This window comes from Hydra vulgaris, chromosome 03 (assembly GCF_038396675.1).
Source record: "Hydra vulgaris chromosome 03, alternate assembly HydraT2T_AEP".
NCBI lineage: Eukaryota > Metazoa > Cnidaria > Hydrozoa > Anthoathecata > Hydridae > Hydra > Hydra vulgaris.
Window position 1 is genome coordinate 40,804,363 of NC_088922.1, and position 72,089 is coordinate 40,876,451.

At 27.4% G+C, this 72,089-nt stretch overlaps 2 protein-coding genes across 2 annotated transcripts; both read right to left on the reverse strand.

Annotated features, from left to right (window-relative positions):
* Positions 1 to 9,289: 9,289 nt before the first annotated feature.
* On the reverse strand, positions 9,290 to 28,549 carry LOC100202819 (programmed cell death protein 4). The gene is made up of 13 exons (XM_065793228.1): positions 27,874 to 28,549; positions 27,317 to 27,417; positions 27,119 to 27,199; positions 26,063 to 26,098; positions 25,138 to 25,179; positions 24,999 to 25,037; positions 24,513 to 24,594; positions 23,741 to 23,802; positions 23,491 to 23,585; positions 21,736 to 21,850; positions 12,862 to 13,080; positions 12,617 to 12,756; positions 9,290 to 9,651 (listed from the first exon to the last, which is right to left on the reverse strand). Exons 1-13 carry the CDS (start codon positions 28,142 to 28,144, stop codon positions 9,594 to 9,596), a joined length of 1,341 nt encoding a protein of 446 aa, XP_065649300.1. The 5' UTR covers positions 28,145 to 28,549; the 3' UTR covers positions 9,290 to 9,593.
* A 10,218-nt stretch (positions 28,550 to 38,767) lies between these two features.
* Positions 38,768 to 58,493, reverse strand: LOC100206423 (E3 ubiquitin-protein ligase KCMF1). Its single transcript, XM_065793229.1, has 8 exons — positions 57,337 to 58,493; positions 57,163 to 57,230; positions 51,275 to 51,442; positions 41,161 to 41,312; positions 40,808 to 40,918; positions 39,873 to 40,175; positions 39,526 to 39,674; positions 38,768 to 39,411 (listed from the first exon to the last, which is right to left on the reverse strand). Exons 2-8 carry the CDS (start codon positions 57,176 to 57,178, stop codon positions 39,039 to 39,041), a joined length of 1,272 nt encoding a protein of 423 aa, XP_065649301.1. The 5' UTR covers positions 57,179 to 57,230; positions 57,337 to 58,493; the 3' UTR covers positions 38,768 to 39,038.
* Positions 58,494 to 72,089: the final 13,596 nt, after the last annotated feature.

Consider the following 72,089-nt stretch of genomic DNA (forward strand, 5'->3'; position numbering starts at 1 on the left):
AACCAAAGTTAACGTCATTTATAAAAAAGGAATCTATGAAAGAAATTGTTTCAAAATTGGCGGCTGTAGATGGCTTTTCTATTAACGCTGTTGCAAAATCTGATTTTATAAGAAAATCTTTATCTGGTTAAGGAATGATATTACCAAAAAACCTTTCACATGTAATGAATTCGGTAAAAAGTCAATACCATCTAGCAAAACAAGGAGTGGTTAAGGAAATGACTATGCAAATTCAAGGTGACTCAAGATTCTCTATTCCAATGGACGAAAACACATCTTTAAAAGTCGTCGCTATTTGAAATTAAATGTGCATTCATTAACTAGGCTTTGGAACTTTGTGCATGATTCGAATAGTTGGTCGATTCTAGCTGAAAAAAATATTGATGTGGTTGAAAATTAATTATCCGAATTTAATTTATCTACAAAGAAGCATATGATCTCTAGTGTAACTGACGGTGCATCAGTTATGAAAAAGTATGGAAGATTAAGCGGGACGGAACATCATGGGCTACATTTAGCAGTTTGTGATGTTCTCTACAAAAAATCAGTGATTTCAAATTCATCGGGCAGTGAGTGTAATGCATCATTTTTTTTTTTATAAATTTTTTATAAATTTTAAATTTTTTTTCTTTTTTCACAACTATCTTATTAACTGGTCTTTAACTTAAATTTTCCTTAAATTATCCTATTAACTTATTTTTAGTTTTTAGAAGTTTTTAGTAATTATTATTATTATTTTTTAATCTTTTTTTACGATTTTCTTTTGATATACATTAGTAACTGGTCTTAACATACTTGTAAAATTTGTATTTATTTTTTATATGGTACAAAGTAATTTTATGTTTACATTTTAATGATTATACACGCTTGCTGATGAAAGCACGTCAGGGCGAAGTGATAAGGCAAATATTGTCTTCTTTTAGCCCCGGTCATGTAGATTTTATTTATGTAAAGCGGCATTGTCAGACTGTTAGAATTCTGATGAAAATAATAGTGAAGATGACAAGTCTGAAGAAATCGATTTTACTGAAGTAAAATCGATTTCTTCAGACTTGTCATCTTCACTATTATTGAAAATAATAGTGAAGATCTTCACTATTATTGAAAATAATAGTGAAGATTGTCACTATTATAGTGAAAATAATAGTGAAAATGACAAGTTTGAAGAAATCCATTTTACTTCAGTAAAATTGATTTCTTCAGACTTGTCATCTTCACTATTATTTTCAACTTTACTATTATTGTCAACTTCAGTGGATTTATAGTCAAGCCAAAACAACGATTTATTAAATTTACGAGACGTTGAAATCACTGACGAATTATTATGTCTCATAAGTATTGCACAAACAATTCAAAAGGTCCGAAGAATTGTATGAATGTTTCGAAATCACCAGTCAAAAATAAAATTTTACAAAAATACGCACAAATTACATACAATAAAGAACTCAAGTTAATACTGGATGTAAAGACAAGGTGGGATAGCCTTCTTGCAATGTTGGAACGATTTATTGCATTAAAAACATGTATATTAAAAGCATCGATAGATTTTAAACACAACAATATTAACAATATTTCAGAGGATGAATATTTAGTGGTGCAGACTGTAGTAACGGCGTTACAACCAATTAAAATGGGAATTGAAAGACTTGGTCGACGCATCGTATCCCTACTTGATGCAGAGGGTGTAATAGTGTTTATATTAGATGTTTTGCGCAAAAATAAAGATTGTTTTTCGGTTAAAATGCTTATGCATATGCAACAAAGAATTGTTGAAAGACGGAATAAAAATTTAGATGGCTTCATAAAAAATTTAAATAACTCATTAAACTATAAACATGAATCGGACATAGAATCTGTATTATTATTGCCTTCCAAATCAGTCCTTCAAGCTACGGCCAAAAAAATATTTTCTAAGCTATTTGTTGAAGATATTGATGGTGGTGGGAATTCCGCTGAAATTGAAGAATTAGAAAGCAGTAATGATGGGACTGAAACGTCGTTTATGGCCGAACCAAATTTAAAGATGGATGCTGCCATTACAATATCAATAGCCCTAATAGCGATATTTTTGTCCAAGCAAAATATGCAAAAGTCATCTATAATCGATTAGTGTTAAGAGAAATAAAAAATGAGATCGATGGTGTTGAAAGCAAGTAATTTATTTATTTACGTTTTAATAGTTTTATTAAGTATTAAATTAGGTTTAATGTTTAAGGATTACATTTAAAACAGTACATAACAATGAAGCTAATTTAACAAAATTAATTGCATTGAATTTGCATAGTCATTTCCTTAACCACTCCTTGTTTTGCCAGATGGTATTGACTTTTTACCAAATTCATTACATATGAAAGGTTTTTTGGCAATATCATTCCTTTACCAGATAAAGATTTTCTTATAAAATCAGATTTTGCAACAGCGTTAATAGAAAAGCCATCTACAGCCGCCAATTTTGAAACAATTTCTTCCACAGATTCCTTTTTTATAAATGACGTAATTATAGGTTGAGCATTTCTAACTTCAAATTTGTATCTTCGTATGGCCTTTTTTTCGTTACTTCATTTTTGACTTCCTTGTGAAGATTTTTTTAAATGACGAAGAAGATCACTTGTTGAAAGTTCTTTACACATTATTGTTGTTTTACATATAAAACAACAATAATGTTTATACAAGTGGCAGATTCTGTGTTTTTTTCTTTTGTAAAATTTCGCCATGCCTTTGATCCACTTGACATGATGCGGTATATTTATTATCCTATTATCTAAATAGATTAAAATATACTAAAGTATAAATATAAAACTAAAATATTACCTACAATTAAATCCCGAAATAGTGTGCTGATAGTAGATTTACATAAATTATTTTGAATTAGTTATAATTACATATATTTTAAATTGCACTAAGTTGGTTTTTCACTTATTTCACTTTTTACATACTAACTACTTTCTTTACGTAACTAATTACTTTACATCTAAGGGCATCACAGACCTGTTATTGCCTTCCTGACTTTTGTTTATTTAAGCTTTATATGCTGTAAGTTACAACATAAAATATAAATAAGTAAATCAAATCAATTTATAAATCAAATTCAATAATAATATTTTATCTATCTTAGACACAAACCAAAACTGCAAAATATTGGTGATTTAATTGCCCTTTATAATATATCTTACTAATTTTAATAGACGTTCATTACAAAAGTGAAAAGGAAGTAATTAGTACTCAAATTTTGAGTAATAATATTTTTAATATCTTTACAAATGTTTGAAATATGTTTAAAAAAATTACCGGGATTCCCGGAAAAATTAAATTGAAATCTCGAAGTAACGAGATTTCAATTAAATTTTTCCTCCGGAATCCCGTTTTTGAAACGAGATTTCAATTAAGTTTTTTACCTCCGGGATCCCGTTTTTGAAATCCTAATATACATATTTATATATATATAAATATATATATATATATATATATATATATATATATATATATATATATATATATATATATATATATATATATAGATATAAATATATATATATGCATATATATATATACATATATATATTATTGCTCTGTTCTTTAAGGACATTAATCAAAGTTAAATTCTTTTTGCTCCAAAATCCACCACTGTATACAGTGGTGGATTTTGGAGCAGATCCAGATCATGGCGACAGGCTACTATAAATAGAAAGTAGCCGGTCGTCATTATCTGGATGCTCTTTTTGTCTCTTAAATCTAGTTCATGTTAGTTTAAACTTTGCATGAATACTTTCTTCAGCAAAGTTTCCTAATCCTTAGTTATGGTATTCCACATATGACTGTACATAACGCAGAAGTATGTGAACTTTCCATATTGTATTAATTTTTTTATTTAAATTTAATGCAACTTCTTGTGCAGAAAGAAATGGACTTTTTAAGTTTGTGATTGCTTTTTTGAAGCCAGGTTGTAACTTGCTAGAAAAACAACTTTTTTACATTACAAAAATCTTTAAAACACTGAACAAGTGGAATCTAACATGTAAATGACTCTAACATTTTTATTTCAAAGGAATCTAAGTTTTCCAACATTTTGTTTAAATTGTTTTCATTTCAGTCTCTGATAGCCTCTCTGAACCTTGATAGCCTATCTGAATGATATTTTTTGACAGCCAATCATCAAATCCTGGCCAGACATCCAACAAGAAATTTCCTGGCAGTGAAACAAAGCCAATTAGTAAATGAAGTTCAGGCGAAGGAACTAGTTGCTCAATTAAAGAATCTGGATTTAGATCAATATACAAAATTCGAAGAATAATGCAGTTCATGAAGTCTTTCATGGATGATTTAACTGGTTTTTTTTCTAAATACTTATTGTACCAATAATCAATACTGCCAAGAGTTTGTTTTGTCCCTGAATCTTATGTGGATAATGCCTCACACCATAAACAAGCGTATTTCCCAAAATGCCTAGATAAGCCAAATAACACATTTCCACATTTTAGATCAAAAAGCAACATAAAAACTGACGCATTGCAAATTTAACTTTTCTATAATATGCCTCAAATTATAATTAGATTCAGGAATATCTTCAACAATAGCTAGAAATTGTGATCGTTGTACATCACTATTCAAAAATTCATCTGAATCATCATTATTCTTATGACAATCAAAGATATTGTCAATCACTTTAAAAAATGAACCTCCGCCATCCAATGAAATTCTTATAAAGGCTGAAGTTGGGTCTAAACCACGTAAACTTAACAAGACTGGCACAAAATCTTATGTATTTTGAACATATACAGGATCTCTTAAAATTACATAGCTTAAACTGTCAACAAACTCACACTTCTATACATAGTAGTAATTAGAAATATAATCTTTTAATTCAGAAAGACGACCAAAAATATTAGGCTCTATGGAAAGTTTACTTCCTAAATCTTTGCGTAGAGTAGCAACCATCTCTTTTGTTTTTATATTTGACAGCTCCAGCACATCCTGTAAATGCTTAATTATTTTAAGGGAAAGCTGCTGAACAGAACTTCTTTTTGCCTTATTTTCTGGTGTGCCAATAGTGCTAATGTGACTCTATGAGGATTTAGGATCTAAGAGGATCTAAGAGGATTTACCAAAAACTTTTTTTTTATACCTTCTCAGCTTGAAGAGAACCTAGAAAGAATGCTAATGAAATAATATTAGTCACTGCACTGGTGGGTTTACAGTTGCGAGGGTAACCAGGTGCAAGTTATGTATAGCAAAAAGAACATAAGCTAGATTCAGATTTAGGTAAATTGATTGTCTCATCTTGACATTGGCACTGGAAGACCTCCTCAAAAGAGTATTCCACTCAACCTAAATAAAAGAACTTTAATAAAAAAGAAAGTAAGAATAATAAAAATTAGGACTTAAAAATTATTAAATATATCTTGGCTACTTTAGTTCCCCATTCACTACAAGGAGAATCTCCCTTTCTAAGTCTATAAAGATTTCTTCTGCACCCAGAACAAACAACTGATAGATAGCATTCGATGTTTATCGAATATCCTGGAAAGATAAACAGCTGAACTTGTTCCTCTAAGTTTTTATTCATGTTTTTAAATGATTTAGATCTTTCGCCATATTTTTCCAAGCAACAACAGCAAGTAGAATTTATAGTTATTCAAAAAAATAAATACTAATACCAATTAGGTTAAGCGATTGAACCTGCCGCAATTTAAAACTATATAATTACCGTACTGAACTATTTTCTCATCAAAGAAATATATTAGTTTAGTTAAAATAGAGGGTACATTAGATAAAATTTTATCAAATAACTACATAAATATTAGTGAAATAAAATTTTTATTTTATTAAAGTTTTTATTATATAATTATTAAAGATGTATAAATTTGGATGCATTATATAAAAAAAAAATAATATAAAATAAATTATAAAACCTCCTTGATGAAATTTTTTTTTAGCGGTTTCCAATGATAAAAAAAATTTTAATCAACTTTTTAAGTTTGAGATTCGGCAAAAGTTAAAAAATTTTATTACAATTTTAGAATATACACTGAGGCATATTCGTTTAGACGCATCAATTTTTTTCTCTCTATCTTAATTTTTTTCTATGTATTGTCAACTGATATGCATGCAAGTTATTATCAAAATAATTGTTGTGTTGTGGGCTAATAAAAACCACAAAATGATTTTTTCTATGTGTCTTTAATAACATAATAACAAACGAGAGTATGTTTGATATACAAAAGCATATTTTTTAATTGAAATATATCTATAGACGCAATCAGGTTAATAACGGTAATTATTGATTTTTAATCACTTTTACATAAATAAATTGATAAATTTTAGTGTAATTTGATCTTTTGCTCTGCCAGTATCATTTTTATTGCATTTTACGAAATGCCTAAACAAAAGTATTTGACAGGTGCTGAAAAAATACAAATTAATTTATATCGTGGCTCAGAAATCTGACCAGCACTTTCTATACGAAAAATAGCAAGAAAAATTGGAAGATCTGACCATGTTGTACAAAACTACATTGCAAAAGGTGACAATTACGGTGTAAAAAAAGCAACAAAGGGCAACAAAGTATTAACAAATCGGCAAATTAATCGAATTCGCTTCAAAGCAACCAAAAATAAATTGAATGCAACACAAATAAAGGATAAATTATTATTGCCTGTCACCAATAAACATGTTGCACATATTCTACGTACAACACCAAACGTAAAGTGGAAGAAACTACACAAAAAACCAATGTTAAAAAAACACCATAAAATTGCTAGATTACAGTTTGCTAAAAACCATATGCATTGGACTCATGAGTGGCAAAACGTAATATTTTCAGATAAAAAAAAGTTCAATTTAGATGGTCCGGACTCTTACAGTTGTTAGTGGCATGATCTAAGAGGAATAAATGACCCACAAACAAAACGAAATTATGGAGGAGGAAGTTTAATGGTTTGGGGTGGATTTTCTTATTCAGGAAAATTGACTCTGTGTTGTGGTTTACCTAAAATGAACTCGATAAAGTATACAGAAATGTTGGATGATATTCTCATAACTTATATGGATAAAAATATGGACGATAATGCCATATTTCAGCAAGATAATGCTGCAATTCACACATCTAGGCATTCTATGAAATGGTTTAAAGACCACAAAATTCCGGTTCTGGAATGGCCAGATGTAGCCCGGACTTAAATCCAATCGAGAACGTGTGGGGAATGCCATCAAGAAAAGTTTATGACGCTAAAGCAGCTGGACACCAATTTAAAACTGTTACTGAGTTAAAGTGTAAAATCCTTGAAGCATGGTCCGAGTTGGATCAAACTACACTTCAACGACTAGTGGAGTCAATGAAAGGCAGAATTTTTGAGGTGATCCAGTGTAATGGAGGACATACGCATTACTAATTTCCATCTTTCAATGTCAAAAATATGACTGCGTCTATAGATATATTCCAATTAAAAAATGTACTTTTGTATATCAAAAATGCTCTCATGTTAATAAAGACACATAAAAAAAATTTTTGTGTGATTTTTATTAGCCCACAACACAACAATTATTTTGATAATAACTTGAATGCATATCAGTTGACAATTCATAGAAAAAAATTAAGACAAAGAGAAAAAAATTGATGCGTCTAAACGAATATGCCTCAGTGTAGTTATATTTAAAATTGTATATAGTTATATTTAAAATCACATCAACACATTTTGATTTCAGAAATAATTTTTTTTGAAACAATATGGATAATACTATTACATAGTAAGGATTTGGTTTGATTGCCACGACATAAAACCTGACGGTCTCTGTGGTTCACAGTGATGAGGCTAGTAATTCCTAGTTAAAAAAAAATGTTGACAATTTTTTGAGTTTTTTTTTTTAAAAGAGGGAATATTTGGGTTTAAAAAACGTTTTTGATAAATTTTTCAATTATAAAAAGAGTCAAATTTTCGTCAACTTAATGATATATCAAATTATTTTAAACTCAAAAAAGTTTTTCTGCAACGAATAATCGATTAAATCATGTTACTACAACGGTAGCCCATTTTTTATTTGGTTCACATTTTATGCAACATAGTGACATTTTGTAAGTAAAAAAATATTCTGGCTACCTCTGTGGTAAGATACTTCAATTCGTTTTTACGTTTGAACTGTATTGAGAACCGACTCAGACTATTCTCCTAAAACCTAATTTTTTTTTATGGTTTTAAAAAACGAAATGATAAAATAAATAAACACGCTTTAATCTTTAACAAAGCAAACTATCGCTTTAGAATTTTTATTACCGGTAAACTAAATTAATCCGGAAAATAAGAAAAAAAAATCCGATAATTAAAACATTTAATTTTGCATAAAAATAAACGAGGTTCAGAGTAACAATCATTTCAAAATGTTAAATGGTTCTTGTTTTATTAACCTACTTCCTTTTTTTGGAGTGCGATAACGCGAAATATACCAGATCTCGCTTCGAACCTTGGATCACTTGCATCTGAAGCAAGCGCTTCAACTACATTATAAAAAATAACTTTTTCAAGTCTATTATTTTTCTGTTCATTGCATAATAAAACTAATTTTAATCACACGAAGCAACATGTCTTGCTTAGCCTCGTAAAGTGGAAAATACGAGTCAAGTTGTTAGTATCTTTAATATCCTCCGACGATCAAATTTACTCACATGCTTTAGAGAATACCACTTAATAAGCCTTATTTAGTTTTTTGCTTAATTCCAGGCCTGCGCAGTTAGTTTTAAATCCTTAAGTGCCTCGTACTGCCCCAAATTACAATTAGCGAGTTGAGCTGGACCATACTGATTTTTCTATTCTTTTTATTTATTTCTTTTTAATACCTCATTTTTTAATTGTCGACAGTAACCGTCTCCATCATTAAATTCCTTAAACTCGACAACTTTAACTAAAACGAAAGTATTTTTTAGAATTTCGGTCTTTAAATAAGCTTAAACCATAGTCATTTCTTGATGTAAATGGTTTTTAAAATATTTATTACTTAATATTTTTTTTTATTGATTTTAGCTTGTCTGTCATGCAGTCTGTTTACATTACAAAACTTTGAGTAAGCATTTTTTAGTAAAAAACATTTGACTTAAAGGTTACAAAAGAAAACAGTTAGTGTGGTGTTTTGGGTAGCAGCATGGTTTGTTAGGCTCATAAAATATTTTTCTGTTTATTTTTTATCTGAACGTCCTATTATATATATGCAGTAAAAAAGTGTTTTAAGGTTGAAGATTACTAGGAAAAGTACATTTGTAAAGTCTTGGAGCAGCTTATAGAAAGTAAAAAAACAAAAACGATTTAAATACTGTAATTTAAACGCAAAAAACAAAAAAACTGTTTAAAAAAAAATACACCTCATTTTGTATTTATAATATAAATTATAGACCATTTTATTAGCTTTATTCAATTGCACGTTACTAGTACATACCTTACGAGACTTTACCAATGGAAACTCTATTAACAAAGCTTATTTCAGTTCAGTATTTTCTTTTTTTTAAATTATAAAAAGAAATATCACTAAAGCGCAAAAAATAAGACTGCCAATTACGATAACTATAGCAAAGTATGATTCTCCAAAATGTTAATTAAGCTGTCATCAAACTATAAAGGTTTAGTCGATATTCCAAAATCACCTTCGCTGACAAAACGTTTTCGACCCCTAAAAAAATTAATAATAAATTATTTATTATTCAAATTCACACTATAATTGTACATATGTACAATTTTACAAACTATAAATGTAGCATAAGTCATTAAACCTTTAAAATGCGCGCTCGAATTAATTTTAACGAGCATATCATTTCATAGAAAAGCACTAGAATTCCATTGAAAAATTAAAAACAATTCATAGAAGAATTTAATAAAATATGTTAACAAATAAGCATAATTTGTTGATTCAAATCTCATTGTGAATTGGAAGCATGAAATAGTATAAATAATGACATAGTGTAGATCACTAATAAATAGCAACTTATTTAAAAACTATATAGAAGTTCATGAACTCAAAACACAAAAAACAAAAGCGTATCATGAAAATATAAAAGATTATTTCTAAAAATCGTACCCGACTTTGTATTGCTACCTATATCAACCAAATTGAAAAATTGCATTGCGTGCAGCTTAAAATACAATACTGAAATTTTTTGTATTTAAATTATGGATAAACACTTTGGGCTAGCAACAGAGTAACCAAACCCTCACAATTTATTTCTTCAAGACAATGAAAAAAAAAATCCAACTTTGAAGCAAGCCTGAAAATACTTTATACAAATGTTGTTGGAAAGATAGCGCGCTAATTCTTTTTTTCCAAAAAAAAAGAAGGTACTTGTGTTTTTTTCCTCAGTTGTTGGATTAATTCAAAACTTATTGCAATTGTTCTGTACTATTATAATGCTATTATAACTTCTCTATAGCAGCTACTATTGGGTATCTTGAAGAATTAGACCCAAGAAAAATTTCAAAATTTTGTTTCTGGCAATCTAGCAAGAGTTTTACTACCACATGGTTTTATTAACAACCCAAAAGATAATAATCTGTGATGACGACCCCCTAATGCCTCCCTCAAACATCAAAATGATAATTTTTTTTTTAATTTGTTAACTACTTCGTTGTCATAGATGGCAGAAAAGTTTTTTGCTCATAATGATGATATATTTCTAATATATTACACTCAAACATACAAAATATATATTATAAAAATCTTCAAATTAATAAAACTGACAAAAAAAGGCAAACATCTGTAAATTTGTTGGGGGTGAATTTTGATGAAAATCTATCAGAGAAACAACATATAAACTCCATTGAGAAAAAAATCTCAAAAAACATAGGTATGATCTATAGAACAAAGACATTTTTAAATTTTAGGTCCTTAAAAAATTTATATTTTTCTTTCATACATAGTTATTTAGTTAAGAAAAGTTAAGAAAACTGTACAGCAAGCAAGAACATGCAATTAGAACTGTATTGTGAGCTGGTAAAAGTGTTCCCTGAGAACCTTTTTTACGTAGACTAGTTGCCTTAAATATATTAAAACTTAACATCCATATAGTTTTATAGTTCATGTGTAAAACAAATATATTAAAACTTAACATCCATATAGTTTTATAGTTCATGTGTAAAACAAATATATTAAAACTTAACATCCATATAGTTTTATAGTTCATGTGTAAAACAAATATATTAAAACTTAACATCCATATAGTTTTATAGTTCATGTGTAAAACAAATATATTAAAACTTAACATCCATATAGTTTTATAGTTTATGTGTAAAACAAATATATTAAAACTTAACATCCATATAGTTTTATAGTTCATGTGTAAAACAAAATGTAGACTGCCTCCAAAAAATTTTAAAACTTCTTTCTGAAGAAATAAAACATAATTATTCTACATAAGTATTCTACAAGAGTAAAAACCATAAGTATTCTACAAAATTTTCCTTTAACAACTTATTTGTACCAAAATCTTATTCTAAACTGAGTTCTTATTTAATTTAGAATCACGGGCCATTTTCGTGGAAAAGTTTATTGTTGCTGAGAAGAATATTTCACTTACTCAGTTTAAAATTGAATCAAAGCGGTGCTTATGACACAGATTTTGATTTATTTTGTTTTAAGTGTTTGTTTTTTAAATAGATATCAATTAACTAAAATCATTTAAAATCAACTAAAAAAAAATGTAATTAATTTAAGTTAACCTTAAATTTAATTACGTGGTAAATTCAAAAACTAAATTAATTAACTACTGACATTATTCATTATCATTAATTGCATTTTTTTTTTCTTTTTCTTTTTGGTTCTTTCTTTTTCTTTTTTTGTTTTGTATTTGTTTTATTTAATTTATTTATGGTATTATCTATTAATCAAGACGATCTTATTTTAATGAAAATATTTCTGTAAACATCTTATTTCTTAGTTTATACTTTATACTCTTGGAAAAAATTTTGATATTTTTGATATTTGAAAATTTGACAATAAAAAACCATTTATATTTTGGCGTTAGAAATCATATAAAATGTCAAATGCTGAAGGCATTTGTTATTTTATATGATTTCTAACGCCAGACTAATCTTTAATTGGTCCAGCTCAAGTAAGCATTTTTAATAATAGTCAAGTTGATTCATACCAGCACTTGATAAATTTAAAAAAAAAAAAAGGATAAAAAACCTTGCGGAAAACAAAAAAGCTCGCTGTTTCAAAGTCAGTGTTGGCTTGGTCTGCAGCTGAATTAATTCTTTGCCATTGTTGGTATCTAGACCCTGTGGTGGTTATCTTTAGAACAGTTGTGACAACTAGTTTTTATTTTTTAGCCTTTAAATTGGTTGTGACAGTGCATGACAAACAGGTGCAGTCATTAAACCATTTTTTAGTCATTAAACCGTTTTTTAAGAGTTAATGTAAAAAATAAAAAAATTCTAATAAGCAAAAATACTGTTGACCTCCTAACAACTACATAAGAAAAAATTAAGCAAAACACCTAGCAGACAGCAAAACAAAAAAATATTGTAAACAGTGTTATATGAATACAAATAATCACACATAAAAAACATTTTAAAGCAATAAGAACCATAGAAAATATATATAAAAATAATTGATTTTCCTAGCATTTTAAAGTAAAACATACCTTGAGGGCGCTTTTTGTCTCAAAGATAATGGAATAATATGTACGCGACAACACATGTCTAGTAAACTATCCAAGTACTTATAAGCTCGAGGAATATCAAGAACCAAATCACTGATGATATCAAAAACTCGCTCAAAACCCTTGGTTAAATAAAAGATAGTAATAAATAATTTAAGTTGATAATAAATACTTAAAAGTTGATAAAAAATTGAACATAATTTTTTTTTTTTTAAATAAAAAATTACTGAAATCATTTGATCTTCGGTTATCATTGTTGCATCAGATAAATGATGAAGTAAATTTGCGATAGCTTTAATGGTGTAATCTGAGCCGCTTTCCAGAGCTATGATAACAGTTTCATACACTATTTCATGGTGAAAATGTGGGACATCAAGATCCATAACGCAACGCCCAAATTCACTTAAATCATTTGATAACAAATACTCTTTGATCATTAAATCAATCTAGATATATAAAAATAATAATTAACTCTATGAAACTTAATTCTATTTTAATTCTGAAAAATCTAAAATTTATTTTATAGTTTTACAATGCTGAACAAATTTCCATACACTAAAGTGTAATAAAACGAAAATAAAAATAAGAAAAATAGATTAAGAATTGACTACTAAGCAGGCTTGGGGAGTAGCTGTTTTTTGGTGGAGCCAGGAGCCACACAAATCGAGTGGCTCTCGGCTCTCATGTTTTTTTTAAAGGAATAGAATGTATGTTTTTTTTTACTGTAAAAATTTTTTATTCATTCATTGTTTAACTAATTTTTTGAATAAATTATTGAATTTTTTTTAAAATATTTTTTCTAACAGTTTCAGTCTTGCGATAAAAATGAATATTATAAAAATGAATATTATAACAATCTTGCATTCAACAAAATACTATCCTTTAATAGCATTTCTTAATATGCTTTATTTTGAAAAAAAAACAAGTCAAATATATATAAAAACATTTTTACAATATTACATATATTCCTTTATATTACATTTTTATATTGATACTTGATTTTTTATTTTGAGTCTTTTAAATGTCGTTAGAGCGTTTTTAATGTCTCTAGAACATTTTGGATGTCTTTTGAATGTTCAAAAGACGTCTTTTTTAGGTACCCTGCCTACTGGGTAGAATTAAAACTAAGAATATTTACCCATGACATTTTTCTTTTTAAATGTAGTATGCAGTAGTTGAGTAGTGATAGTAATACATTAACCCTGCAATCATGAAAGTTGGTTAAAAATGAATTGCTTTAATTGGTTTGGATTTGGGTTGGCAAATGTGATCAAAAAAAATATTCCAAAATATGCGATTTTTGTTTATAAAGTATGGGAGCCATAGCCGAGCCAAATAATATATCCCTGATAAAAATCTTTGAAAAACATTTTGCTCTAAATTTTTAATTTTGGTTCTGCTTCACTAAATAACTTAAAAATTTTGTAAATAATTATATAAGTTATAAAAAATTTCAAATGAAGATACATGCCAATTTTATCAAATACAAATTATGGTACACAATAAAGCTAATTTTTTAAGCAACAAATTGCTAATTTTTTAAGCAACAAATTTGAAAGAAAGTGCAGTGTCAGCTCTTTTTGTACTTGTGTACTTTATTAACACCACAACAATGACATTATGAAATGATTTTAAGATATGCATTAAAGTTAGCTCATAATATTATTTTTTTTATGACATCAAAGCAGTTGAAAACTAAAATTTAGTTTTGTTGCCAGAAATTTAATTTATTGTAATTAACTATAAAAACAATTTTCTGCTAAATTTAACTTATACTTTATAAAAAGGTGACAGGATGGCATCCCGCTGCATCTTGCCCCACTTCGAACACTGATACACTCTAATTATTAGGAATTCAGCAATCAAGCAAGCACTTTACAAATTTGTAAAAAATGAAAAAAAACACAACTGATTCCGATTTAAAATGTAGCATGAGTTGGCAGAAATGGATTTTTCACATCGATTGTTGAAACATATGAAGAACCTGACTATAATTTAAATGGCTCAAAACATTTATTGATAAGTAAAACAAATGTTTATATGTTTTTTATGTGTAAACTAATTCTAAAACAAATGTTAGTATTATTATCTATGTACACAACTTTCTTAACACATCACATGTAAAATGCAATGTCTGCATTTAACTAAATTGAAAGAAGTCTGAAAGAAAGTGTTTTAATAACGGAAATAAATCACATTTAATATTCTGTACAAAGTTGTTATCTGTCAGATATGTCTATGACTTTCTTTCTACCAACATAAAATATGCCTGACATTTTGACATGTTTTATGCCTGAATTGTTTTCTGACAACATAAAATACTTCTGAAATGTTTTCTGTGAACATATTTCGTCTGAATTGCTATTTTATATTCTTGAAGAACAAATCAATCAAACAAATTTATAGCGCATTTTAGGTTAATTTGACGATTATACTAAAAACTTAAAACTTTTAAACCCTAAAAATCCAAAACCAGCTGTTTCATAAGTTTTGCTGAATTTTTCAGCAATGTACCATATGCCAGAATATTGTAGATAAAATAGATAGTAATTTGTAGATAAAATATCTACAATATTTGTAGATAGAATATCTACAATATTGTAAGAATATCCCTTATTAAAATGTCAATATGTCAGTATGGAATATTATTAGAATGCAAAATCAAACATTTATTGTAATTTTTAATTAAAAGTTGAATTTTAACAGTTTCCAAAACGAAAAATTAAAGTAAAAAAAAAAAGTTAATGGAGGTTTAAATCAAAAATTTGATTTTAAAATTTGTCATAGTTTAGTTATATGAACCTTATATAAATACAGGGTGGATGCTTGAAATCCGGACTTTTTTGACACAAAATAAAAATTACAATAAAAGTATTAGTTTCAAAGCTATATTTCTGAAATTTTAAACAGTAATATACACATATAAGAGCTTTCAATTACTCAATCCAGCTGCCTTTAGCTTCAATGACTTGCTCGATACGCTTCCTGAACCTGGAGCAGGCGTGCTCCACCTCATCGGCCAACATGTTGGCAGCTGCAGTAGTAATTGCTCGCTTTAGAGATTCAACAGTGTTGTAATTTGATTTATTGGTATCACGTTCCAAAGTGCCAAAGACATAATAGTCCAATGGATTGAGATCTGGTGAGTTTGGAGGCCAAAAGTGCTTCGACCAGAACATAGGAAGATTCTCTTCAAGCCAACCCTGTACCAAATTGGAGGTATGAGCAGGAGCTGAGTCTTGCTGAAACACATATGGCCTACCATTGGAACACTTGTCCATCCAAGGTTTCATCACCTTAATCAGAAGGTCCAAGTAGACTTCTTTGTTGACATTTTGGCCCTTTAGGAAGAAGTGTGGTGGCATGACATAGCCTTTGCTGGAAACAGACATAAAGACATGGCAGAGGCTGGAAATTTTGTCTGACCAATCACTGGGACATCTTCTGGGTTTTGAGCCAACTACCTGTCATTTCTTCTGTTCACTTTGACATCCACAGTAAAAATTTTCTCATCGCTGAAAAAACGAAGTTTACCGGCAGCTTCATGTTTTATTTATGCTAAAAGAACGGAACACTTAGCCACTCTCTTCTCCTTCATTGAAGCAGACAGCATCTGCCTGACTTTCAGGACATAGGACTTGTACCTAAGGTCATCACAAATCACTCTTCTCATGGTGTAATGAGACACATTCATATCTTTGCTCAGTTTCCTGATGGAGTTGCTGGGGTTTTTGTTGATTGACTTCTGTACTCTGCTGATGAAGGCCTTATTCCTGATTGGTTTGTGAGCAGTCTTTTCTTTTCGTTCTACAGACTCTGCATTACCATTAAACCTCTTTGCAATATCATAAACTGTGCTTTTTGGGAAGCCAAATCTTTTTATAATCTCTGGGACAGAGTGCCTGGCGCAGAGGGACTCAACCACTGTAACTCTACGGTCATATTCCTTTGACATGATGTGCTAAATTTGCAATTTTATTTTTTCCCCCGAGAGTACAATGTTTGTTTTGATTAATGTTTGAATTTTGCAACATAGAATTTAAAAACAAAAAAAAGCCGGCAAATTTAAAATTGTCCAGATTTCGAGCATCCACCCTGTATAATAATAGTTACACAATAAAAATAAGAAAAAAGAATAATATCAACACCTATGTCACTGATTCACAATATCAATGTCACTGATTCACTAATTCTATAACATTATAAAGAGAATATTGTCGCAAGATAGTTATAAAGAAATTCTCTAATAAAATTTTTTAATTTATTATATTTCTTTTGCTTTCCCAAACTATACTTCACTTCCTAAAACAATTTATATAGTAGCTAAAAATGATCGCCACAAGCACTTATTTTTAGCAACCATATATACAGTTATAAATCATTTATCCATAAAGCATGCATTTTGGGCAAATTTAAATAAATTTTTTTAGGCATTTTAGCAACCATTTTAGGCAAATTTACTGGTATTAAATAATTGTGAAAAATTATTATTACCAATAATAGTTATAGAAATAATAATTTAAAAAATTATGTAATTAGAGTACTGAATACTTTAAAGCTATTCTACAAAAATAAACATTGTTATGGTGAATTATTCTTAATAATTTGTAATAAGAAATATTTAAAACTTTAGATTGTTTCTGTGAAACGTGAAAATTTTCTCTTGCTGATTTTTTAGGTTTTAAAAAAATATTGCCATTAAAAATAGTTTTTTTCAATTAAAACATTCCAATAAAACTTGGTATATTATAACAATGTCAATGTTCTTCTTATAACATAATCTAACGGTAATTAATTTACACTATATTAAGTTACATGCTGTTGTATAATGGTATATTATATAATGGCCATTATAAAATGTAGCGTTTATATATTTATGGGCCTTTAAATCAAACATATACAGTATAATCTATCATAATTGGGTCTTTTTTTAAAAAGCATGAGTTTTTCGGAGAACGCCTATATAAAATAAATTTTTTTTAAATTTTAATCAAAACTACATTTCCAAACAGGAGAAATCCAAATTTGAAATTTAATAGTGTTCCAATATTTTCTTGAATATTTTTATTTGACTCAAATAAAAATATTTAAGTAAAAATATCTAAAGATTTCAAGCATGCATTATTTCTGGAAGTTATCTTAATTATTAAAAATTTTGGAACTGACTGTTTAACTCACTTTTTTTTAAAAAAAATCTAGGTGTACTTGATGTAGTTAAGGCAATTTTTAAATTATTCCAATTCTTTTGTTTGGAATTAGCATGATTTTGTTAGCGTACTATGTCCAAACATGAGCTTGAGATATTATAATTTTTTTTTAAGAAAAAAAAATTATAACATCTCAAGTTAAAATTTAAAAGAAACTTCTCTTTTTTATATAATTTTCAAAACATTTTTTTACCCCTAATAGTGAACCTAAAAAACACTATTTTTGAGTCTTTAGATCAATTTTGCCCAACAAGGTTATGATTTTAGTTGTAACTTTTTCAACCATTACAGATCCTAGATCCTAGTTCTGGTAATAATTAAAAATAGTTGTTGAATTACAATGTTTCTATCAATTTTCATCAAAATTTTAAAAGTTTCAACCAAGAATGAGCTAATAATTAAGAAAAATTACCAATAAATGATCATAACAGATCATATTAAACTATGATGTTCATTTAACCTAAACGAATTTATCTAAAATCATATTCAAATCTGGACAAGCATGTGATTTTTAAAAGACTTTAAAAGAAAAATGTCGGGCCTGGTTTTTATATGGTTAATATTTTATACATATTACTTCATTTAGATGTTTTTTCTAAAAAATAGTAATAAATTAAAAAAAAGCATTAACACTATGAATACCATACTCAAGACCATTGAGAATAATATATTCAGAACAAAAGATAACAAAAGCAAGGGCTTCCATAACAAAATTTTTTAATGTAACAAATTTCCGAATTACAAAAACAAATTAAACATAAAGGAACTCTGAGCAGGCAGCCAGTCAGTCTCCAAACTTTGAAGGGATAGTCATAACAATGACTTAAACACAAATAATAACAGGTTTTATATAAACATGAATGTGCAGTTAAGCAATTAACTTAAAAAAAGCTATAAAAAACAAAATATTCATGACAACTAACAAATAACTATTATAAATAAAGAACTACTTGTAAGCTTACCAAGTATCTAGTGATTATATTTAAAAAAAAACTTATGAAAGGCAAAATCCATAAAAGGCATTTTTTATTCTAGTTAAGATTAATAAATTACAAAATCAGTAAAACTTTAAAGAAGGAGAAACAACTTCAGATGATAATAACAATAAAATAGACAGAAATAAAATAAGACAGCTCCACACCATTTGTTAATAAAAAGCTATTTTTTAAGTTTTTTTTTTCAAGTTCTTTAACTTGTTTTTCCATAAACTCAACATCTTGTTTAGTTTGAATACTTTTTTTTTGTGAAATTTGTAAAAGAAAATTAATAACTTTCTTTTAAATTTAACAAGGTCACATTGCTGTGGTGATAAATTTATATTAAGTATCCTAGTAAAGTTTTTAAATGATTAACCAATTTTTGTTTTGTCAACTCCATCAAGACATCGGGGTCAAAGATACAGGATGCTTTTATCAATGAATAATTCAATAGAGACTAATCACAAGTTTTTCATCATTAAAAAACAAATTGCTTGGTCACCTTAAAGAACTCTTTGCTTTGAGACAATGTAATCAAATTATTTTTTTCAGTTCTTCAGAAACAGCAAATCCTGAGTTAAACTTTTTATCAGGTAATAGATTATTAGTCAAAGAAAGATCTTTTAACATTTTTAACAAATAAGGTTTTTCAACATTTTCCAGCTTCTATACTTTTCAAGGACATCTGGTTTTGCAATAAATTCAAGCAACTTTATTATTATTTTCTTTACATCAATGTATAAAAATGGAACCATTGAATAGTCTGCATGGTATTTTTACAGGAAAAGCTTAAATTATATTTGCAATGTAAGCAAAGAAATGTAACTTGGGAAGCAAAAATGTAACTTGGGAAGTGATCTTGAAGTATCTTTTTTGATGTCTCATAACTTTTACATTATGGCTGTTTGAATTTAGGTAAGGATTCATTTCAGAAAAAAATTAATTTTTCAAACTTTTCGTTTTTATATAGGCTAAAATATAAATCTAATACCATTTGGAAAGATGAAATATAAATCAAATACCATTTGGAAAGATAAAATATAAATCTAATACCATTTGGAAAGATAAAATATAAATCTTTCAGAATCATATATAGTTATATTAGTTCTCTTACTTTTGTATCAGTCGTATTGATTAACACTTTTGCATCAGCCAAGTCAAATGCTTCACAACGAATGTCGTCTGTCTTACTATAATTGCCACTAACTAAATGTTGTGTAAAAATTCAATTGTCCCAAGCATGTGAACTTATGTTTTGAATGAAGCTAAGGGTGTCCCAAAACACAACATTTTCGAAAAATATACACAGAGACCCCTTAATGTGTTCTATATAATAAAAAAACACTGGATTTAGTAGATTTAGTAGAAGTAGTTACATTGTTAGGCAGAAGTTAAGAGGATAGATAAAAGAATCAGTAACAGAGTTATAAACTTCTCTCCTTGCAGGACTATCGTGTAAAATAAAATAAGCAGCATTAAAAACTTTTTTTAGACTCCATTCTGTGACAACCTCTCCAGTTTTTAAACTACCATATGGCAATATGCAAACTGCAAGTTCCGATGTTAAAAAGAAAATTTAAAACAGTTTTTTTTTTTTGTAATTCACCTCCCTAAGGCTGAGAAGGCCACTACAGATGGGGAGGTTACTTGTGGTTATGACCCACTCTCAACTCTAGTTTTAATCAAGCTGGTGCTGAACTCATTGAAAAAATTTAGATTGACTTGTGGACCATCCATTTATATTTGATAAAGCTTTTGTTATTTCCAAATTTTTAACAATATCCCTGAAATGAGTTAATGAGTCTTGGTATGCTGTATGACACACCAAGACTTATTAAAACTTGTTCCCAAATAATGAACATTTACACGGTTTCTATTAACTTTCCAGAATCCAATATAAACATCCATTTCAGAAAGTTGGGGAGACCTCATTCAAATTCTAATCAAAAGCATAGAAATGGATGTCTACAGTTTTAAATTTTCTAACCAATTTAAAACAAGGAGCTAAACTGCAATTTAACTTATAGGAAGTTTAGTCTCAACTCATCTGAAATTGTGAAGCTATGGCAATGTCTGGAAACAGCTGTAAAAACATGGCTCAAGTCATCATTTGAAAATAGAGAAAATTCACTTAAATATCTGAAATTTGAAAATATTCAAAATTCAGATATTTAAGCCATTGTGACTTCTAGTTTTTTGACACACAAGTCTAATGTATTTTGTTTTTCTGTATTTGAAATCAGAAAATACTCATTAGAGTCAGGAAAAAACAGATAGTAAAGAACTTTTCTCTTTTGGTTTTGCAAAGAATGCTTTCACTTTTCATATTTTTATATTTTGCTTTGCTCTTTTTGTGTGGTCTGTCAGGGCAGAGCGCTAATTTGAAGAGAGTTTAAAAGGAATAAATATTGTTAAAAAGATTTAAAATAAACATAAAAAATCAAGAATTAAACACTAAGCTACTGAAAAACAAATTATAGAAATAGAACAAATTTCCAGTTTTTCCAGCATATTTTTTAAAAACAGCCTTTCCTCCCAGCTTCTCCACCAGAGTGGACACCCTGCTGGAAATAATAAATTTTCACAAAGATACATCAAGAAACTTTATATATACTTTGATGGGAAAAGCTTTTTTTCCTGGTAATTTAACAAGATAACCTATTTGCTAATAACTCAATTAAAAAATCAAAAATTTATTGGTGTTATATTTAATAAAATAGGACCCACATAGTCTTACTTTACAAACTCTCTACTATCTACTATGATATACTCTCTGCTATTTACTATGAATAAGACACTAAAATTTAAGTAGCTTTTATCTAATTATTATAAGCATAATTAGTGTATAATACAGTTCCAATAAACTGTCTTTTTGTACTCTATATATAAATACAAAAGCTTTAAAAAAATAACTTACTTCTTTTACTAGAGTTTTAACAGGTCTTGTGCCGCCACCTAACCCCCATACTGTGTCTAACCTTACCAATCCATGCTTCATTTGAAGGTAGCTGTTTGCAACATCCAAACTGACCCTTAAAAAATATTTATTTATTATAAAAACAAATTCATTAAAATAAAAAATCATTAAAGAACATAGACAACCTATGTGTATACTCTCAGGTCAGAGACTAATTCTAACTATACCCAGGGTGTCTGCCAATATTTTAAGGTGAATTTTCTGATTTTCCCCTGATCCCCTAACTGTTTCCCCTGATCCCCTACCTGTTTCCCCTAATTTAAGCTAAAGTTACCCAAACTCAACTTCAGAAAAGTAAGACTCAATTTCTTTTGGAAAAATCCTTTTAATTTCAAAAATGTAAACATTAATACAACCCGCATTTAAAGTATCAAGAGAAGACCATACGTTGAATAAAATCTTATATTATGTGTTCAATATAAAACTTACTTAAGCTATGTAAGTTTGATGGAGAGCAATTTTCCCTGATTATCTCCTGTTTTTTTGCAAATATCTGAATTACCTGACTTTTCCCTGATCTGACAGGCATCCTGTATATCTGTTATACAACAAGAATCAGCCAGTAGTGCAATCTATTAACATTACTTTGATTTAATGCAAAAATAAACCACTCAACTTTAATGTCTATAGTTCCACACCGAGTTTGGATGGGTTTCCATAATGTCATTTTGTTATTTAAATATTATGACACAATTGTAATAAATTTTTTTCAATTGGTGAAATATTTTTTTCTAAACTTTTTCCTGGTGTTCACTAATTTGCTGAGAGGCAACTGTAGCAGAAGCTAACTTTACTATGAATCAGATTTATCATTTCCCTAAGTTATCAGTTGTGAATGAAAATCCAGAGGGTTGAAGTAAAAAGCTCAGTGACAATATTACTAAAATCATTAACAATATTCAATCAGCATATTTTATTTTAAAATTGACTTATTAAAGTGAACGACATATTGTCACAAAGAGATCACATTCAATAATGGCTGCCTGTTCTAGGCAATCAAAAGGTGACGACTTTATTAGGACAAGAATATATCTTTTTATGTTATTCACCTCCCCAAGACTGAGAGGGCCATGACAGTCGAGGAGGCTACTTTATTGTGGTTACAACTATCTCTTAACTCATTAGCTTGGAAATATGAACCTTGAAAATAAAACTGCTGTGCAGAGAAATAAAGCGTTACTACTAAGGATGTGGTATGGTACCACAAGCGCTTTACCACTGCCACATTTTTATATAGTTGCATTATCAGCAAATAAAGCCACTTTAGAGGTAGGATTGTCAAGAAAGTAGTTAATACAAAAAAAAAAAAAAATGCAACTAACACAAAAGGAACCAAAGAACTAAAGCTGAAACTAAGAAATTTATATGGTGGTCTTTATCATAAAATCAAAGAATTGAAATGAGTTATCAAGGATTTCACTCTAAAGCATAATATAATCAATGCAATTAATAACTTTTATAATATAGCCCAGTAAAGTTGAAAAATCGCCTTTAAAGGTAATAACTATATTAAGAGGCTTTGTAGATTGTATTTATAGACATGTTTATGACAGTTTAATTAAACAATAATGAATAGAGCTTTAAAGACTTTTTTTTTTAACTTGAGTAAATTCCAGCTTTTATTTGCTCCCAAATTGAGCCATTTGTTTTTTCCAATATTAATTAAAAGCAATTTTTATTTAAAGAAGAACATACTTAGACAGTGCATCTGGATGTTCTAAATGTTGCTCAATATATATTGGGTTTAAACAGTCATCAGCAACACATCTCGCCATAAATCGCCCTAATACCTAAAAAATATTTACATCAGATGATTGTGAAATTGTTAAATATTTATAACCCTGAAAATAATTTAACATTTTTCTTAGCATTAGATTTCATATTTTGCTTTTATATAAAATAAAAAATTCAACTGTTTAATATAAACAAAGAGTTTGACACTTACATGAGCTGCATCAGGAGTATCTAGCTTAAGATCATCTAATGCGTTCATAAGAGCTTGGAATCCTAAAATGAACTTTATGAATGGAGAAAAAATAATTAAACTTAAAAAGCTTTCATTAAAATTTGTGCAACAAAACAATTGTAACGTTGAACTATGGAACTGTAGAGATGCAATATTTATAAATTTTAATATTATACCAAATATATTTTTTATAGAACATTATACAGTTGCAATTTTGCAAGAACAAAAAATGTTTGTATTAACTTCTAAGAAAAATTTTATAAATTTAAAGATGTAGTAAATCTACTAACACCCAGTAAAAGGAGATAATTATCCTTTTATTGCTTTTCTTACATAAATATAACTATTTGTGTCAAAAAAAAAAAAAAAATTGTTTGCATTTGTCTAACTACATAATTTATGCTACTGATAACAAAAAAATAATTTACTTGGTTCTAAATAAAGTTGAATGTTTGAGATGTTTTAGTTTTAAATTTGGTTTTAAGTTTATCTCATAACTAGATGAGTAGAACTGTTACGGATGTATTCTGAAGTTTGTCATTTATCAGTTGATTGATAACAGTATTAAAAAATATTTTTAGCAAGGATCACCATTTTTGGATATTATCAGCTTACATAAAAAAAATGTAATTTAAAAATCCATATTGGATTTTTAAACTAGATTAAGCATATTAAATGAAGGTTTGTATTATAAAAGCTTTGAAATATAAAATTAAACTTTGCAATTCAAATTTTTGAATTTAAAACATACCCATTTCAATATCTGGTTCTGCTAGAATATGTAGTCCAAATAAGTCAGATATCAGCACAGATACTAACTCTCTTTGTGCACCCTGAAAAAAAAAATTATACAAAAATAACAGATACCAGAACCATCCAAATTTGGTCCCCCTTTTATAAGTTTTTGCAAATGTTTTTTTTAGTCATCTTAAATTCAAATCATACATTAATTTATAAGTTAATAAATTTTATTTATATTTGATTTTTTTAAATGTTCAGTAAATATTATGAGAGAATAAAATAGACATTTACCAAATTTTTAAATATTCGTAAAACGATAGGAGAAAAAAAAAAAAAGGGTAAAAAAGCTTTAAAGTTTTTATTAGAATAAGTATTTTTTTTAATTACTTATTATTAGATTTTAACAAATACTGTATTACAATAATAGTAATACAATATTAAACAAATATTGTATTACTGGCAAACAAAAAACTACTTTGATAACTATTGTTCTTACTTTTTTCTCTAATGCCAAGCTTACTGCCAATTGCACAATCTATCAAAAAAAAAAAAAAAAATTGAAAATAAAAAACAACAACTTGAAAATAAAAAAAGATTTTTTAACTTTTTAGATAAGATAAAATTAAAAAAAATACTCTGTGCTTTAAATGTGTAATATTTAATTCCTCCAATGATGCCTAAACAAAATGACTGAATATTAGACAATAAATTATAATTATTACATAAAAAGACAAATATTAAAAAGATTACAGGTTAACAGTATTTAAAGGTAATTGGGTTAATGCTAAAACTACAATTTAAAAAACATTACAATAAAAATGCCATTACTTACAACTTTGTTACAAATGATTTTATATCCTTTTTAATTTGTAATTATATATATATATATATATATATATATATATATATATATATATATATATATATATATATATATATATATATATATATATATATATATATATATATATATATATATTTAATACATTTGTTTTAGTGATAATGCAAAACTAAACAAATAAATACTTTTATACTTTGTATTACTTTTGTGTAGTCTAACATAGAAAAATAAAGTTTAAACTAGTTTGAACTTTCTTTCAGAAATAGTTCAAACCTGTTCAGGTTCAAACTTCGTATTAAAAAAATAGTGGATAAAACTTATTATTTGGTATGAAAGAAATCAAAACTAAAATATAACAATACAATACAAAGATATAAGCAAATTATCAAAAAATTTAACTAAAAGTGACTGAGTAAAAAATGATGGAAGTTTATTTGGCTAGGTACGGTAAGATTCAAGCTCAGAAATCAAAATTATTTAAAAGAAATCTCTGGATGTTCTTAAAACTATCTAGGTGTGTCCATAATCATAATCATCATCATTACCCATGTTGGCGTTATTATGAAGTATATACAAATATATAAAATACTTTTATACAGTCTGATTATATATCAGTGATATTATATTTGTTATTGTTGTCATACAATAACCTCTTACAGTTTTGCCATTGTCTTACTACCTTAATTTTATTATAGTAAAACAAGTTAGTAATTACTTACGGCAACTTCTCCAGTGATACCATGATCAAAATATTCCTATAGAAATAAATTAAATAAAAATAAAATTTTGTTTTTATTTTATAAAAACAAAAATTTGTTAAAAATAAAATCATTTTTTTTTGAATACAAAATGTGTTTTTTGTTATTTTAAATATAAAGTTTTATAGAAATTTATATTTTTAAATAGTTCTAGTAATTAATCATATTTTAGAGGAATGAAGCATGGTGCTGATTTTAGAAATATGAAGCAGAGTGTTGACTAGTTTAGATATGAAAGCAGTGTTGACTAGTTTAATGTAGAAGTAGAATGTTGCATAACTCAGAGTGACTTCTTTAAATTAATCGATAAAAAGTTTTTTGTTTTTTTTAAGCGCTTAAATAAGTGCTTAAAACAGATAAAAAAACATCCGAAAAAACCAAAAAGAAAAACGCTAAAATGTGCATAAAATGATTTTTTAACTAAACTTTAAACAACTAAAGCCCAATAAATTGTTATATTTTAATTGCCTTTTTTTTTAAATGAATGCACTTATTTTTTAAACTAAATTTTTAATCTCTTTGATACTTAACTAGTTAGAAATTTGTTTCTCACATTCAATATTGCAAAATAAAATACTTATTGTAAATTAGTTATAGATGTTTTATTTGCAGCATGAAAATAATTTTACTTCCTTAAAATTAACATATTTTTATTTGTTATCATTAAATTAAAAATAAAAGGATAGGATATTCTAAAAAACAAATTATGGAGTTTAAATTCAAACATTCATTATTTTATCTTGACCTTCAGAGCTCCAAACTTGTTTAAAACTTTAAAACTCAATAAGAAAAGACTTTAAGAGCCCTAAAATCTGATATTTTTAGTAAGCCAATATCAATTAGAGTATATTTTTGAATTCAAGAGACAAAAAATAAAAAAAGTACTCTCTCAAACAACTATTAAATCATTTAAAATTGATTACCATTTAATCAGTAAAAACCAAAAGTCATTACATGAAAAATAGTAAAGCAGAATGTATTTATTAAGTTGATTATTTAAATAAAAAAAAAACTAACCATTATAATTGGAGTGACAATTTTATCAAATTCTGCAGATGACAAATCTGGAGTTACTTCGTAAAGGATAACATCATCACTCTGTAACACAAGGAAAAAACTAAAAGAATTCACTTTTGCTATTACAATTATAATGTTTTCAAGCAGATTTTGTGAATTTAAAGTGAAGCTTTAAAATTTAAAAATAAAAAGACTTACTTCCACTATGTCAGAGTCATAGTTTGGGTCATCTGGATTTGTTTCTTCCTCTTCATAAACCTCTCCATTTTTACCCCATGTTCCTTTTCCACCTGCACCTGCTGAAAATGTTTGATAGAATAAAAATACATAGTTCTTGTTTTTACATATTAACTAAATCTATGAATTGAACATATTTTTATTAACTTTTTTTTGTTGTTGAGGGAGATACTCTAAATGGCAGAAGAAAAAAAAGTAATAGCATGGTTTTTAATAACAGTAAATTAAATAATTTCTTCCTTTTTATGTAGAAAAGCACTATAAGAGTGCTCTTCAACAATCTTCTTTTCTACATCAAGACAAAGCAATGTTAAATTAAAGATATATTTAAAAAATGTATATATTAAAAAAATATTCAGAGAATATAGTTACACAGTCACACAACATATAATATTATTTGCAAGATTAGAAACTATTATTTATGATTCTTTGAAGATAATTTTATTTAAAAAATTCCTAATTGCAAAAAAAAAATAATAATAATAAATTATATTATCTAATAGTATATATAAACATACATTTCTTGGGTTTTCCTTGACCCTTTATATTCTTAGGCTTTCGATCATGTGCTTTATCCTTTGCTGGTTTAACTACATTTCCAACAACATTTCTTTCTTTTTCATATGCCGAAAGACTAATACTCTCACTCTTGCTCCTTACTCGTGTTTTAGGAACTTTCTTTAAAAGAGCTCCATTTGTTAACATGTTTCGTTCTGATATCGACGACGGTTGTAGCATGTTTTCTGAAGCTGTAGGAACTAACCTTATTTCTGTATCATCAACATCCATTATCGAAGGAGATAATATACCAAATTGGAAGATGTATTTTACAAACTACACGCAGTAATACATAAGCAATGAAAAACTTTTAGAGGATTATTGTAAATAATGTTTTTGCAAGTTTCTTAAATAAGTTCTTCGAGAATCACATTTATATCATTCAGTCTCCAAAAATTTAAATTTTCATGAAGAAAAATAAAATATTTATATGATCATGCAGAAAATTTAATATTACTTAAAACTCGATTGAGGTTTTGCAAATATAACATAAAATCAAACACTCAACAACACCATTCAAGTCAGATCTCAAAACGTGTCTTGTTTACGACATGCGTTATAAAAGAAATCACGTGTAATGCCCGTATTTGGTTTTAGTTTCAAAGCACCTCCTCTTAGTCTGTAGTAAGATTCTCTGAAAATAAGTTGAAATTTTTTTACAAGGTTTTGATTTTTCACTTTAATTTTTAATTTTATAAAAAAATGTGTTTATCTAAACAGTCTTTTAACTGACTGTTCCGATTTCATTTTTCAGTTAATAAACATAATAATAGTAAAAGTAAATAAACATAAAATTTAAAAATAAAAAAAAAACGCAGTCGACAGGTTTTAAGGGTTTACCCCTTCCCCCTGATTTTATTTCTAAAATCACCCCTGTTTATTATCTAGTAATAAGCTTAATGGGAAAACAAAATGTTAATATTGTTTTATTTGCAATAACAACAAGTTGTTACTACTCATTTTTGCAATTCTTTTAGCAGCTCATTGCATTTGCAACACATTATTCTACCCAGTAGTGTAGCGAGACGGGGGCCAAAAGGGTCCAAAGGAGAATAAACATAAATTATTTTTTTTAATGAATAACGTTTTTTCTTTAAAAAGGCAATTTTTATAATAAAAAAGCGCCTTTTTTTTCAAAAAGTAAGTCCATTATTTAATCTAATCAAAATTTGTATTAAGACTTTTTTTTCTACTGAAAGTTGAAGCATTTTGCAAAAAGTAAGTCTATTATTAAATAGTTTTCTAAAAAACATACAAATATAAATAGCTTTTTTATCGGAACAGTATTGTTTACAATTTAAGCTTTGCTATTAAATTATATTAATTTTGCGGGTTTTTGGATTAGCAAAATCACCAGCGTATACATTCTTGAAAACAAAAAAAAAATTATCTATAAATGATTCTTCTAGATTTGATACACCACAATTTAAATAATTCAAAATAATAAGCCTTAAAAAAAGCGTGTCCGCAATAATACTTTTTTTGCTTGCTTTAATCGCTAATGCGCTCGAAAACTAAAATATTATTTTCAATCGTAACTTTTTCTCTTAATTTATCTTTTAATTTGATGACAAATTGCCATAAAGGAAATTAGCATAATAAAAGAATAACTTGTTGACGTCATTGCAAACCAATTTGAAACTAATAATGACGTTTATTAACACGTACTTTAGTTGTAATCAAGTACTTTTTGGATACTAAAAAAAAAAAAAGGAATCTCAGCTTCCCAGCAAACATTAAAACGTTAAAATTTTCTTTCCTAAGTCATCACCTTGCCGTAAAAAAACGTACCACCGGTCTTGTTGGCCTCGTAAGTTTAAACCTTAAGCTTAAAACTAAGCCTCGTAATCCTCAGGAAAAAATGTAAGTATTGCAAATAACTGAAAAATGCATTAAAACAAAATAATAGTTATATGTAAATGAATGTTTTAAAATGATTTACTTATTAGGTTCTAAAATAACACTCTTCGCTTTTTTTAGGCATTCTTTGAGTGTTTTTTCATTTAATTCTTTTAAATTATTAAAAGTGTAATTTATAGAAAATTCCTTTATCATATTTTCCTGCAGTCTAACTTCAATTTGATGTTAAATAATTTTTAAGCAAAGTTTGATCTCAATAATAACATTAATTAATGAAACTATATCAGTTAGAGAAATATTCAAGGTTGTACAGGAACAATAAATTTGTTCTTTAAAATAATAGATTATGTAATTTTCTCTACATTGAATGGAGCACTGTATGCTAATGACAATTGTTATTTATTAAAGAAAATGCAAATAAATCTTGTGAAGATAGTTTATTTGTAAATAAGTCCTTTTTCAATTTGTTGGTTTGGCATGGGCAATGATATTTTAAAAGCTTCAATTTTTGCTTATACTTGTTAATACATTTATTTGCATCATAATTACTTTTATCCTTGTAATATCACCCAAGCATCCTGTATTATTGGGCCAACATCATATTGCGTTAGTACATAAGATTTTCAGTTGGGACAACCGCATTTTGCGTTAATTGGCCGAACTGCATTAGATGTAGGTGGGTCAACCGCATTTTGCATTAGTTGGTGCAACTGCATTGGATTTGCAGTTGGGTCAAACTCGTTTTGCGTTATTTGCCACAACTGCATAGATTTGCAGTTGAACCAATCAAATTTTGAATTAATAAGCGCGACAACCTTGGATCTGCAGTTGACTCAACCACATTTTGAGTTAGTTGGTATAATTGCATTGAATTTCCATTTAACTAACCGCTATTGGCTTTAGTTGGTCTAAAAGTATTGAATTTGCAATAATACTATCAATAAATTAGCGATTATTCAAAACGATTGTTTTGGACGAAAAATAACGGATTTTGGCAAACTTTTATGATTTCGATTCAGAACCCTAACTATTGCGCAATCCCAGTGGAATGACGTCTTTTTTCACACATTTCATATTCACATTTTTACATTCTATTTCAATTTTTTTTTTTAATTGTTATTTTATTATTATATTAAACTATTATATTAAATTATTTTATTAAAATAATTAAATTATTATCTTAAGATAATTGTCATAGTAAGTTTATTCGTGCATTTTGAAACTTCTCTATTCAATTAAAACTTTTTCATATCTCACAAAAAAGCAGCAATAAAATGCAGGTTTGCTTAAAAACACTTTGTCCCTAAAACCCAGTAAGAAGTTGGATAGCCACTAGCTAGCAACAACTCGTAACAATAAAGACTTGGCCACGAATATTGCTAGCTAGAAAAGGTAGCGATTAGCTAGCAAAAGTTTGCATTCTATTTTTATAAATTAATTATTCATACAAAGCTGTGGTGTGTATACACTTTTTAGTATATAATTTTTGTTTTAATAAATATATATTTTTAAACTTTTTTAATATATACAGTTTTGTTTTTATCTTATTGTCGATAGTTTTTTATAATGTATACAATTTTATTATTATTATCTGATTGTCGATTGCTTTTTAGCTAAAAAGCTATCGACAATCACATCACAGCTTTTTAGCTAAAAAGCTGTGATGTGTATACACACCAAAGCTTTTTAGCTAGCGCTGTCGACAATCTATAGATTTATACTTATGTTTTTCGCAAATTACAAAGCTAAGATATAGAGCAACTAACATATTGTTTTAAAATCACTAGTTAAAAAAATACCAAATTAAAGTTCATCTAAACGTCATCTAAACGTCAGTATCTTATGTTAGTTGTTGATCTGACTATTTGTAATAATTAATATATTATACTCTTTTATTATTGCATTTTTGTTGTCATCATTATAACATTTCCTATAAAAAGCATTATGATCATATGTAAATGAATATCGACCGCCAGCTAATATAAGTTATAAAAATATATTTTTGCTCTTTTCTTATCTAAAATGATTAAAATAACTGTATATATTAGAAAACATGTTTTGTACAGTTAAGTTGCATTTAAAGTTTTGTACCTTAACCCTAATTATTTCATGTAAGTAGCATCTAAAGAAAAATATGTGACTTTATTTAAATAGTTATAATAACTGATTTTATTTAAAAAAATTAGTAATACTATTAGTAATACTGACTGAGTATCGTAACTTCGAAACACAAGTCTTTGCAAGATTGTAAGGATTGATTTTTCTAAATTTTTTTAGACAGTTAGGACTGATTACAAAATGGTTAGATTTGTTCTTTTATTGACATAAGGTAGGTCAGAAGTTGCTATATAATATATAACAAGCTAAAATATTAAAGAGTTTCAAACATTGCATGATTTTGGTCAAAGGAACAACGCGCATCGGTCAAAGGTACGTGTTGTACCTTTGACCAATTGACTTTTTTTTTAAAACGCGGAAAAAAGATACTTCTTGGTCAAATGAAAAAAATAGTCCTAAGTTTAATTTTTGGGCAAAATATGAGAAAGTATTATATAGTTTGAGTGGTTTAAATTTACTCAATAGGTTCTATATGTTTCAGGAAATAAAATTGAAAATTTTATTTTCTGAAACATATAGAAAATTATATTGATAATTGATATTGTAAAAATAAAAAAATGAAAAATAAAAACTAGTACTCAATATTTAATTTGAAATAAAAACATCTACTTTGACCAAACTTTCAATATCATCTCATAAGTTCGGCCGCTCTATACCAATAACGTATCGCAACCTTAACGTCACAAATAATGTAAACTAAATGTTGTTTTATTGTAAAATTATTGATTAAAATGATATTAATTCAGGTAATACCAGTAACTAAGGAGGGTGTCACCCCGGGCTCAAAAAAAAAGTGTTTTGGGGCACCAAAGAAAGCAAGAAAGAGCACATAAAAAAAGGCCTTTTTAAATATAAGTTGAAGTATTTATGTTGTAATTAGTCAACTATTTTATTACTTCGGCCATTATCACATTTGCAACGCCACTGGTTAATATAATTAAAAATATATTTTTCAATTAATTTAAAAAGGTTTTTTCAATTAACAAACACTACATTGCTTTAAATGAGATTTGCATGTTTATTGGCAATTCTTGCACGTATCGTTGATCATAGCAGAACAGCAAGATCCACACAACTAATCGTCACAGGATTCGTAACGCATCCATAATTGTCGTTGAGCTGTAATTTCATCTCCAAAAAAATGCAACAAGCTTGATATTTTTTAGAACTCAAAGAACCGTTAGTTAATTTTGAAATTATGAAGAAATTTTTTATTCAAATAAAATACCATGGTGTGCATCCATTATAAAAATGTCAAAATTTACCGGTAAATTTACAAGTGGAGCTACCGGTAAATTTTACATTCGCAACACATCAACATTTTACAATATTAGTGCTAATTGTCTCTTTCGTTGTTTATCCGTGAATGACCGAAGTTAGAGTATTTCAAAATTTCACTTATTTTTATAAAAAAAGGAGTTAATTTTGACAAATTAATAATTTTTTTTTTGTAAATATAATTAATTTGGTGATTTTTAACAATACTAAGATTAAATATGATCATTTATTTTAATAATTTGCTTATTTTAGGTTTTAATAGTATTCATTTTTTTATATTGTTGTTTTGCTAAAGAATTATTTAAGCAGGTTGCGTATAAACATTTTTTTTTTATAGATTCATATTTACGAACTAATTACAAATATTATTTGAGAAAAAAAAGTTTGTAAAATTTGAGTTTTGCATGTTTTTAAAAAAAAAAAATTTAAATGACTGAAGTTACATGGTGACCGAACTTAGGCGATTTTACGGTATATATTTTATTTTTAATATTTGAAAATATTAAATAAACATATCGGTATTGTGGTTTATACTCTTTCAGTTAATTACGGAGACACGTTATACCAACAGCCTGCAAAGCTGTCACTGACATAATATGTCGACATAATATGTCCGACATAATATGTCGACATAATATACGAAGATATTATCTTGGTGGAGACGTTCAAGCAGGAAAATGCATTAAGATTTAAAAAATTAAAAGTGCGAGTGTTAAAATAGAAGTACAAGTGTCAGAAAGACGGCATAGAGACGGGGCAATTAATTAAATCTTTTTAAAAAAAGTTAAGACATATAAGACATCATGACATCATGTAAAACATAAAAGATACACCTCATTTTATTCAAGTTTTAATTAAACATCGTTTAAGAGTTAAGTGTTCCTTTTTATGTCTAAGTTTATAAACAGGAAAAAATATTTTTTCCGCTTTCTTTTTCATTTCTGGTACTTTTCATAATATTATAATGTACTTATTATATTATTTGTCGTTATTTATCTTTTAATTACGAATTTAATCACAATTTGTTGCAATTATCACAATTTATTACTGTTACTTTATATAATGAGTTTAATAAGTATAAGTTTTTTCAATGTTTTTTAAGTTAGATAAAATTTATTAGAACAAGATTAAAATTATATGTTCTAATTTCCTTATTGTTTACGGTTAATTAGTTAACTTTAGAACCATTTTATATCTTTACAATTTATTCTATAATAGTTTAGTTTGTGTAGCAAAATTTCATGATCAACAGTATCGAATGCTTTCGATAAGTCAATGAAAACGCCTAATGTATATTTAGACTTTTCAAAAGAACTAGAGATTTCACGTACAAATTGGATAACGCATGTTCAGTGAAATTATTTTTTTTAAAGCCAAATTGGTAGTTGTATAAAAAATTATTATATTAAAGATAATTGTATAATCTATTGTACTTAATACGTTCTAACATTTTTGAAGACGTGGAGAGGACAGAGATAGGGCGACAATTAATAATATTTGTTTGGTCACTTTCATTTAAAAATGGGGTAACTTGAGCATTTTTTAATTGTTCAGGAACTAAGATTTGTAAAAAAAAAAAAGGAAAAAAAATGGTCCTCGTTGGCTAATATTTGCCGACTGCCAACAACAGATCCAGTTTTTCCGACTTCAATGTCCATATTTGCCGACTAGTTAATTTATTTATTAATTAAAATTAAGGTTAGACACACCCTACAACCCCCTCCTGGGGACAGCCCTGCTTTTAAGTGTTCAAACATTCTATGACTATGTTACCGCTTATATCATCTTCTCCAGTTGGTTTTTTTTGTTGAGATTTGAAAGCTTTTTTGAACTCTTTAAAAGGTAGTTTGAACCAATGTAATTATCCATCTGTGCTAAAAAAATCTCTAAATGTAGCATAGGTATAAGGAATTTTATTTGCTAGATTAGGACCGATGTCACCGAAGAATTTATTAAATTCATGAGCTATAGCTCTTGATTTGCATATAAGTTTGTTTTAAGATATAATCGTTTGGGGAAGGGAACTTGAGCATCTTTTTTGTCCATCACTAATTTCATTCATTATTTGGCAAATGCGTTTTGAGTTATTTTTCAAATTTATCTATGAATCTTGAGTAGAAATTTTTTTTCATGTTTTTAAAAACTTTTTTAAATAGTTATTTGTATTCTTTATATATTTTCTCATTTGTGGATGATTTTACTTTATGATATTTTATATAAAGCATCTGTTTTATCTTTTATGATTTTTTTAAATCCCTTGGTCACACAAGGGTTGTTTATATTTTTTGGATTTATTGTTTTTAAAATGATAGGAAAATTAGCGTCACACACCAAGTAAAATGTTTCAAAAAAATTATCGTAAATTTTATGAAGCGGCATTGCTGACAAAAATTACTATTCGCTCAATTTTATTAACTTTCGTTGGGTCGGGATTGATTTTGCGTGACATGTGGATGTTTTTGTAACTTGTCGGATCCGAATTATTACTTAATCTGCTCTGTAAAAATCAACTTTTTAACAAATATGGTTTTGCAATCTCTTGTTTAAAAGAAAAAAAAAAAAAAAAAAAAAAAAAAAAAATATATATATATATATATATATATATATATATATATATATATATATATATATATATATATATATATATATATATATATGTATATATATATATATGTATATATATAGAAAAATCGTTTATTATATGGTATCGTATATATATATGGATTAATTTTTATTTTTTGCTGGGAAAAACTGTATACTGGAGGAAATGAAAAAGTAAAACTTTTAAAAACCAGCTTGCTCTTTAAATAATACCTTAAACAAGAATTTAATAATCTCCTAAACTAGATTTGATAATTGAGAAAAAATTTAAATGGTAGTTGAGAAGGTGGTCAAAGATTCATGTGAGTTATACCTTTTTCGAGAGATTAGTTCAAAATATCATTTTTTATGATATTAAATATAAATATAAATAAAAAACATATTTTTTATTAATATAGTATTTTAGTTATTCTTGTTGTTTTAATAATTTAAGGTATCGCCCTCATGTTCAAATACGTCATTATAAAACTTTATAAAAATTAATACTCGTTCAATGTTATTAATTTTCGTTGGGTCAGGTTGGATCAAGTTACAAAAACAATCACATATCACGAAAATCAAATTCGATCCAACGAAAGCTAATTACATTAAACGAATAGTGATAACATTGCACGAAAAAATGCTATTTTTGTCAGCGATGCCGTTTCATAAAATTTTGTTTGCATTATCATCAAATCTATATCCAGTGTATTGTGAGTCTAAATCGCGAAAAAGTGGCCAAAGCTTTTTTCCTATTTTTTTTTTTATTTTAAATAGAAAGTGAAATTTTAAAATAAAAATTTGCATTACCATACTGGAAACATTTTATCCAATAATGATTATTTTATTTTGTACTGGCTAAAACTCATTCAACTGAAGAGTTAGAATAAGCTGCTGTTGTATGTGCAAAATTAAGTCCTAAAAAATCAGATTTGAGAATGAGTGTTAAAATGTTTTCTAAAAGTCAAACAAGCAAAACAAAAAAATTAAATCAGCCAACTACTGTGCGATAAACATCAGCTAGTTATGTCTGCAGATCAAGCTTTGTCACTTAGAACTCGTTGTGATTTGGTAATTTGCAATATTAGATTATTCGAAACTTGTCTCTGATGCAAAATGCATCAGAGACGAGTTTCAAATAATCTAATATTGTAAATGACATTTATCCCCCTTTAATAAATAATATTGTAAACGACATTTATCTCCCGTTAAAATCAAAAGTAGGTTGTAGTTTACAGTGCATGGTTAACTATATTTTGTCCCGAACTTTGAAACTAAAGTCTGAGCAGCCACAGAACTTAGATGAAACTGTGATAAGTGGAAAAATTAATTTGAAATGATGCATCTTCACCAAGTTTTTACAATCAACAATTTGATAATACTGATTTTACTATGAAATGATAAATACAATTTACGATGAGATGGATAAATGTTGAGTTTCAATATTTTGTTTTTTGTTATGTAAATTTTCTTTAGTGGTTTTTAAAATGTTTTCTAGGCTTTTTTTTTTGTATCCATTTTCTGCAAAAACATCAATTAAAAATAATAATCTTGTTCGATATTATTAGCAGAACATAAATTTAATATATATGTTTTATACTTAGGATATAAAGTAAGAATTAAAATATCATGCAAGATCAAATGAACAATCATCTAACAAAAAAATTTAGGATGCGCAATTTTTATTGCATGATTTACGAGAAATTTTCCGTGGAAAATTCCCTGTAAGCGGAAATCCGCCTTAAACCATACATGTAAAATTTCAAGTAAAAATTCAATGCAAAACCAATATTATTATCTGCTATTGAGAAGTAATCCAATAGTATCATCAATCAGCTTCAAAACGACAAAATTCATTGGTACTGTTAAGTTAGATTCTGAAGTTTTAAAACTAATGCTTAAAGTATGATCTTTTAAATGTTTTTTTTAGCTTTAGTTAGTAGTTATAATATATATATATATATATATATATATATATATATATATATATATATATATATATATATATATATATATATATATATATATATATATATATATATATATATATATATATATATATTAAGGTGGTTCTAAAAACAACTTTTCCTGAAAATGACTGCTGGCACCCCCTGATATGTTGTATATAATTAAAAAAATGCTAGATTTAAAAATTTTTTGAATAAAAAATATTTTAAGGGGTTGCTACCGACCCTCGAACATTATATAGGTCCCTAATATTATTAAAAAAAAAGTTTTTCAAAATTATGTCATGTTGGGTCTCAAATGAAGGGAAATTATATAAAAATTTAAAAAAAATTAATCATTTTATAATTAAATTTTTATTTTAGATTTTAAGTAAACAAAAAGTTACGTTTTTTAACTAAAAATGAAAAATAGGGAATTTAACAAGATTTTTTGATTATAATTTTTTTTATCTATGTTTTTTTATAAAATGAATATTATTTTTGAAATTTGTATATGATTTTGCTTCGTTTGAGACCCAACATGACAACTTTGAAAAACTTTTTTTTGAATAATATTAGGGACCTATATAATGTTCGAGGGTCGGTAGCAACCCCTTAAAATATTTTTTATTCAAAAATTTCTTAAATCTAGCATTTTTTTAAATTATATACAACATATTCAGGGGGTGCCAGCAGTCATTTTCAGAAAAAGTTGTTTTTAGAACCACCTTAACATATATATATATATATATATATATATATATATATATATATATATATATATATATATATATATATATATATATATATATATATATATATATATATATACACTTTACATATCATTATTTCCGTCGAGGATCAGATTCCAAAGTTTCCATTTTTAAATTAACTAAATATACTTTTTTTTTTTTAATTTTCATTTATTAAAAATGTTTGTTATCCGCCAAAACGCTATGCGGTTAGTATTTATAAAACACTAATAAAAAAAATAATAAAAAATCAACGAACACAATAAAAATATAATTGTGGAAATATTAATCAAACATGGTGAAACTACTTTTTCAAAGAGTATAGAAAGGGAGACGAAATTATTTTACCTTAATTACACAAAATACACAAAAGATTCCGTTAAAATGTCTTGTCCGTTAAAAATTTATTTGCAAAGAAAACGATTCAAGAAAAAATATTAAACTTCCTAAGCAACCAAGACGTCAAAACACAAATCCAGTGAAACAATGAATTTATTCTAACTAGTATTAAGTCAAGTTGGATTGTGTAGCAAATTGGATCTTAGTTACAAGAACTCGATTTCATTAAAACAATAGCAAAATTAATAAACACTATGAAACTGATTCATTTGAGTCGTTCTTATTATCTCCTTGTAGAAAAATCTCAACAGAGGAGCACTGTTTTTTGAGGGACAATTCTTGAGGGGAGTTGGAATTTAAAGAACTCTCTGTAGATACACGCAAACCACTGACTATCGTATTTTCGAATAAATTATTCTTTTCAGAAGATCCAACACTACTAAAAATGCTGTTTTGATTAGAGTTGGAGGGCGCAATAATTTCATCAGATTTTTCCGAAATATCAAAATCATATATTTCCGGAGAAATTAATGAGTATACGAGATCTTTTGTAAAATCACTCTGCATTTGCTGCTCCTCGATATCTTCGTCGTTTCTCTCTTTTGAATTTATTTCTGAATAATACCTAGAATAACAAAGCAGTAAACCATCATAAATCAAGAAAAAATGAATTTCATAGTAAAATATATAACATGTAAATATACAATCTTGAAAAGATCGGAAATTAGACAAAACTTACTGAGATAGCAGATACTTAGAAGTTTCATTGTTAGAGGTATTTGTTTCTGCTTTTGTTGTTTTTTTGGTTGTAATAGTTACAGCTGTAGTCGATGTAGGAGTAGGCTGTTTCCTTGGCAACCGTTCTAACCTTTCACGTGCCTGCTGAACCTAATATACACGATTTTATAAACCGATAAATTTGAATTATTGCAGGCATTCTATAATAACACTAAAACTATTAAATAGAAACATTATCACAACTATTTTTTAGAATTTGTATTTATTGAATCATTTGCACTGATCACAATATAATTATAACTAAAACAAATAAAATTAGATATTGGCACACCAATAAAATGTAGCTACCTGTTGACGTTCAAATTGCAATTTTTGTTGTAAAAGCTGCAGATGAGAAGCGGATATAGCTGCTGACTGCTGCTGTGCCACTCTTCTGACTCCTGACAACTGGGTTAGTAACTCAGCTATAGGATCAATACTTTCACGAGCTGAGGAATAATTGACATTTTCATTGGAAAGAGCATTAATTTCAGAAGAAGATGAACTGAGATTAGCTGAAAGTTGTGAAACACCACGTCGTGAACGAGGAGGCTGAACACTTCGAGTTGTAGGGTGAAAAAGTCTTCGAATATTCCTACTCAAAGGTTCCTCCTAAAAAAATGTCAACAGTTCTATGCAACTTTTAATCTAGCGCAAAAATTTTGTTTTTAATACAGAGTTAATTTTAATTTAAAACTAACAATAGCTCCTAATAAATCAAAACAGAGAGATTTTATATGACCAATTAAAACTAACAGTTCCTAATAATTCAAAAACAGAAAGAAGATTTTATATGACCAATTAGATCTGTTGGCAATATTAAAGTCAAACTGAAAAAAATTTCAAAATTTTATTATCCATTAAAAATCAGTAACACAAAAAAATTTTTTTTTACAACATAGCTATGAAGCAGAAGACAAAAATAAAACTCTAATAGACATAAAATTGCATTTAAGAATTACAAGCACACAATCACACACTCCATTTCACACCACTTGTGTATTTTAGATCAACATGCTTATATAAATCACTACTAATTAAAAAATCATAATAAACTTAAGCAACCAGCTAAGATAAACTTTTTATTTTAAAGTTTAACATCTGTGCTTCAACTCTTATGTGGTATGGACGGTTTTCCAGTATGCATCAGAGTTTGCTTAGTTCAATTCTTGTGCAACTTTAGTGATGCAACACTCTACCTTATACTAGATTTATACTCTGTGATTTATAGCATATTATTTTACCATTTCTCTGTCTCTTGATTCTGCTCTGTGCTCGATAGACAAATGATTGACAAGATCATCAGTCACATGGTTAGGATCACCACCTGGAAGTGCTGCACATATTGGACAGATCTATAGAGGATTATTAATTGATATATATATATATATATATATATATATATATATATATATATATATATATATATATATATATATATATATATATATATATATATATATATACATATATATATATATATATATATATATATATATATATATATTATATATATATATATATATATATATATATATAATGTAAATAAAGCAATTAGCAACATTTTAATAAAGTTTTAAAAAATACTTCAACCTACTACTTCTATTGTTGCATTAGCATGAGTTTCTGATACATGTTCAAAAAGAAGGGTTTCACTGAAGCCAAGTTTACCACAATGTGGACAAACAAAAGAATATGACGATGGCTGCTGATCTAATGAAACAGATGGTTCACCACCATAAAACAATTCTAAACATTCAATTTGCATCATATTAAAGTTTATTTTCATGGGAATAAAACTTTAAAATAATATTATACAAAAAATCCCTCTAAATCATTTTATAATATAACTTATTAGAGCAACAGATAACTACTCTAGGTCAATTGTATTCAGTTACTTACATATTTTAAATATGCAACGCACACAAATAAGTTATAGTAATATGCGAAGAAAGTACATTTTAGATTAAAAATCCTTACACATTTTATATCACAATCTCATTTTTGTCAAAATACAAACTAAACAGATAAAATTAGGAAATTGCTTGCCCAATGGTATTGTTACTGAGGTACAAACTAAAAATTAGTTTTCTCCTTAAAATAACTAAAGAGCATTTATAGTATAAGATTTATAATATGTTATAATATACTTGTTTATACTATATGTATAATTATATTTGAATTAATTACATAAAATTCTATTACATGAATATTTTTTTATATTTACAAAATTAATGTGAAACTTAGAGATTTATTAATAAATGTTTTAATTTTTTTAAAGAGTATATCTTAAACATACCAATATTAAAATCCTAAAAATATAAACTATATTGAAAAACATAACATTGACTAGTAATAATGTTCCCCTTTCTAAAATAATCCAAATGAACAACTGTTATTTTTCAGCTCACATCTTACAATAGTTCTTGGACTTTCACCTTCACCAATCCAACTAGTGTTAGCCAAGTTATGTCCAATTTATTTCAAATAAAACCATAACTTATCCCTGTAACAACATCACATGGTTTCCATGGGTCATTTCTAAATAGGACTAAATTTTTCTTACATGCCTTAACTCTGTACTAGTGACAGGCTCTTACCCTGGCTAAAAATTAGACTTTTTGCAAACCGGCCATGGGAAAATTTAGCAGGGATAAGATTTAGCAGGGTTGAGCTAAAATAATTTATATTATAAATTTTTACTATTTATTAAATACTATTATGTATCTATATATTTTAAAGGACCAATTCACTTTTAAAAAGATTGCAACCAACCACTATTAAATTACAAAAAAAAGATTTGATTTATGCTTGATGCAGAATTTTACCAAACATGCTTGATTTGAAGGCTTACACACAGATATATATATATGTGTGTGTGTGTGTGTGTGTGTGTGTGTGTGTGTGTGTGTGTGTGTGTGTGTGTGTGTGTGTGCAACATTTTATAATGGCATGTAACTAAGTTTAAACTAATTAGCATTACACTGCATTATAAAAGTACTGGCTTGCTAAGCAGGATTGACATTATTGCCTAAAAATATAATAATGATAAAATTCAAATGAAGGTCAAATAATAATAACAATAACAAGTATTAATTGCTGAAATTTAACATAATAACAATTAAAACAATTTATAACAAAAATTTCGATTTTTATAATGTTAAACAAGAGTGTACTAAAATAAATAAAAACTCTATATCAGATGGTGACTTTATGTTTGCTTTTAATATATTTGTCTAATCGTTTTTTGAATACCTTCACTGATTTAGATAGCAAGATAGATAGAGGAAGATGATTCCATAAGGTGTCAATTCTATTAAGAATAAAATTCTTTTTTAATCAACAACATTTTTTTATAAATTCCTTTTTGAATCAAATGGGATTTCTTTGGTATGCAGATTTTTCCATTAGCTCTTCAGATTTTATTACTATTTTTGAATTTTTGACATAGATGTACACCATTTAACTTGTATTAAACCGCGGACTATTTTAAAGCATTCAGACAAATCTCCTATTAATGTACGAGTTTCTAGCAATGTTGTATCAATCTTTTTAAATCATAATTCAGATGTAGGAAGCTTCTTGTTCGAGTTACTCTTCTTTGAACTTTTTCAAGAGCTAATATATCATATTTTTTTGATGGATTCTTGATTGGTGCTACATATTCAAGAGGGGGTCAAACAAAGGCTTAATACGATATTTTAACAACTGAAATGGTGTAGAATTCAAGAGTTTAATTAAACCTAGCATTCTGTTAGTTCTGTTGGCACAGTAACTGATATGTTGGCTGTAATTTTCATTAGTAGATGTCACAACGCCTAGGTCTTTTTCTAAACCACTTGAGACTTCAATTTAAATTTGTTATGTTATGATCCTAATCTAAGATAGTATATTCTCTTTTTTTATTATACTTACCAAAATACATTATTTTACATTTACTTACATTAAGTAATAATTATTACTATTAATAATAATTTTACCTGACATTTGACATTTTATTAAAATTAAATTATGTAAATTTAATTTAAAATAATTCTCCATTAAAATTTTTAATAAAATTGAACTATACAGTACAATCTCTCTAATTCGAATCTCCTTAATTCTAAAACCTCCACAATTCGATTAAGTCACCGTGAAATGCGTTTAACAAAAAAGACATTTCAAAAGCTGTTATTAAGAAGTGGTCAGTTGAAGAAGATGAGCAGAACATTGATGAAGATTTTTGACATTGATGAAGATTTGTACTTTCATTAAAATTTTCTGGTTTAAATAAAAACACCATTTGAAAATACTTTTTCTGATTCTTTAATAAATTAAAGCCCAATAAATCATTTTTTTTTGTCTCATCAAAATTGTTTATTGATGTATGACACTGATATTTTGCCGATTAAGTGGAGCATTTGTAAAGTTAATGGGTCTAAATACTGTAAATAGCAAGTTCTTTTAAATGTTTGTTTTAAGTATTGGTTATAATTCTTAAAAAAAAAAAAAAAAAAAAAAGGTCAAATGAGTTTTTATAATATTGTATGAATTTTTTAAAATTCATTGTTTATATTTATTACAAGTGTTGGAGACTTAAGTTTGAACTATATTTATTTTTATTAATAAAATATTACAAAAAAAAAAAAAAAAATATAATTTTGATCAAGGCTGGATACATATTTTGTCTCTGGGGAAATAAAAAACCAATTTAAAAATGTTAATTTTTTTTGAAAAATTTCAAATGGGTGGAGTATTGTAAAAAATATAAACAATCATTTAAGATAGTATATTTTGTCTTGTAGGCGGGCTAACCAAAAGTGGTGTTTGGTTCTTTTGACAGTCCATTAAAAACATTTAAAAAAACATAAAAAAGCCCTAAGTAGACTTTTTTTTTCCTTCATTGTTTAAAATAATTTTCATGCTTTAAAAAAATTTATTTTTAATAACTTTTTATAACATAGTAACTTGGAAATTCGAATAAAAAAAAAAACACTTTAATTCTTCTGACAGAAATATCATTTAACTATAACTTGAACTACTTAAATAGTATAATTTTATTTTATTAATTAATTAATAATAAAGATAAATTTAAAGGCACATGCAGGTTCCCCTATAGCCTCTGGGGCACGCATTACACTGGTGTTTGATATTCAACTTGTTTTATATAATAGTGCCTGTTAACCTTAATATTTAAAAACAACTTTCAGTTTTTGATATCTGTTTTTCCAACAAATATCGTAAATATTGATTATTTTGTTTTTTTATCAAAGTAATTAAAGTGTGCAATCTTTGAATATAATCCTATTTTCATGAAATTTAATCTTTAAAATTACTTAGACTCTGACAGTCTGCAAATATTTTTTTTTTACGTATTCAATTTTTTTTTCCCTAAAAAAACTGTAAACAAAAACTCCATGAAATATATACTATCTTACTATTTATTAAGTTTACATAAAAAACAACATAAAATCCCATTAAAATAATTTATAATTTACTAGAGCGATCACCCCTAGTTGCAATGACTGCTTTATATATTCTTGGCATTCTACATAGCACCTTTTCTAATTTGTCAATTTGATGCAACTCACTATTAGGTTTTTTCCATTATTGCATCGTTAGACACAAGTTTTTTGATATTTCTTCATAATTCACCCCATAAAAGTTTAATGAGAAAAAGATCTGGTGATTAGGGAAGCCAAACCATTATATAATCTTTGATCATTCTCAAGCTAACTCAAATAATTTCTACAAAGCTTTGAAGAATGGTTTGGACCATTATCTTCTTGATAAATGAATCACTCTTCAATAATCTGACTTACAGAAGGTATAGGCATGGCTTAAAATGTCCAAATACTTCATTATTATTTCTTCTATCTTTTCAATGTCCAAATACATACATTTCATTATTATTTCTTCTATCTTTACAATGCCACATACCTACTTTGATATTTTTCTCAAAATCGCCATGCATCATAACACTACCCCCATCCCCCACATTTTTGCTGGCTCTAGTCCTTTTTTATTTATTTTAGACGAAAAGAAAAGGTTTTGTTGCATTTATTATGCCACCAAGCTCTGCTTCCATCAATCCCCTCTTCACTGTTTTCACAGATACCAGAACTCCTTGACAACTATTCAAAGCATGGGTCAATTCTAGAGCAGTTAATATTCTATATTTTACTAGTAATCGTAATTCTTCTGTCTTTGGTGGCAGGTGTAATTTGACAGGGTCCTGATTATTTTTGATTAACCGCACTTCCAGTTTCTTCCTTCTTTTATATAATATTTCAAGCTATTGCAAGTCTTAAGTTAAGTAATAGCAAATTGAGATATCTGGAAATGGTTCTGGTCTTTAATTTTTTAGTTTTTTAAAAACCATAAAATTTATTTTTATTTCAAAACTTAACAGACCTCTTTCAGACCTTTAGTAATTTTTTTTTTAATAACTTTTTTATTTATTTATAATATTTAAATTAACAACTTGAATTAAACAAACAAAAAATTAAATATTAATAATATGTAATAAATGTATTTTGTAGTCATAAATTTATTGTTTTTCATAATTTTTGCATAATGATAAATTGACCTTTTCATTAAAACAGTGTTATGGTTTTAATAAACTGAGAATTTAAAGATTAGAAATACTTCCAGGTTTTACAATTTGCGATCACTTCATGCCTTGTGTTGAAGTTGAAATATAGAATTTTTTTTCTTTCTGTTTCCCACAGAATATTTTTCTTGGCACATTGCAAATATTGCAGATAATTTTTGAACAGATAATCAAAATGGATAATTACACAAGTTATGAATAACATAAAGATTAGACTTTATAACTGTATGATTTATGAACAAACAACATAAATATCAAACTGGATATTTTCATGATTCATGAGTGATTAACAAAACAGCATGTTTGTGTAAACAGACACTAAACAAACTTGAACATGCATTTTAATTTCATAATTTTTATCAAAGTATTTTAGTCAAGTATTTTTTATTACTTTAATTATCCAATAGTTGCAATAAAATAAAATAAATTAAAAAATTAAATTATTTTCTAAAAATGTTTATGAAACTGTTTATTTTGAAATTAATTATTACTTTTTATAAAAACAAATTATATAGAAAATTATAATATTTAATACATAGTTATCAACCAATAGAAAAATATCTTATAATTCAATCATTATTGTATGTATGTAATGAGTATGAATACATCAACATATGCTGAACCTGCTTAAATACAACTTATAATGAAAAACAACAGGTGCAAATGAATTATTGCTGCACATTTGAAGAAGCCTTTATCAACTGTTCATGATGTCATTCAGCCCATCAGATGGCATCAATTCAGATTCATTTTGAAAACAAGAATTATTACTCCAAAAACAGACAAAATGATATGCTGCTTGGCTGTGAAAGATATACAGATTTCAAACTCACGAATACTTACTTAACTACACTCTTGAGTCAGTGTTAGTGTCTGCCCACTCGAAGTAGCCTTGCCTAGAAAAATATTTGTAACAGTGATACTAAAATGCGGCAAGGTGTCATGTTTTCAGACAAAGTGCAAATGGTGGTTTACACCTTTTTCAGCAAGGTAAAATATTTGGAAATTTTAAAGAACAATTGTCTAATTGGTTTTGAATTAGAACGTTCAATTTTTTTATGGTAGGGCAAATTGCCATTAGGCGAAAATTGTTACAAGCCTTCCCGGAAAGAGCATGCAGTTGCACGCCTTGTTCATCCACCCTTAAAGTAATTTTTTTACACACGCTGACCATGGCAGTTTGCATCTTTTAATTTTTTCCTTATGTTTAATTGTTTTGAAGTCTTTTCGCTTTCAAAAATGTTTTTGCTATATTTGGGGTTTTTTCTTAATACTTATATAATAGGAAAACAAGAAAATAAATTGCTATTTATTTGTAAAATATTTTATTTAATTAATAAACTTTGTAATAGCAGAATAAATTAAATAAAAGAATAACATAATTTCTTTTATAAACGTATTTACCCCATTTGATGCATGTCTGAAATTGGTTCATTAATATTGCCCAATTTCCAATGTTAATACAAATTACTAGAGATAATGAACATAATGATTGCTCTGTTTGAAAAAATGTTTTTAAAAACTTAAAAAAAAGTTTTAAATAGGCTCCTAAACATTTTGTTAAAAAAGTTCAGTAAATTAACAATGCACTAGCCCACAAGCTTTTGGAGCATCGTCAATAATAATAGTTCATCAGGAAATAAACTATCGGGTTTAAATGCACAATTTGGATAATCCAACAAAAGTGCAGACTATTTGAATGGGGTTATTGAAAATAACCAAATGCTTTATATTTAAATATTATTGACTTCATTTTTTTACATGAAAAACTTGTTAAAGAAAAATATTTTTTTTTCTCAAATAAATAGCAATTACTTTTCCTTTGCTTTCCTGCGTTTTGATAAAAACGTTTAAAAAAAACATAACGTTTAAAAAAAAAGATATGATAGGATTGAAATTAAAAGAAAATTTAATTTTCACCCTTCGAAATCAGGGTCGGAATTCTGCTATGCCAACCTCAGAATTTTAAAACTTAATTTTATTTTAAATAAATTAAAAACAGCAAAGCAAACGCCTTTGGATAAAATAATTAAATTAGCACTGGCAAAATGAGCGCTTTATTTAAACTCCAAGTAAAATAGTTTAAATTATAACAAAAAAAAAAAATCATGTTTTATTTAAATTCTAAACAGAATAAATTAAAATAAAATATCAAAATGAACTTTTTTTTTATAAATTCTGAACAAATTAATTTAAAAAAGATAACATCAAAATAAACATTTTTTAAAAATTAAACCAAAACATTTGTTTTAATGTGTTTTTTAAATGAATTTGTTTCTATTTTATTTATTTATATTGAACTTAATCAAATTCTAAAAAAAAAAAAAAAACTAAAAAAAAAAAGAAGTAAAATGTAATTAAATTCTAAATTAAATTACTAAGTGCATAACTACTCTAAATGCATTGTTACAGATTTTTTTCAAATTCGAATGAGAGATTGTTTGTAATCACTACCCCCTACAATAAAATTTTACTCTTAAGGATTTAAATTGAAAAATATTTCTCATATTTAATAGAAGCCAAAATTTTTTGACTCACAACTTTGGTAATGGAATTTTTTTTAAGATTAATGTTTATTCTTTATAAAAATTATCTTTTTGCTATATAGTTACAAAAGTAACTATAAAGAAGTTATACTGGGGTTATTGAATATAGAATATTTTTAAACAAATAATTAAAACAAATAAATTTATAAGAAGGGGATGTTTAACAAGTTTTTTAAAAAGCAGTTACCTGGTTTTAAACAACGTGTTAAACATCCCCTTATTCTTATAAAACATCTTAACTATTAATCATTTAAATTTTATCTCCAGTGTAAAAAAAAGAAGTTTATAAATAGTCAGCATGTTTATAAATAGTATTACTCAGCTGTGACTGCTCATAAATATAACTTAAAATATAAAAATTATTTTCAAAATTGCCACTTTTAAAGAATTGAATGCACAAGCTTACAAAAAGTGAATGCACAAGCTTACAAGATTTAGAAGTTGTAATAAATAATAAATGCTAACTTCTATATATATTTTTATGTTAATTCACCTTACCAAAGCCGGGAAGGCCACTACAGTCAAGAAGGCTACTTTAGTAGTGGTTTCAACCCTCTCTCAACTCTATAACTTTAAAACACAAACCTTAATGAACAAGGCCAGAGAAACAAGTTAAAACATATTGCAATTCTAACTTTCAAGTCATTTATTCTAATACTTAAAAGGATCCCAAACCTCCAAGACATGTTGTGTTCATATTAAAGAGAATGATGAAAAAAAATGTTTGGGCTAAATTTTTTTTTATGAAAACAAAAGAATACATGAATACCAAGAAAAAAGTTTTTTTATTTTAGTCGAAGCTCGCTTCTTTGTTTTGTTGTAGGCCTAAAAGTCAGCATAATATATGCCACAATCAACAAGCTTGATAATTTATTTAAGCGCGTTTTATTCCTGAGAGTTTTAGTACATGATGTCATTGATTTTTTTTGTTTGTGTAAGAAATCGATTATGTAAATAAACAAAAAAGTCAATGACATCATGTACTAACCCTCTTCGGAATAAAATGTGCTTGAATAAATTTTCAAGTCTGTAGATTGTGACGTGTATTATGCTGACTTTTAGGCCTACAATAAAACAGAGAAACCAAACTTCGACTAAAATAAAAAAACTTAGTTTTTCTTGGTATTCATGTATTCTTTTGTTTTCATAAAAAAAAATTTAGCTCAAACATTTTTTTAAATCATTCTCTTTAACATGAACACAACATGTCTCAGAGGTTTGGGATCCCTTTAAACAGAAAGAATTTACTTTAAAGATTTACTTTTTATACAATGAGCTGAAATCAGTAGAATCAGTAGTTAAATCTTTTTTAGGCTGCTTTATAAAGCTAGAATTAATTAAGGATGCATTGGGTGAATAATTAATGAAGCTTGACATATCAGATTTCAAATTTCAAAAAATTCAAAAGGATTTGTAACTTAAGCAAAATAGTGATAGAGTAATAATAAATTATTAGATACTTATATTCTTATATTCGATGCTGAGCTTATTATGATGCAAAAATAATCATTAAGATTCTGAGAATCTTTTTGAATTATAATTTAATGAGAAAATAAACTTTTTAAAGTTTATATGTCAATATTTACAGGACCTATTATAGAACAATCGTATAAGTAAACTTTTTTTAACTGACAGTTGAAAGTAGTAATTTAAGTAAAAGTAACTTAACTTTTAACTTAAACACAAATTTTAGTATTATTATTAATTAAATAAATTAAATAATAAATATAACATAACTATGTTATAGCAATTCAGGTAAATCAAAAACAAAAAACAATTTAAAAATTTTTTCGTTTCTTTATATTTACTAGATCAGGAATGTCATAAACAAGAAGACAACCTGTCTCAGTGTAAACAGGTTTTTCGCAATTCAAACTCTTAAATTTAATTTGCCATCAAACAAAAAAAGCTCTATAACCCGATACCACCCTCAAAACTTTCTAAAGTCTCCAATTAACAAGTTATAGGAAAAAAAATGATTTTTTCAAAACGTGAGTGAAAAATATGCTACTGTAAGACTGGATAAAAAATGAAATAAGGACACAATGAATTTTGAACCATCAAAAAACAAACTGAGAAAAGTTTTTCTTTACAAGTGAAGTGATATACTTAAAAAAAATGTTTTAATAATAAGAAAAGAAAGCCATTTGCTAAAAGCCAAAATATGCTATTTTAAAAATATAAATTTAGATTAATATTTTAAATAGTTAGAAAGCAGTTTGATACACATTACTAAATTTATTTTGAAAATAGAAGCAGGAGATTCTTTTGCGCTGCAATTTTCATTAAATATAAAGCGGTTATTAATTTTTGGTTTGATTAGAGACTCTGCAAGAGCAAACCTTTGATCTTTTTTGTTTTGTTTATTAACTAAATACATTATTTTGTTATCTGTTTTCCTAATTTTTCCTAATTTCTTAATTTTTTTAGAAATTCCCAATTTAAATTTCTTTGCTTGTAATTAAACAGTTATTAATTGAGATTTGATAAAATGAAGAATAACAATTTAAAATTACTTTAAAATTACTCTACACCAAATGCTCTTACTACTTCTAAAACTACTAAGTGCTTACCAAAATCTGATCTTGTATTTATACATTGCATCGGATGGCTAGAAGAGTGTCTTGTTGTAGTTGTGCAATTATCATGGCAGGTTGAACACAAATCATAATCAAAACAAATAAGACATTTATAGCGTTTACCACCAAAGTTGCTTTTGCTGCAAAAATCACAGCTTACACCTGGTAAAAATAAAACAACAATTTTGTAACATTTAATACTGGTAACTTTGAATCTATTTACCTACATATAAAAAAAAACACTAGTGACTAACCAAGGCTAGATTGATTTGCTACTGTAAAAAACATAATTAATACTAGTAATAGTATTAATAATAATCACAAAAAAAAATAGTAAAAGAGATATTTAAATGTTTAATAAAAAGATTTTCTCTGCTAATCTACAATCAATTGCAAAAAATACAATACAATTAACAATTATCTTTCTTATTTTAGAATTAAGCAGGAAAAAAATTAATGGATAGTAGTTGAAATGTATAGAATGTAAAAAGGTTTTGTGAAAGCACTATTGAACTCTCAAACTATTGCAAAACCCTCCAAAAAACAAGCGTTACTGTAGTTAATTCTTATATTATATTCTATGGATAACTCTTCTTTTATAATATCAAACATTACCAAACTTTTAAGATAAAAATGATATATATTGTGATATTTTTGACATTTTTTTAATATATAATAAAAATATTTTTGTTTAAGATTATTGTTCAAATTAAATTAAAAACTTTAGTTAGAAAGTTAAAAAAAACTTCAAGATACTATTTTATTCAAAATATCAAAAATTAATTTGTCTAATTTCATAACCAGTAATAATTACTTACATAATTATTACTGGTTATGAAATAATAATTACAGTAATAATGATCCAATTTAACTATGGAAAACTTTTTATTTAAATTATTTTATAAAATTTGCTTATTTTGGATAGTTTTTAGCAGGGCTGTGGAGGTGGAGTCATGACATTTTTAGCGGAGTCGGAGTCACTAAGCAAAATTGTGACTCTGACTCCAATAGTAAAACTTCTTGGTATTGCACGTTTTTAAATTATCGCATAATATTTTTTTAAAGAACTCAAAAAATTTTTCGAAAATTTTGCTTTGGAGTCATACTCTGAAAATGTTAACGATTGGAGTCAGTACTTTTTTTTACGACTCCACACCCCTGGTTTGTAGGTTAATATAAAAAAGCACCAATAGTAATGGCCTTATTAACAGCACTGTTATCTTTGTTAAGATTTTGCAGTGCTTAATAAATATTGTAGGGAATGTCATATTTGGAGAAATAAAGTCAATCATCCTATGTATGACTGTTAAAAAGCCTAATCATAAATGCCATCTAAATCATTTCAAGTCTTCAGACACAACATGTAAAATATCAAACATGATTCTAAATCATTCTTTGCTTATGCTAGAGACAAAACAAAGTCAACAGTTGAAGCTGGAGTGCTGTTAAAAAATGATGGTGTTAAAATTGATTCAGTTACAGAAATAACTGAAGAATTTAATAAGTACTTTACATCTGTTTCCACTAATGAGAATATTGACATAATACCAGAATCTGAAGGTATTCTTAATAGGCCTAATATTGGTAGGATAAGTGACTGTATCGTGACAAAGAATGATGTGAGGACAAAATCGTCTAAACTTAGAATAGATAAATCGGCTGGAGCTGATGATATAGGGCCAATGCTACTTTATAATATTCAAAATGAAATTTGCATTCCACTTTATCTACTGTTTCGTAAATTACTTGATGATGGGGTGGTGCCAGATGATTGGAAAAGTGCTTATGTTATTCTACTATTTAAAAGCGGTTGTTGATCAAAAGTAGAAAATTACAGACCTGTTAGTCTTACCAGTCAAATTTGTAAGCTATTTAAATCACCAATACAGGATACTTTAATCAATTACCTTGAAACGAATCAAGCAATAATAGACTCCCAACATGGATTCAGGAAAGGAAAATCATGGGTGACCAATTTATTATTGCTTTTGGAGCAGGTAACAGGATTTGTTGACAATAGAGATTGTGTAGATGTGATATATTTAGATTTTTGCAAAAGCGTTTGATAAGGTTCCTCATCAAAGATTGCTAAAAAAAATTGTGTAGTCATGGAATTGAAGGCAAACTATTTCAATAGATAAATTTTTGGTTGATTAACAGGGTTCAACAAGTAGTTTTGAATGGAAAAAATTCTTCTTTTAGGAGAGTACTTAGCGGCATACCACAAGGATCAGTATTAGGTCTAATCCTAATTTTTATATATTAAGGATCTGGATACCGGTGTGACAGACCATATGTTAAAATTCACTGGCGATACCAAAATATTCTCTAAAGTTAATACCAGAAGTGATGGTTTGCAACTCCAAGAAGGTCTGCAAAAGTTTGTCAAGTGGTCTATTGCAATTAAATGTTATGAAATGCAAAGTTATGCACATGGGAAAAAAAAAACATTGGTTATGAATACAGTATAAATGGGGTTATTTTAGAAGAAACTGAGACTGAAAAAGACCTTGGAGTTGTGACACCACATGATTTGAAAACATCTAACCAATGTATGAGAGTTTATGGCAAAGCAAACAAAATTCTGGGAATGATAAATCACACAATTGCCTATAAACAATCTGATATTATGATGAAACTATATAAATTGTTAGTTCATCAACACATAGAATATTGTGCATCTATTTGGTCACTTTTTTATGCCAAAGATAAAGAACTAATTAAAAAAATATCACATCGTTTTAGTAAAATGATAATAGAAGTGGAATATCTACTCTCGAGTCCCGAATACAAGGGAGGGTGGGAATAAAAGAGTGGGTGAGAATTTTAGTCCAGATCTAATGAGAGGGGGGAGGGGGGAGGGGGTTAATAAATAGGGGGGGGGGGTTTAATTGATAGTTGGAGGATATAAAAATTATTCTTTATAAATATGCTTATATAAAATTATATATACATATGAAGTCTCAAACACTAAAAAACTGTTCCTACACCTATGGTGGAAAGAATGTTTGTGCTGCTATAAATATGAAAATATAAAAATCTTTTCATTTAAACAGATCCTTAAAAGTGTTCCTGATTGAATTATTTTTATTGTGGTGTTCCACTTCATTATCCAACTGTTCGTTGTCAACTGCCTCGAGGTTGTTGTTTTCAATACTGATTTAATAGCACGGCGAGATGTTATGTAGCTCCAGAATAATTTTCTTTGACGTATGTGTCTAAACCAGTAAAGCTCAAGGTCTTTTGGCTAGAATTTTCATTCCAGTGGAATGGCATTCGGTCACCATTAAGCACAGGTGGATCAACTCCAAAATTTTCAATAAAGTATTTACGTACAGTCCAAATGTTTTTCAGGTACTCAAATATTCTTTCTTCACGGTCGGCCTGCATTATTTGAAAGCGTTTGTTAGGATGGCGCAGACTGACACCATGCTCACTCATCCAGGTATTTACCCAATGGTTGGAGAAAATAATTTTCTTATCCTCTGGCACCTCTTCTGGTTGTCGGGCAAGCCACTGTTCATAAAAAATTTTGCATTGTGCTGTAAACATTCTCCTGGGTAAACGTGCTTTAAGGGTTCCACGGATGTCTACAAACCACTCAAATAAAAGTTGTCTGAAATCTGGGATGGTTAATTTTTGTCCTCCACCTGCTTGACGATACTTTTCTTTGCTTGGAGGAGCAGTTACAGCATCTTCATCTGTCTCAACTTGGTTTAGACATCTTTCCCCAAGTTTTAGGGCTTTTTTTAAGGTAAGGTTATCATATTTAATGTCTTTAAGGTCAGAATAAAACTCTCTCACATCTCTTGCAAGGTAACCTTCGCGTGACAATGTATTAAAGTGTTTCCTTTTTTCACTGAAGTTTACTATTTGAAAGTTTTCAGCAACCGATAAATCGAACTCTTTTTTGTAACTTTTACAAAGTTTTCCTAAAGCACTTTTTTCTTCTAAACTGTATTTATCTCGGCCAGTTCTTGAAAATTTCCAATCTGATGCCATGTTACAATATAAATATTTTTTATAAAAAAATTTTAATTTATAAATCCGAACCAATATTTGTTACAAAACACGCATAAAATATTCTAACGTGGCTTGTGGTCAAATGCGCATTTTCTAACAGCTGTTTTATCATAATTTCAAATGGATTTAATATGCTGATATAAGTTTTATACTTTGCAAAGTATAAAACTTATACCCAGCATATTAAGTCCTATAATTAAAACCAAAGCTTTGCAAATCTATGGTTTTAATTATAGGATTTAAACTAAAAAAAGAATTAAAAAAGAGAAAAACCAAAGCTTTGGTGAGAAATAAACTTCATTTTTAGCAAATCAAGATTTCTTAAGTCGACGATTTTTAAAGCCAGTTTACACTGAAAGTTTTTGTTTTTATCGGTGACTGAAATTATTTTCTAATGTTATGGCCAATTTTCACTGAATTTTTTTGGTTTTGAGATATAAATTTTTTGTTGATAACAAATAAAAATTATTAAACGGGGGAGGGGTCTTGATAAGCTAAGGGTGGGTGGGAAAAATATCCAAAAATTAATAAACGGGTGGGGACATTTAATAAGGACTCGAGAGTATTGTATGAAGACAGAATACTTAAACTAGGTCTACGGACACTTGAGGAACAAAGGAACAGATTGGATTTAATAGAAGTGTACAAGATGTTGCATGGGTTTTCTCTTATTTCATATAACATTTTTTTTGAATTAGCCACAAACAAAAGAACAAGAGGTCACCCACTTACACTGGTTAAGCATAGATTCACAACTGTGGTCAGACAATATTTCTTCTTGGAATGTGTAGTCAACCCCTGGACCTCACTTGATAATGATACTGTAACAGTCACTTCCCTAAATTGTTTAAAATCAAAACTTAATAAGTTATTACATAGCTCAATTGGTCATAACTGAATTGCTTCAGCAATACTGGTATGACCATAACAGGTAAATAACCATGTAAATTATATGCAATTCAAAATGAAAGTCCTAGTTAAGCCAAGTTTTTTGCCACAGGGACCCAAAAAACACTACGAGTTAGCCAATGGTCTGACTTAAGCAGGGTACGACTTAAGTGGATGATTTTATTGTAAGTTGATAAAGAAAGTTCAAGGGGAATTGAAAATCCATCCAACATTAAGTTTCTAAATTAACCTTACAATAACTTGATAAATTGTGTTGCAAGTATAGTTAAAAATTGATCAATTTTTATGTGATTTTGATTTCTTTTTTTTTTTTAAATGAAAGATTACTTTGTTTACAAATGTTTAAGCTGCAAAAAATATATTTATATATACTTATATACTTTTATTAAATCTTTAAGATTTTTACCATGATTCCAAAATTTTTTTTTTAATAATTATCCTTAAAAAAATTCATATCTAAAATTTGTAGAGATTTAAACATTCGGGTATTTAAGTTCATGATAAACATTTCTTATCATCTATTATAACTAGTTAATATAAAGACTTTAAAAACTTAATTGAACAAATATTAATGCATTAAAAATCTTGACACACCTTGCCTGAAGCCCTAGTTAGTCACTTTATATCAGGGATGCAGATTCCCAAAAGGACATCAGATTTGAAAGTCACAAAATAACTATTTCTTTTTTGTTTTTGATATTCAGAATCTCAAAAAATGATAATAGGATTATGGACTACTTTTGGAAAATATTTAAAACTTTTAGCATAGACAAACAATCAATTTTGAACCTGGAGTCTTTATGTATAATGGTGGCAAGAACTCCATCATAAATCATTTAACATTATTGTAATTCCTGAACACCAGAGACCAGAAAAAAATAGCGATTTAATGCATAAGTTCTTTTAGAACTCTGCATCCTTGCTTTACATAAAAATTATAAATAAGTTACCTTCATGACGGGACATAATTAGTGCACATTTATTTATTTTTTATTTTACTTTGGGTAACTCAGTGTTTCTAATAAAAAAAAGATAAAAATAAAAATGTAAATCAAACAAATTTTATTACAAAATACAAAACATTTTTGTTTTTTATTTAAGAGTTTTTAACAAAATTTTTTTACCTTTTCATTTAAGAACAGCATTATAAAGCTAACAAAATACAAAAAAATTTGTATCAGGAATCAAATCAGTTTTTGTAGATTGGATATTTTAAACAATTTTAACTGCAAAAATGTTTCTGCATATAATTTTAAAATATTCATTAACATTTTAAAACACTCATTATATTTTGTAATAATATCAACTGAAAAAGCTCTTACAAAAATGGTTTTTTATTTCTTCCTTTTGAAAGCCTTATTCATTAAGTAACTAAAATTTTTTGTATTGTTTGGTATTAAATATTATTTTTTCTTTAATAGTTATTAAATATTATAACTAAAGTAAAAGTATTTCTGTAGTAGCTAAGCTTTTTTGTTTAAGAGATATTGAATAATATCACTTTTAATAACCTATTACCTCTTTGGCATTGTACTCAATTAGTTTTAAAATTAGTTTCTCTGTGAAGCAACCTTGCCTGTCATGCTTTATATTTTAAAACAAAGATTTTATCATTTAGTTTTAAAATTAAATTTCAATATTAATCGGTATAATACTATAAGGCTCTGTACTGCTTTAATCTTGAAAAAAACTATACAAAAATAACTCTTCAAAAGTTTTGACAAAGCACGTCTCTTTTATACAAGTTGTAAAAAGTACAGCAAAAATTTAAAATAATAATAAAAACAATAATTTTTTTTAAAGTTAGTTTTTTATTTTAAATGTTTTGTAATTAAAGTTGTGAGAATAAAACACATAGGATTATCTCAAAGCTATAACTATGTTGGAGATAATACTCCCTCGGTATAATAATAAAGAGATAGTATCTTTACCAATCTAGGATTTAATAAAGTACAAATGCATTTACTCATCTTTAATAAAATGTACATATACAATTCATTTTTGAGTGTTTACGCCGTTATATAAAAAGATTATATAAAGAAACTATAGCCTCTATTATGTGTACACTTGGGCCGTTCTATAATACTAACAAACTTTAATTTATAGCTGAATGACCGGTACCTGTACAGCATACGTATTAAAATTAAAAAAAAAACTTATAAGGTATATTTAAAATTATATGTAAACATCAAGGCATTTTTGTAAATATAAAAACTTAAGTAAACTTGTAAATGTTAAACAGAACATTAGCTGCAAGCTTTCTCCATTAACGTTGCGCAACGGAAATTGTACAATATTTACAGATCAAACTAACGTAAACAAAAAGCCATTAATTACTCAAAATCGTAACTGAAATTATTTAAAAAAAATATAAGACCAAATTATAAACTGCTCATAAAAGGATGCTTTTATTTAATTTTTCTGCTATTAAATCCAAGCTTCACTGTTTTTGAATACTTCACACAATGTATTGTACATATTATTTGTATGAGTTTTTTCATAAACCACACATTTTCCCCGAATAATATAAGAGTTTATTTAAAAATTAGATTTTTTAATTTACAAAACCATTTATTATTGCAAAGAAATGGCACATATCAAAATTAATTAAAATAATCCGTTGTTAAAATTGTTAGCATTGTGTAAAATATTTAAAAATACTTGTACGTGTGCAGATGTGAAGACAAAGAAAATCTTTTTTTTTTCTTTTTTCAAACCCAAACCTAATCTATAATTATACAAAGTATTTATAGATTGTATACATTTAATATATTGTATTACAGTCTAACATAAATGTACATCATGCAAGTTTCCTATTCATTTTAGATAATAAAGCCTTCAAAGTCAGGTGCAACTAAACGAAAAGAGGCAGCAGCAATAAAAGATGGAATCAGCAACCTTCCCAAACTTGCATCATACGTTACAACTATTCAAAGTGGTTACAACAGCAATGAAAAAAATAGCTCTAATGATGTGGTCATTCATGAAGAGTTAGATATTGCAATGATCAACCTAACACAGCAGAAAATGTGCACACTCTTCCATTGCCATCATTTACTTCTGTCACTTGTGACCCAGCCGGCTGGCCTGAACAAATATCCGATGCTCAACAATGTGATTTAGTCAAACGTGACTCTTAACAGGTTGAAATTTTCTTTCCATACAACATTGATGCAAGACGTCAATTTTTTACGGCCCATTACAAACGTGTGATGAACAATGGAGAAACTGTGCCTCTGTTATGGCTTGTGTATTTGGTAAAATTAGACATGGTACTTTGCTTTTGCAGTTATACTTTATCATGATTGGTTTTAAAATGATTTTTGTTTTTGTGTTGTGATAGTATAATGGCAGTTGATTCAGTTGTTTAACTAGGCCTCACAATTAAAGTGAAAAGCATCTTGAAAGTGGTAATATAAAGGTATATTTCTAAAAATAGTCCTCTATATCTATAATTTTCTCTGAAAAAAAAAAAAAAAGAACCTTTAGAAAAAAGTGGGGTAGGCACGTGTCCTCTGGCTCCCCCGGCGTCGTTTGCCCTGATAATATAGCAAAGGCTGTGGATGAGATTAAATTAAAAAATGAAAACGAAACTCATTTAGACATAACAAATTGTCGGGTTTCAGTATATGGTTTTCTGTGCAGTGGAGTGTTTTCACCACTTAATGGTTATATTGTAGCTATAAACTATGGCAAGTGTATTATTTATTTTCTTAAGCACACTAACATCTTCTGCAGTCTTCCATTCTGTTTCATATCAAACTATTTAACATCTCTTGTTTAAATTAGTTTTACTGAATATTTTAAAAGTGCCCTGATTAAATGAATGCTTGGATGTGGTGTTTTTATTGACCTCCAAAAAGCATTTGGCACAGTAGACATATAAATTCTACTGGAAAAATATCTTACTTTAGTATAAAAGGAGTAACAAACTGATGGTTTAGATCATTTCTTATTAAAAGAAATCAGTTTGTTTCAATAAATGAAAAAAACTCAGATATTTGTGATATTAATGTTGGTGTACTTCAAAGGTTTGTACTGAAACCATTTTGACCATTAAATTTTACAGAGTTAAACACTTAGCTGATAACACTTTAACCTATCTACAAACCTATTAAAAAATTAATAAATTTGTAAACTATGATCTCAAAAGCAGTTGTAACTGGCTATTTAGTAAAAAAAAGCTTAATAGTAATAAAACAGGCCTTTCAAATAGTTTTCAAACCATGATGCACTAATGAAGACTGTCAATTCAGGACTAAAATAAATGGTATGAAAACTCTCCCACAAAAATTTATAAAATATCTTGGAATAAAAGTAGCTGAAGCTTTTTTACTTTATTTTAAACTCTGCTTCACTCTCAACAAGGCTGGAGTTAAAGAACAAAGGAAACGGGTGACAAAAAGCTTTAAAAGTTGTAGATTGTATAGGTGTAGTCAGGAAAACATGAAGATGGGACAGAGCTCCAGAGGATTGATGTGCGGTGAAAAAAACTAGACGAAAAAAAGATTTTGAGGAATGCGAAGACAGATACAGTAAAAGGATGTGACTTTGCTGAACGATGAGTTAAGCAAGAATGTGTTTTGGTTAATGGAACTAGAGATGATAACTCCTGGAAATACCATATAAATGATTTATCACTTAAAGTAAACAGATCCAATAAAGATCTTAACTAAATTTTTTTTTCTTAGATGCTCCAAAAAGACTCTACGGTCTTGTCACAGAGCACCGCAGAAGAGTATTTTAATAAACTAAGACTCTTTGTTGATGGAAAAACTTTGAAATCTGTTTTTATTTTTTATTTAACTCTCACCTATTGTTGTTTACCCTAGAAAAGTAAAAGTAATCAAGACTAAAACAACCTTATACTGTTTAAAAAAGGGCTGTAAGACTAATTAGATTTCTATTTCTTAACTCACACACTAAGAATTCGTTCAAAGACCTTCAAATGTTAAATTTTTATAATCATATCTATTTTTATTTACATACTTCCACCTAATTTTAGTGAATGGTTTTCGTTAGCAAATAAATTCCATACAAAATTGGCAAGGATCTCCCTTTAAGCCGGATTAGTTGTTTTTTCATTCTAAATTTTATGGCAAATCTTCACTTACGCACTCCCTAATTATTGACTTGAAATATTTATCGAAATAATTACAAACTCAAATATCTGTCCTTTTCATAAGTTTAAAAAAAAAGATTTAAAAAATAATTTAAAAACTTAAATACCATTTCATAATCAACAATTTTTATGAGCCAAAAATTTAAGTAATTGTCATAGTAAAAAGTATATTCTTTATATTTTATTTTACTTTTATTTATCTTTTTTCTATTTTTATTTTTTGTTATTTGTTTCAGATATTTAATAATCTTGAAAATATAAGGTTTTTTTGAATTTTTTTATGTTCATGGTCGCTCTCCTTGTTTTGGCAGTGTTATCTAAGAGTGAACCATCAAATAAAATGTTGTTTTCTTTTATGTAACCAATGTAAAGATTTTGCAGGAAAATTTACTGTTTCTGTTGTTGTAGCTGTTGTATCGATGTTCATTTTTTGAAAAAATATTTAAAAAAATGCCAAATTTAGCATAGGAAAAGAAATTTTTTTCAACGCATAACTGTCCAATTTACCATCAATGTTCTTCTGGTGCAACGGAGTCAACTAGTGTAGAGAAGATTTTTAAAAAACAACGTTGTTTATAAAAAATACTTTGTTGATAAAGAAACATAATTAAAAATTTTTTTGATGCTAATGTTTATAAAGATTATAGTTTTCATTCTATTAAATTAGAATGTGTTAGACGCGTGCAAAAAAAAAATGAAAAAAATGAAAAAATAGACTTCATAAAAAGTTCAAAGAAACAAAAAATATCATTGTTTTTATGATAAACTACTAGTAAACTCAAAGCAAAATTTCTATTGCCATGCCATCAGACAGAATTTAAATAACTCTTAGGCTATAAAAAAAGCTTGCAATTGTTTTAGTTTTGCTGTGAAACTTATAAAGGTTATGAATTTTGCCATTAGATTTGCCCACCTGGATCTTCCAGTTGGTGCAAATATAAAAAATATTTAGGTAATGGCACTAACACCTAGATTTTTAAAATTTTGTAGCCAATGTTAAAGAACTCAGAAGCGACGATTTATAATCAAAATGCTTTTATGGAAAAATACAAAATTGCAACGGTGGTTTTAACAATGTTGTATGGTCACGCTGTCCGAAATATACTTTTGTTACAAGAGATGTGTTAAAGATTATTGTGAATTCTGCCATAATTTATTTTAATGAGTAAACAATGCAATGATGGAATTTGCAATAAATGGGGCAATATCTATAAAAATAGCAAATATAATTCTAAACAAGTCAAGCATTCGATTGTTTATAAATAAGAATAAAGAAAAGGCTAAAAAAAAAGACGTAAACAGGGAAAGACAATGGGGCTGACAATGATATAGCTGAAGTTTGTGTTTCTGGTGGGTTTTAAGTCAATGTAATTTTTTAAATTGTTTTTATTTTTTATTTTTAAACCGTTTGTTGCCTTCATAATATTATTATTAAATTTTTTTTAATTCAAAATATAATTTATCGAGATTTAGAAAAGCTTTATCTTCACAAAAATTTCATATATACTAAAATGATCAACTAGCAACAGTTTTAAAAATTTTTATGTTAAAATACTTGCTTTGCTTATCTAAAAAATGCGATTTTCTAATACTTTAACTATTTTTTGATTCTTTTAGTAGAAATGAATGATAATAATAATAATATAGCTATAAACAAAAAATTATTGAATTTTAACCCAAGTTGATCAATAAACAGTGCTTTAAATTCTTTTTTAAATTTAGCTTCTTTTACCTCTTGTTTCGTTGAAATTTGATTTAAATTTAATTTATTTATAGTTTTTTAATGAAATTTTGAATCTCGTATATTATCAAAAATGCAATAAAATATTTATGAACCATGCAATTTTTTCGATTAAAAATCTTTTTTCTACATAAGCCATCTTAAAAAAGTACCTATATAGAGTATGACTTTTTTATTTTTTATGCAACGCGTGTTTATTTTGAGTTACTTTATTTAGTGTAGTTGGTAGTTTTTGTTGCAAAATTGGAAACAAGTTTGAAACGCATGATAAGTAATCTTGGTTTGGTCATGTGATCAGATGATAAATTTTATATTTCAATTTTTACGACAAATATTTTTACTTGCGAACTGAAAGCTTATGCAGGCAATGAATCATTATGATGAAACGTTTTCCACCTTGACCTGTCTTCTCATATATATGTATATATATATATATATATATATATATATATATATATATATATATATATATATATATATATATATATATAATATATATATATATATATATATATATATATACATATACATCGCGAGGTTAGAATTATTTTGTTCCTACTCCATATTTTTCCGAACTGAGAAAATCAAATTCAAAGTTTTAAAAGGACCTGTAGACCACTTAAACATAAAAGACGTAAACAAATTAGATTCATATTAATTTCCCATACTTGCTGCCACAGTTTAAAAGTAAATACTTCAAAAGATATAATGTGCAGGTATCTGAATTACCACACCCTAATTTGGAGATAGAACAATATAATACACACTTATTTTATAAAATACAATATTATTTTGTTCTATCTCCATTTTTTATATAAAAATATAATACAAATTAGTATTTTGTATATACATTGTATATATTGTAGCAAGGTAAAGAACTGTTTGGCATATCTCTGTTTTATTGGAATAAAATCTTACTTTAACTAGTAAAAAAACTTTGTAAATGCAATATTTATAAAGTTTAATTATCTAAAGTATGTACCAAGATTTTTACAAAAAAATAAAACTTTGGTTGAAATAAGCTCCAAGAACATATTATCCAAAATACGTTTCACAGTGAAATGAATTTCAAAGATTAAATTCAGCAAGGTAAGCACATCTGGTTAATTCATTAAAAACAACAATTTCAATAAGAAGCCCATTTAACACCATAACATAAACATAAAACATAAATATTTTGACATTAAAATAAATTATTTTAAAATACTATTATAAAATGTTATGTCTACAGCAGGCATATGCTTGAACATACTTTGAAGGTCCTTAGCTTTATCATTAGAAATTTGAGCACACTGATTTAAGACAGAAGCCATTGGTACAACTGCAAGAGGTCTTGCCACAGCTAATGAAGATCGTGGATTGTTAGGAAGACGCGTAATTCGTACTTCTGAACGAACATCAGTAAATGACTTTCTGTAGTATATATGATCTGAAAACTCTGCCCTGTAAACCAGGTGCTTTATTTGGGTATAGGGAACAAGATTATAATTAAAATAGCCTGCAATAGCTGAAAAATGCTTAAAATCCAATCTTTTCATTTGGTAGACAGAAAAAGGATTTCTCTTTTGAATATTAGCAATTGCTCTGATTAAACCAAGTGGACTAAATATTTCAAGAGGAGCTAGTGCTCTATCAATTTGACTATGTATATTGTCAACCTCTTGTATACTAGAATGCCCTGATTCACAGAACTTTTGCTCTATTACCCTGATTTTTGGTTAACGTATCAAAAACTCACGTTTTTGATACGGCAATGGACATGTGACTATTTCTATTTTGAGGCACGCAGGAATCAAACCATAGTATGAGTTTATTAACATCTGGGTTGTCAGCAATTATCTTCTCTAGCAAGCATGTTACACTACTTGCAAGGTCATTTCCTGCAGGACCTGAAATGCCTTCATGCCAAAGCATACAATAACCTTTTTTATTTAGGGAGCAATGCCCAGTTAAATTATAAGCTGAGAGTTTACGTTTGTAAAAAAATGCTCCTATGTTTGATTTTGGTAAACTTATTACATTTTCAAGGTCAATGCATACTACAGCTACATTTTTATCTTTAAGTTTGCGATCTTTTTCACGTTCTGCTCGACTTTCATTCTTCAACACTACATGTTTGGAAAATTTTTGGGTTTGCTCCTCAGTTGGATTTACTACATTATGGTATTCATAACATGTATCACATAAATCAGTTTTTGGCTTTTAAAATTCGATGTTAAAGTCATGCTCAAATATAAATCTATACATATGCTTCTTAACAGGGGCAATATTCTTTTCTTTGCAATAGGTAGAGTAATTTTATTAAGATTTAAAAAAGCTTCAAAATATTCTTTTTTTGTTCTTTTACGACAGTAGTGTGATGGTACACGTGGAGATTCATTGATATGATCTTTAACACTTTGTTTTGATCTTTGATCAACAACCTTTTTGGTATTTCCTCCATTTTGAAAAGGCTGGGCTTCCAGTAGCATCATTCTTGTTTTCATGATGATAATAAACTCTTCTACTACTTATATTTAAAGTAGTGAACTAAAATTCTTTACAAACTTGAGTTTGCAAATCACCAACAAAAAAGCTGTAATAAAATGAATATGTTTTTCGCGAATTTTCATTGATGGTTCGATGACGTTTCTTCTGGAGTCATTCAGTAGTTCTACTGTAGAAATACTTTTTTTGGGTATCATCTAGAAAATATTATATCATCTAGAAAATAGTAGTTCTACTGTAGAAATGCTTTTTTTGGGTATCATCAGAAAATATATGTGCTCGTTCTTCATCACTGATATGTTGTCTACATTTAAATTTACAAGAATTTAAACAGTCTTTTCTTGTGGTTACAGACTTGCATGGAACATTTTCTCCTTTTCTATTTTTATAAGCTTGACCAGATTGTCTCAACTGCTTTCTCACATTCTGTATCTAAGTTTTAGGTGCTGACTTTCGTTTCCTAGTTTGTAACATTTAAATTCATCTATATTTCCACTTGATTTAGCAATTATACTATTAACCATGGCAGTATGGTGCCTATGACTTATTTCTTCCCCAACAGCAGTATCAGCAGTTCTCTTGAGAATATCTTTTGGAAGTAGAACAGTATCTGCTTTTTTTAACTTTCTTCTTTAACTCTGGATCTGGATATGGGAAACCATCATTATCTTCATTTTTATCGGATCCATTTGAGCTGAATTCACTCTCTGAAATGGTTTCATTCAAACTTGATCTCATTTCAAACTTGGATAAACTCCTGTTAACAGAGGAAATGTACCTTGTGTCTAATCCATCTATTCTTGTTTTTCTATCTCCTAATTGGTCTAATAAAAAAGCAATATCTTCAGTCTTGTTTCGACAACTTCTTTTCTTATCAGCTTTAATGAATGCAACCAGAATATCGAGCTCAGGTGCAATCCAAAAGATTCTTTTCATCTGAGTTAAAATTTCCTCCTTTTTTCAATTTCTGATAAAGTTTGTCTTGATTCGTTTTTTTTTAACAGTTTCCAGGTTTGGATCAACTTCTCTATCTTTTTACTAAAAAATGTGATTTGTAGATTCTGAACATTTTACAACACATCTATTTCTGTTAATTAATTTATTTAACAGCAGACATTTGTTATATTAATTGTTTTCCTCTAATAAATAATAATATACAAATAAAAGAAAAACATATACAGTCTGGTACCTACCTAATTGTTTGTAATTGCGAAATCTGAAATCCACCCTCCAACCAAGGTGCAATTAACTTTGAAAGAGTGCAGCTTAAAGAGTTTTGATTATGGCATCTGATTTCAAAGTGTTTTGTGAACGGACAGTGGATAATTCTACTTTCTTTTTGTTTTGGATGCTTCTCCTTTAAATGCAAGAAGTATTGCAAAACCTCTTGCTGTGTAGAAAATTTGTCTTTTGGTAAGGATGACCTGGATTACCCAACCAAAAAATTTGCTTTTTTCTTACTTTTTCTTGACATGAATAAAACTGTAGTAAATAGCTCTAGTAAGCATATGAAGTAAGTATATTATGAAAGTTATCAATAATTATTTCCCGCGTTTTTATATACAAATTAAATATCGTCTTTGCTAAAAAGTAATTTGCATAACGTGTTTAAGCAAGTACGCAAAAGTATTAAAGTAAACGCGAAGCATTTACTTTAATACTTTTGAATCTTGCTAGCTTTTTTAAATACAATAACATAAATATAAAAATTCAAAACAAAATAGTTTAAGCAAAAAAGACTTGTAATTACTAAAAAAGTTTTCTTATATTACACACAATCCTGTATAAAACGTTATATAAATGGATTTTTTACATTTGCATATAACATATTTGTTTATTGATATATTATTTTATATCAAATGTTATGCAATGAAGCTGCGCTTATTTAGAGAATCCGCTAGAATTGTAATAGTATTGATTAATTCCAATTGGTATTAGTATATATGGTATATATGTAAAATTGTTTTTTTTCAATAAAATGCATAAGTTCGAAAGATCAGTGTTTTAGTGCGCTTTTTTAAAATTCAAAGTTTTTTCTTGCTACTTGCTACTACTACTTTCTTCTTTTTTTTTCCTCCACAGCAATACTGGAATAGCAGGACTGTCTTATTAAATTTTTTCTTTATTAAGTGTTAGATCATAATTTTTTTCAAACCACCCGCAGCTTATTAGGACTTATTACCTGAGGACATTAATAACATAAGTATCATGACATATGCGCAATAAATTTCTATTGATGTTTTGAAGTTTTTAGAAATTTTAAGCTTTTTTCAAAATTCTCTTCCTTTTGTTTGTTATGGTATATAATATCTTTACATATTTAATGCATTTAAAATCTATAAAACTTCTAAAATATTTTATTTTTTATTTAAAAAGTCAAAAAGATTTAAAAAAATGGTATCAAATGGTAGGATAAGAACTAAGCTATGCACTTTAGAAATGTTGCGTGCTATTCACTTTGTTCACATAGGGGTGTTGTCAGACAAAAAATTTATAAGTATGAAGGTTTTATGAAACGGCAAATAAGCTTTTTTAAAAATTTTCTTTCTTTTGTTTGTTATAGTTTATAGTACCTTTATATATCTTATGTATATAACATCCAAAGAACTTCAAAAGTGTTTTTGTTTGTGTTAAAAAATCTAAAAAAAAAAAAAAAAAAAATGATGCCAGTGGTTGGATTCTAACGAGGGCGCTTTGCATTTGAAACGCTGCGAGCTAACCACTTTGGTGTATTGTACGTCTGTTGTTTTAAAAGTATTAAACAAACAAAAGACATTATAAAACAAAAAATAAATGCTATAGAATAAACAAAGTTAAGAAGATATTGCCGCAATACAATTTTAAAGTTAAACTGTAAAACTTGATATATGTTTGAACATTACATAATTTGAAGTTTAACCTGTTTTAGGTATTTGCATACACTTTCGTTTGCATTTTTTTTTTAAAAAGTGCTGCGACTCTTACTCACCATTACCTCTGTTGCAACTACTACTACTACTACTACTACTACTACTACTACTACTACTACTACTACTACTACTACTACTACTACTACTACTACTACTACTACTACTACTACTACTACTACTACTACTACTACTACTACTACTACTACTACTACTACTACTACTACTACTACTACTACTACTACTACTACTACTACTACTACTACTACTACTACTACTACTACTACTACTACTACTACTACTACTACTACTACTACTACCACTACTACTATAAAGTACAGCCTTATTATATAGATAATTAGGAAAAACAAAAAAATGTTTCAAGGTTCAACATGAATATAAAATTATCAAAACAAGATATTTTCAATAGACAAAACAAGATGTTTTTAATAAACATATATATTTTTCTAAGATTTAAAAGAAACGTACTCAATATCAATTTTTCTTGAAATAAAAAAAATATTTTAATAAGTAAAAAGGATTCTTAAGAATAAATATTTTTTTCTTGTTTTCCAGCTTTGCCTTTAATTGCATGGTTTAGCCATGTGTGTATACGGCTATTGTATAGCACGTATAGGGGAACCTGTTGTACCTTTAAACATTTTTGCTTTAAGGCGTTTTTTGTGTAGTCTATTGAGTAAATTTAAACCATTCAAAATATATAATATTCTCTCATATTTTGCTCAAAAATTATACTTAGGACTTTTTTTTCATTCGACCAAGAAGTATCTTTTTCCCACATTTTAAAAAAGGAAGTCAATTGGTCAAAGGTACAACACGTACGTTGTACCTTTGACCGATGAGCGTTGTTCCTTTGACCAAAACGTCATTAATAAAAAATCATGCAATGTTTGAAACTCTTTAATATTTTAGCTTGTTATATATTATATAGCAACTTCTGGCCTACCTTATATCAATAAAAAAACAATTCTAACCATTTTGTAATCAGTCCTAACTGTCTAAAAAAACTTAGAAAAATCATTCCTTACAATCTTGCAAAGACTTGTGTTTCGAAGTTACGATACTCAGTCAGTATTACTAATTTTTTAAAATAAAATCAGTTATTATAACTATTTATATAAAGTCACATATTTTCTTTAGTTTTTTTTGGTCAAAAGTACAACATCCTAGTCTGGTCAAAGGTACACGAGATGGGTTTCTTTAACAATTATCATCTTAATCCCCATTTACGGTCAGACATAATTATTCAAAGTTTTCCATAACAAAAAAATGATGTTGGGTAATGTTTATAATGTCGTAGATGAATCAAACAACAATTTATCGCATTTTTAAAATCAGAATTAGATTAACACAAATATTTACTTTTTAAGAGCCAAAACTTATAATTACTCGTGGATCGATACCATCTATCCCAAGTACGATGTTTTACGGTAAGAAGATTTGTCATGGACTATTATTTCAAATAGCACTTCACGTTTTTAAAAAAAAATAATAGTAAGCCGACAGAGTAGAGTGACCAAAGGTACAACGCGGTCAAAGGTACAACAGGTTCTCCTACGTCTATTGTAATACCAATTTTGAAATTAAAATTTGTGGCTTTGCGAAAAGCGTGCTAAAATTGTATTTTGCTATGATAGTTTAAGTTTATTATATATATATCTTTTTTTTTTTTTACCAACGCTTTTATGTATTTTAAGAAAAGTACCAGAAAAAATTTGCGCGGACATTTTAAAGGATATTCATTTAACTATTGTATTTCGATATTGAATATTATATATATTTTGAAAGTACATATACTAATATTCTTAAAATTCACTGAAGAAAGTTTGTGAAGTTTTGTACGTGAGAACGCACGCACTTTGCGTTTTACACTCGACATCAGCTTTTGCACAGTCTTTGGCTGGACTTTCTTGGTAGCTCTAATCCATTTATTTTTGAAGTCTTTAATGTTTTTGGCTTCTTTTTACATTGAACCTTAGTTTAGTTTTGACTTGGTCAAAACTAAACTAAGGTTCAATGTAAAAATGTTCAATGTAACTTGGTGGATTGCAGTACTTTTGAACAAAATCTACTTTATATTCTCTAAGCTAGTATAAAGTTGTCCCAGAGTAGTAACATGACGCTAAATCGGGTCAAAATAATGGGTTACCCGCGTGTGTTCTTAAAAACGTCAAAAGACGTTAATTGAGGCATTCTTTTATATATACTTTGTTGTTAATTGTTCCCGTAGTCACAAAGCATGAGCTTCTTTCACCACATTAACAAATTCCTTGCCAAACTAAGAATTTTTTTAGCGAATTTTTGCATTCCAATGCATTTATAATTGGAATTCAGTTTCTTGCGATTAATTGCTGAATAATATTGGTGTCCTGGAAGAGATCGGAAATATGAAGCACAATAAGTTTCATCGTCAATAATCAAACAAGATTTTTCGGCACATAATTTTTTATAGAGTAGCTTTGAACAACGAATTGCGACATTTTCTTGCTTTTCTTCACGACTTTTTTCTGTTTATCAGAATTTTTATTAAAGCCTCAATTTCTCTTTACTCTTTGTATAGTGGAAGCATTTGTCTTAAATTTATTCGCTAAAGGTCGAGAAGAAATTTCCGGTTTTCTGTCTAAGGCATCTTTCACTATTTTACCAAGATCTCGCCTAACAAAACATTTTTTTCTTCCACTTCCTGATTTCTTTTTGATTGTAACAGTGTCCTTAAATCGTTTCACAACGCTCTGCACTGTTCTCAAAGCAATCTGCAACTCTTTAGAAATTGTTTTGTTTGATACACCAGGGTTTTCAACGAGAAAATGCAAAACTTTTTCTTATCTTGATTTGATGACATTTCAATTAAAGCTAATTGTTTTGATAACAGAGTTGTTTAAATTTTGAATAACACTAATACAATCACATTTTAAAAAAAATAGCTATTTAAAATGATGTCGATGAGGTTACTACTTTAAGAGGACGAAGATATTTTGGAGTTAATATATGATAAAACTGACATTATTACGTATAAAGCACAGCAAAAGAGTCATCAAAATAATGCAAAAAACATTGTTATAAGAACATAACTATGTTCTTGTTTTTCAATTTATTTTTCAAATTATTTTTCAAATAATTTAAATTATTTGAGTAATTTTTGAGATTTTAGTTTTAAATTTTGCATATACCTAAATTATTGAAACAACTAATAAAAGTTTGCAAAAATACTTAGCTACAGTAAAAGAGCAAACATAGAACATAAAAAATGTTCAATGAAGTAAAATTTTAAATCCCAACCTAAATAATTTTTTCTTCTTATTATTCTATTGGCTCTTTCCACAATACCATAAACAAACTATAAAAAAGTGATAAATTAATATAAACTCTCATAAAAACATCAAAACTGGCTAGAGCAATACGATTGTCCACTACACATTACTCATGTCTCTTACACATTGTGTAATTACACAATTACACATGTCTCTTGCTCTGTTACAGAATAACTTTTTCAGAAGAATGTTGAGTATGCAGTAATAATCAAATTTAGCAAAACTATTCTAAATGTCTAAATTTGTGATAGAAGTAGGCCGATTTATAAGCAATAGATCCAGATCCAGG

Coding starts and splice junctions, on each gene's coding strand:
- LOC100206423 (XM_065793229.1), bottom strand. Junction 41,313..51,274: donor AAATACAAGATCAGATTTTG/GTAAGCACTTAG, acceptor TTGAATGTTTAG/AATTGTTTTATGGTGGTGAA. Junction 40,919..41,160: donor CTAATGCAACAATAGAAGTA/GTAGGTTGAAGT, acceptor AATCCTCTATAG/ATCTGTCCAATATGTGCAGC.
- LOC100202819 (XM_065793228.1), bottom strand. CDS start 28,144: ATGGATGTTGATGATACAGAAATAAGGTTAGTTCCTACAGCTTCAGAA. Junction 26,099..27,118: donor TTGTCACTCCAATTATAATG/GTTAGTTTTTTT, acceptor TTATTTCTATAG/GAATATTTTGATCATGGTAT. Junction 25,038..25,137: donor TTACACATTTAAAGCACAGA/GTATTTTTTTTA, acceptor TTTTTTTGATAG/ATTGTGCAATTGGCAGTAAG.